The 68,888-nt window shown below is 37.3% G+C and overlaps 6 protein-coding genes across 9 annotated transcripts; 4 read left to right on the top strand and 2 right to left on the bottom strand.

Annotated features, from left to right (window-relative positions):
• Positions 1-10,518: 10,518 nt before the first annotated feature.
• On the bottom strand, positions 10,519-33,503 carry LOC110630504 (ABC transporter B family member 15). Of its 2 annotated transcripts, XM_043949408.1 has the most exons (9): positions 33,383-33,503; positions 31,908-32,387; positions 31,676-31,730; positions 31,295-31,479; positions 30,758-31,215; positions 29,798-30,338; positions 28,819-29,714; positions 11,020-12,084; positions 10,519-10,924 (listed from the first exon to the last, which is right to left on the bottom strand). In XM_043949408.1, the coding sequence occupies exons 2-9, from the start codon at positions 32,100-32,102 to the stop codon at positions 10,537-10,539; spliced, it is 3,783 nt and encodes a 1,260-aa protein (XP_043805343.1). In that variant the 5' UTR covers positions 32,103-32,387; positions 33,383-33,503; the 3' UTR covers positions 10,519-10,536. The 2 variants fall into 2 exon arrangements, with proteins under 2 accessions (XP_043805343.1, XP_021633719.1); XM_021778027.2 differs by lacking the exons at positions 10,519-10,924; positions 11,020-12,084 and adding an exon at positions 27,144-27,659 and having other exon boundaries at positions 27,754-29,714.
• Positions 33,504-35,630: 2,127 nt separating this feature from the next.
• On the top strand, positions 35,631-36,481 carry LOC110629557. Its single transcript, XM_043949402.1, has 2 exons — positions 35,631-35,858; positions 36,164-36,481. Exons 1-2 carry the CDS (start codon positions 35,754-35,756, stop codon positions 36,251-36,253), a joined length of 195 nt encoding a protein of 64 aa, XP_043805337.1. The 5' UTR covers positions 35,631-35,753; the 3' UTR covers positions 36,254-36,481.
• Positions 36,482-39,549: 3,068 nt separating this feature from the next.
• On the top strand, positions 39,550-41,194 carry LOC110630556 (vignain). The gene is made up of 4 exons (XM_021778094.2): positions 39,550-40,153; positions 40,249-40,481; positions 40,677-40,817; positions 40,928-41,194. Exons 1-4 carry the CDS (start codon positions 39,712-39,714, stop codon positions 41,192-41,194), a joined length of 1,083 nt encoding a protein of 360 aa, XP_021633786.1. The 5' UTR covers positions 39,550-39,711.
• Positions 41,195-45,466: 4,272 nt separating this feature from the next.
• Positions 45,467-49,005, bottom strand: LOC110629727 (protein terminal ear1). The gene is made up of 5 exons (XM_021776821.2): positions 47,888-49,005; positions 46,802-47,534; positions 46,583-46,702; positions 46,356-46,497; positions 45,467-46,240 (listed from the first exon to the last, which is right to left on the bottom strand). Exons 1-5 carry the CDS (start codon positions 48,609-48,611, stop codon positions 45,935-45,937), a joined length of 2,025 nt encoding a protein of 674 aa, XP_021632513.1. The 5' UTR covers positions 48,612-49,005; the 3' UTR covers positions 45,467-45,934.
• Positions 49,006-53,656: 4,651 nt separating this feature from the next.
• Positions 53,657-60,484, top strand: LOC110630229 (actin-related protein 3). 2 transcript variants are annotated; one of them, XM_043949823.1, is made up of 9 exons: positions 53,657-54,109; positions 54,253-54,709; positions 56,965-57,111; positions 57,628-57,720; positions 57,877-57,996; positions 58,723-58,833; positions 59,231-59,356; positions 59,450-59,548; positions 59,997-60,484. In XM_043949823.1, the coding sequence occupies exons 1-9, from the start codon at positions 54,063-54,065 to the stop codon at positions 60,075-60,077; spliced, it is 1,281 nt and encodes a 426-aa protein (XP_043805758.1). In that variant the 5' UTR covers positions 53,657-54,062; the 3' UTR covers positions 60,078-60,484. The 2 variants fall into 2 exon arrangements, with proteins under 2 accessions (XP_043805758.1, XP_043805759.1); XM_043949824.1 differs by lacking the exon at positions 58,723-58,833.
• A 1,212-nt stretch (positions 60,485-61,696) lies between these two features.
• Positions 61,697-67,524, top strand: LOC110629596 (cleavage and polyadenylation specificity factor subunit 6). 2 transcript variants are annotated; one of them, XR_002490242.2, is made up of 3 exons: positions 61,697-61,855; positions 62,553-64,672; positions 66,668-67,524. XR_002490242.2 is itself a non-coding variant. In XM_021776630.2 (2 exons), exon 2 carries the CDS (start codon positions 62,567-62,569, stop codon positions 64,517-64,519), a length of 1,953 nt encoding a protein of 650 aa, XP_021632322.1. In that variant the 5' UTR covers positions 61,697-61,855; positions 62,553-62,566; the 3' UTR covers positions 64,520-64,945. The 2 variants fall into 2 exon arrangements, 1 of the variants encoding a protein (XP_021632322.1); XM_021776630.2 differs by lacking the exon at positions 66,668-67,524 and having other exon boundaries at positions 62,553-64,945.
• Positions 67,525-68,888: the final 1,364 nt, after the last annotated feature.

Raw genomic sequence — 68,888 nt, 5'->3', positions numbered from 1 at the left:
GACTTTCGGCCGCCGAACCTGTCGCCGAAAGTGTCCTGTCCAGCTTTCTTTTGCCTGCTTTGCATAGTTAGTTGAGTGAGTTTAAGGGGATGTTTGGGGAGGTTAATAGAGTTATTCAGAAGCTTGTTTGGTCCCTCATTTGAGTCCATCTGTATAGGTACAGATCAGAGGAACCAGAGAGAGCAGCAATGAGTACTGCTCCAGCGTGTTCAGAGCCTGCAGAGTCAGTCCAGTTAGCCAGAGGTGAGTGGAACTAAACTTCATTCTTTTACTTGCACAATGGAATGTTTTAGCATATCTCATGCATCATGATTATGCCATAGGTTGAGTGCATTAGTACCCACGAATATGTTGCATTGCATAGTTATTTGTTGATGTGGGTAAATGCTGAATGATCCCATAGTCACAGACAGGAAGTCCAGGAGCCTTTGACTACGCCCTGGCAGGTATAGCAAAGTCCAGGAGCCTTTGACTACGCCCTGGCAGGTATAGCAAAGACCAGGAGCCTTTGACTACGCCCTGGCAATGGTAAGTACAGAGGTGTTATATACACATATACATATATGACAGGAAGACCAGGTGCTCGATTCTACGCCCTGGCACAGAGCTACTGGGACTATGTGGTGACAGGTTTACTCTTGATGTGGCTTGTCTGTGTTATGACGCATTCCATGAGATCATGTTTTACTGAGATGTTTTACTGTTCTACTCACTGGGCTATAGAGCTCATCCCACTCCCTTAACCCCAGTTTTGCAGGTTCAGTATACACTATACAGGGACAGTCCAGCAGGATACAGAAAGAGTAAAGAGGTGTGTAATAGTGTAGAGTGGACATGTAATGTTAAAGAGAGATGTAATAGTTCTATTTTCAGTTACAGATGTGCTTGACTTAGTAGTTTGTGATGTAAATCTGTTGTTATGTACATGATCTGTATATGTATATGTTTTCCTGTATGTGAAAACCAGGCTTAACAGGTATGAGTTAACCCATCTAGAGCAAGCTCTAGCCAGGGGTACAGAGTACAGAGTACAGAGTACAGAGTACAGAGATAGTGCATGCACAGGTTAAGCCTTGGTACAGAGAAAAGAGTTTTTATTTTGTCTTTTTTCATAGAAAATGTATGATCATGTATTGGATTTACAGGTACACAGAGAGTATAGCAGGCTTGCTACGGGTTCTGGCGGCCTTAAGCCGACCTGAATCCTAGCGCCGGTGACGGTCCATTTTGGGGTCGTTACAGTATTTCTTCCAAGGATAGAACTCCTTGATTTGAGGAGGATATGGTGTCGTACTGAAGGAGGAAAAATCGCGTGGGTCTCGCAGCTTTTAATGAGGAGACTTGATTTTCTTATTTTCAAATCTGGATTTTTCCCGCTCACTATCAGATTTTGTGTAGACTGTTAATTTGCCCAGTGGTTTGGGTAAATCGCTGGTCAAAACTACCATCTAAGAATGATTAACTCAGCTTGCGGGTTTGGGCCATTCATGGCTTCTGTGCAGTATAATCATCCGGTGGGTTTACCCAAATTACTAGTCAAGTCAATTTTAATGCTTTTAAATCAGTTTTTATCAAATTTTATTCTTTTTGTACTTTTCTGCGAAATACAATCAGAAATACAAAATTAGTTAGAAAAATACTCAATTCAATATTAAGAACAATATGAAAAATGTGTTAAAATTACGTTCGATCAATGCCTCTGGTGCTATGTCCCCTTCTGACGGGGCAAAGATACTTTTGTATAGATGTGTTAGGTAGTACATTAATGATGAGTTACATGACAATAAATGCGGGGTTGGTTAGTTCGTACCCTCTACACGCGCATTTATGATCCCTGTGCTGTATGAAGGAGATAACCAACTCGTAGGAGGTCAACATCCTTACCCTGACTTTATCAAGTCGTGTTTGGTTCATTCAACCTACATAGAAGTGAGCTCCTTTCGGTCTCTGAGGTTGGCCACATCAGCATTTAAAGCCTCGTTATAGTATAGGCTTTTGAGGAGGTCTACCCATCCTTTTCAGTCTTTGAAGAGGTCGGTCTGTCCATTCAGGTTTTGGTAAATCTAGGGTATTGCTTGTTTGATTCTTTGTACTCAATAGATCCGGCTTCTTACTGCTTGGTCCAACCAAATAGAAAGACTTTCGATTTACGTGTACATGTGTCACAATCTTAAAAGGTTCTATATTTTATACAATATCAGTTACCCTTTCGCTTCTCCGATGGTTATTTATGACCGTCGGGGAAGGGAATTCGCCCTGCTAATTGGCGCTACCTGTTCATTTGGCTGACGCTTATGAATTATGATCAGTTGAATTGATCAACTTATCATAGGTCGAAATATGGGAGTGAATTTCATCCTTGCTTGGGGAGGTCTTTTTATTCAAAATTTTATGTTGACGATCTTCCCTTTGTGAGATCTGATCTTTGGTGATCTTCTATGGACGATCTGATGTCGATGGTTCTCCTTTTGAAAGGTCTATCTTTGGTGGTCTAGCCTTTCGACTTGACCTTAGTGGTTTGCCTTCTTGGGTTTTTTTTTTGAAGGTCGTATCTTGATTATCTAGTGAATTATTGCTTCATCTGAAAAAATTCAAGAGTAATTTATTTATAAATATGTGGTAGGCCTGTTTTCGCCTTGCTTTTGTTGTAGGAAATTTTAATTTCTTGTGATGCACATATTTTTCGAATGCTTTTTTGCTTGTGGTCTTTTGGGCTCCTTGTGGTCTTCTGGGCTCCTTGTGGCCTTCTGAGCTCTTTAACCCTGATTCTTCTCATGAGTTCTTTGCTCTTTGCATTCTTTTTCTAAGCTCCTTTGCTCTTTCGGGCTCTCAACCCTGACTCCTTTCTCTGAGCATTTTGCTCTTTTGCGTCTTCTAAGTACTTAGCTTTTAAGCACTATTCTTTTATGGAGCATTTTTGCTCTTTGGGCCTCTTTGTCCTTCCAGGCTCTTTACCCCTGGCTCATTATCCGAGTGCTTTTACTTTGTTATCTTCTGGACTCTCTTCCCTTAAGCAATTTCCAGCCTATTTGCCTTCAAGCATTTTTCGAGCATTTTGACTCTTTGCCGGGTTCTTTAATTCTGATTATTTATTTGAGCTCTTTGACTCTTTGTGTCTTTCGGTCTATTTGCCCTTAAACACTTTTAGGCTCGAAGCCCTAATTCTTCATTTCGGGCTATTTACCCTTAAGCGCTTTCATTGCTATTTGCCCTTAAGCACTTTCGAGCACTTTTGCTCTTGAACATTCGAGCTTTTTGTCTCTCTGGTCTGCTTTCAGACTTTTTTTACCTCAACTCAGCTTTTTGATGTTGGGGGTCAATTTCGAGACTAGTAACCTGTCTCATTGGGCTTATTTGTTTACTCAGGTCTTCACTTTCTCAACTTGGCTTTTTAATACCGACGGTCTATTTTCGAGAACGGTTACCCATCTCATTGGGTTTTTACTTTCTCAACTCAACTTTTTGGTGCCGGCGGTCTATTTTCGAGAACGGTCACCTACCTCATTGGGTTCTTCACTTCCTCAACTCGGCTTTTTGGTACCGGTGGTCTATTTCTGAGACCAATCACCCATCTCATTGGAGTTTTCACTTCCTCAACCCGGCTTTTTGGTGTTAGCGGTCTATTTTCGAGACTGGTCATCTACCTCATTGGGGTCTTCACTTTCTCAACTCGATTTTTTGGTGTCGGCGGTCTATTTCCGAGACCGGCCACCTAACTTATTGGGCTTCTTTTTCGTTTTGTAGTCGTGGCTCCTAGACTTATTAGTCTTTCTCTTAGTTTTTAAAATTTATCTGCAAAATAAAAGATTGCACAGAGTATATATAACAAGAATTGTAATACCCGGCTAAACTCCTGTAATACCCGGCTAGACTCCGGTATCGGAATTCCTACCGTCCGGTGGAATCTCGGATGTCGGAGATCTCTAGAAGGGTAGAATCATGTTTTTGTAAAATGTTTTCATGTTTTTAATGGTTTTAAGTATGAAATTAAATGAGTTTTTGCATGAAAAGTCCTTGGAGGAAAACCCAGGTTCGGCCGCCGAAAGCCAAGTTCGGCCGCCGAACATGCATGCGTTTTGGAGGCACGTTAGGCCTCCGAAAGCATGAGTTAGGGAAGTCCAGGTTCGGCCGGCGAAAGTCAAGTTCGGCCGCCGAACATTGCATGGATGCGGAGGCACTTTCGGCCCCCGAACGTGGCCTGGCCAGCCACCTATAAATGGGGCACTTAGCCGAAATGGGCGAGCTTTCTCCCTTTTTCGGCCACAGCAAGCTTCCGACCTTCCCTTTGCAACTCTTGTGTTCTTCTTCCAAATCTCTTCCATTTTTCTTGAGTTTTAAACTCACATTGCAAGTTTTGAGCATTTAAACCAAGTTTTGGAGCTTTGGGAACTCAGGAGCTCATTTTTGTGGATCTCCAAGTTTAGGTCGTCTCCCTCTCGATCTTCAAGAGGTAAGAGCCGATCTTAAGCTCCTTATGTGTTTTAAATAAGTTTTATGCAAGATCTATGGGTAGAAATGCATGTTAGGGTATATGTTGAGTTTATGGGTTAATATTAATGTTTTGAACAATGTGTGTTGATTGGGTGTATTTGAAGTGTTGTAGTTAAGGTATTTGATGTTTTGAGGCCCCTAGGAACTTGTATGCATGTGATGGTTGAGATGTATGCATGATTTGAGGTTTTGGGAGGCAAAGGTTCATGTGAACCAAGTTTCTGCCCTTCTGGCAGAAACCAGGTTCGGCCGCCGAAGGGAGTTTCGGCCGCCGAACCCCCCTTGTGGAGGCAGCATTCGGCTGCCGAAGCTTGCCCCCGAAAGAAGACTTTCGGATCTGTCTGGGAGGTTCGGCCGCCGAAGGTGCCGCCGAACCTGCCTGACTTTCGGCTCTGGAGGGACTTTCGGCCGCCGAACCTGCCGCCGAAAGTGCCCTGTTCAGCCACTTCTTGCATGTTTTTATGTGATGTTTTCAGGATGTTTTAGGGGGTTTTTGGGGAGTATATTAGAGTTGTATTTACGTATGTTTGGTCCCTCATTTGAGTCCACCTGTGTAGGTTCAGACCCGAGGAACCGAGGACCCCAGCAGTGAGTTCAGCTGCTTCGGTGTTGTCAGAGTCAGCCAGAGGTGAGTGGAACTAAAACTTAATCTTTTAAATTAAATGCTTTATCACGTTTCATGCATCATGATTATGCAATAGGATGATTGCATTAGTTTTCACGAATATGCCGCATTGCATAAATTGTTGTTGTTGTGGGTGAATGTCGGATGACCCAGTTAGTCCATGACAGGAAGACCAGGCCCCATGCTACAGGCCTGGCACAGAGTAAGAAAGACCAGGCCCCAGTCTACAGGCCTGGCACAGAGTAAGGAAAGACCAGGATCCCATCCTATGGTCTAGTACGGTTATGGGACTTGAAGACCAGGAGCCAGAGGAGGCCCTGGGAAAATGGTAAGTAATGTATGTTCTGACAGGAAAGACCAGGACCCCATTCTACAGGCTTGGCACAGAGTTAACTTGGACTAATTGGTGACAAGTTCACCCAACCCTTATGTGAATTGTTTGTGTTATGATGCATTTCATAGAGCATAGTGTTAATGTGTTTTTAATAGCTCTACTCACTGGGCTTTTAGCTCACCCCTCTCCCTTTACCCCCAGGCTTGCAGGTACAGTATAGTGCGGGAGTCCGGATAGAGTAAAGAAGTCATGTTTATGTAATAGCTAGCAATGGACATGATCGGATTGTAATGTAAAAGTACAGTATAGTTATGTAATGAGGTTCATGGATGTTAGTGGTGTGCTTGACCATAGACTGTTGTATCCCTTTTTAATACATGATCTTGGATTTTTTTATGATGTATATGTAAACCAACTCAGCATATGTTTTGTCACCCATTGGGGGCATTGATGAGATCCCACTGAGGGATCAATGTTATGTTAATGAATATGCACAGGTTGAGTTTGGTTGATGTTTATGAAAAGAAAAGTTTTAATTTTTATGCATGTTGTTGATCATGTATGGGATTATACAGGTTCACAGGTTTTATGTCAGGCTTGCTACGGGTCCCGGCGGCCTTAAGTCGACCCCGATCCTAGCGCCGATAGCGGTCCGATTTTCGGGTCGTTACAACTCCAGTATCGGGATTCCTACCGTCCGGTGGAATCTCGAGTGTCGGAGACTTCTAGAAGGGTAAAACCATGTTTTTACCAAATGTTTTATTGCATTAAATGTATTTAAGCAAGAAAGAAAATGAGTTTTTGTATGAAAATAACCTTGGAGGAAGACCCAGGTTCGGCCGCCGAACATGCATGCACTTCGAGAGTGCTTTAGGCCCCCGAAGGCATATGTGAGGGGAGTCCAGGTTCGGCCGCCGAACTTGCATGCGTTGAGGAGGCACGTTCAGCCCCTGAATGTGGCCTGGCCAGCCACCTATAAAGGGGTCCCTAGCCGAAAACGGGCGAGCTTTTCTCCCCATTTTCGGCCAAGGTGAGCTCTCCGCCGTCCCTCACCGATCTTGAGTTTCTTCCTTCAAATCTTTCATGATTATCATGACTTTTCACTTTGTTTTGAAGATTTTTGAGCTTAGAGTAAGTTTTGAGGCTTGGAAGACACAGGAGCTCTCTCCCACCGTTCTCCAAGTTTAGGTCGTCTCTCTCTCGATCCTCAAGAGGTAAGAGCCGATCTTAAGCTCGTTTTATGTTTTTAAACAAGTTTAAGTTGATTCATGGGGTAGAAATGCATGTTTAGGTTAGTTGAGCATTGTTAGGTTTTATGTTATGTTTATGGATAATGTGTGTTATATATGAATGTTTGATGAGTTTTAGTTGGGGTTTAGGATAGTTTGAGACCCCAATGTGTTGATGTAAGAGTTTATGCATGTTTTGAGTAAGTTGAATGCATGTTTGGAAGTTTGGGAGGCATGGGAGCATGTTTGAGCCGAGTTTCTGCCCTTTTGGCAGAAACCAGGTTCGGCAACTGAAGGACTTTCGGCCGCCGAACCTGCCTGTGAGGCAAGCCTTTCTACTGCCGAAGCTTGCCCCCGAAAATGGACTTTCATCTTTGGAGGGCACTTTCGGCCGCCGAACCTGCCTGACTTTCGGCTCTGGAGGGACTTTCAGCCGCCGAACCTGCCGCCGAAAGTGCTCTGTTCAGCCTTCCTTTGCATGTTTCCTATGATTGTTTTATGAGGTTTTAGGGGGTTTTTGGGGAGTATTTTAGAGTCATGTTCATGTATGTTTGGTCCCTCATTTGAGTCCACTTGTGTAGGTTCGGACCCGAGGAACCGAGGACCCCAGCAGTGAGTCAGCAGCTTCAGTTCTTTGTCAGAGTTAGCCTGAGGTGAGTAGAATAAACCTTATGTTTTAAATTAATGCAAGTTTTAGCATGAATCATGCATCACGAATGCCATGTGATATAATAGGTTGTTGCATTAGAATCCACGAATATGTTGCATTGCATTCTTTGTTGTGGATGTGGGTGAATGCTGTATGATCCAATTAGTCCCTGAGGAAAGACCAGGACCCTATTCTACGGCCTGGCACGGTATGAAAGACCAGGACCCCATTCTACAGCCTGGCACGGTATGGAACGCGAAGACCAGGTGCCCAGATGAGGCCCTGGGGCAATGGTAAGTAATGTATGATATGACAGGAAGACCAGGACCCCATTCTACGGCCTGGCACGGATATGATGCTGGGACTATTTGGTGACAGGTTCACCCTTGATGTGACTTGTCTGTGATATGATGCATTACATGATGGCATATGTTTTAAATGTTTTAGTATTCTGCTCACTGGGCTCTAGTAGCTCACCCCTTTCCCTATATCCCCCAGGTTTGCAGGTACGGGCTAGATCAGGGAATCAAGAAGAGTAAAGTCATGTGATTGAAATAGTTAGATGTGGACATGATAAATTGTAAAATGATGTATGAATATGAGCAGTCATGTTATGTAATATTGATATTGAGGATTAGAATTGTGCTTGACCATAGTATGTTTGGATAATCCCATGTATATACATTATCTATGTTTTATGATGTTTATGTTCAACCAAGCTTGATGTCTGATGAGATACCCCATTGGAGTATGTGATGAGGCTCCAGTGTGTGGTTTATGTTTATGTTTATGTGCATGCACAGGTTGAGCTTGGTAAAAGAAAAGAAAAGAAAAAGTTCTCATGTTTATGTACGTGTGTGATCATGTATGGGATTTGACAGGTATTCAGGATGTATGTTTGGCTTGCTACGGGTCTCGGTGACCTTATGTCTATCTGGATCTTAGCGCCGGTAGCGGTCCGGTTTCCGGGTCGTTACAAGAATGCTCGCTGTTAATTTGAAAAACAAGATATTTAGTTTCATATCTCAACTGAATATAAAATATTAATTTTGTCCAATTATATTATCTCATATAATTCTAATTAATCTAATAAATAGTATTTCTCATACATAAATTATTCTACAACTTTTAATTCTCATCATAGTATGCTTAAGCAAATAATATCCTTTTTAAGGAATTCATACCAATATTAATTATTGATAAAAGCTTTTTAAGTTGTTTCCAAATTACTATCATGTCCAAGCATATATTCAGAATGACTACTGTTTGAAACTAGTCATGATAATAAAAATACTTTGAACTAAAGAGATAATGGTGTAGTTTGGTTAACTCGCGCATGTCACCTCTCTTTTACACCTAGCGGATTGCTCTTGTGTTGCATTCCCTTCTCACATCGACGTCAACCTTTTTCTGACTTTCACCGTGTGGTTTTTAGATATCGTTTTCTTTTCCTCCTCATATCAGCATCTTTCTCTATCTGATTTTCACTGTATGACTTTTTGATGTAGTTGGTAATTCTTGGGTCTTTCACCATTTCTCTTCCCTTTGGTCCTTTTTTGCCGTTTGGCCATTAACTTTTCTTGATTTGATATGTGGATCTCAAGGGATTTTATTTGGAAACTCCAGCAACAAAATAGTCTCCTTCGTTCTCACAGATGGCGCCACTTGATAATATTGAGATCTGACAAAGCGTTCAAATGAGGATACCTAGGCAGAGGTCTAATTCGTTGGGTTGATCATCAATCTATAATCGGTCTATTGGATCCCTATATGCTTGGTTTTGAGGAATGGGACATGTAAGATAAAGAAGATGGTCAGGGGTCCACCGAGAAAGTTCTCAGTGGAGACCCTCTAAGGCTCAAATCAGATCTGGAAACTTGGTGGAACTAAGGGAAGTAAAACAGAGAAGAGAAGTGAATGGTGGTTTTGGGTTCTCCCTGTGTGATGGACAGAGGGATAGGATTTTTTTCTCAAGAAGCAGATATACTTTTTTAGGATTAGTTTGGTATATAAATACCTCTTAATAAAGTTGATGCCCTTTGTGTTGTGTTCTTTCTGTCGGAGTAGGGATGTTTTTGTGCAGGTGCATCAGGTGGTACATTAACGATGGGTTAAATGACAATAAATACGGGGTTGGCCGGTTCGTACCCTCTGCATGCACACTTATGATCCTTGTGTTGTACCAAGAAGACGACCAGCTCGTAGGAGATCGGCATCTTTGCCTTGACTTCATCAAGTCATGCTGGTTCATCCGACTTACATAGAAGTGAGCTCCTTCCAGTCATTGATGTTGGCCACGTCGGCATTCAAAGTCTCGTTGTAGTATGGGCTTTTGAGGAGGTCTGTCCGTCATTTCCAGTTTTTAAAGAGGTCGGTCTGTTCGTTTCGAATGTTAGTAAATTCAGAAGTGTTGGTTGTTTAATTTTTTGTACTCAATTAGTTGGGTTTCTTACTTTCAATCTGATCAAATGGAAAGACATTATTGGGGGAGATTTTTTTTTAGAGATGTTGGTGGATACGACATTTTTTATACATAATTCAATCAATTATATTGAAACCCGATCGAGTAGTATATGAATATTTTTAATAATTTATTTTATTATAATGTGTTTTACATTTCTAATTAATATAACTTTTACACTTCAAAAACTTTTTTCTTATAATACTTTTGCTTTTCTTTTATTTTTAATTGCTTTATAAAAATAATACATTTCATAATAAAAAAAATTGTGTTTTTAGAGATTTAAAAAAAATGAAATTAAAATAACAAAATAAAAATTAATGAAGGAAAGGAAGACTTTTATATGATAAACAATTATTTTATTTTATACCTTTACAAACTTTTATATGTAAAATTTTCGAAAAACACATTAGGATTAAGATTAGAACTCTATCTCCACCTTGAATTAGAACTTTATCTCCGCCTTACCCATGTACATAGATCTCATAATCCAATTACTCGAGTTATGTTAAATTTTTATATTCATTATCTTTCTCTCTTACATTATAATTGATAAGTGCATATATGCTTAATTTTGTGTATTTATTTTAACAATCCTACTGTGGAAGTTTCACAGATAATAAGAACAATAACAAGAGATATGATCCTGGCAATGCTTATGGTAAGAGTATTGGTCATGTAGAAGATGTAGAGGAAGTAAGAGTTTCAATTCTTGGAAACATCTCAAACTCCTGTGCAATTTATATACTAACACTTACAAAAACTAAAGGGCAGAATGCCACTTTGCAGCTTAATAAGAGAGTAGTAAGATCCATGGCGTCCAATAGCTAGTAATTCAGAATGTGATCCTCTTTCTACAACCTTTCCATTCTTGATCACGGCAATGGAGTCTGCTTTCTGTATAGTAGACAACCGATGTGCGATTACAACACATGTTCTTCCAACCATCATCTTCTCTAAAGCTTCTTGTACTAAATTTTCTGATACACTATCAAGTGCACTTGTTGCCTCATCCAAGAGAAGGATTTCTGGGTTCTTTAGTATTGCTCTAGCCAATGCTATTCTTTGCTTCTGCCCTCCTGATAGCTGCACTCCCCTTTCTCCACAGTATGTCTCATATCCATCTTTCATGGAACTGCAACATGAACAAAAAGAGAAAAAAAAAAAAAAAAAGAATTACGTTTTTTCAGTGATCTTACTGCAATTTCATGAGTGAAATTATAAACATACCTGATAAATTCATGGGCATTGGCTAGCATTGCAGCTTTTCTTATTTCAGCTTCTGTAGCATCTTCTTTACCACAAGCAATGTTTTGGTGGATAGTTCCTGCAAAAAGTGTGGGTTCCTGACTCACTAATGCAATGTGTGATCTCAGTTTTCTCAAGTTGTAGCTCTTGATATCGCGGTTATCTATCAGTACTAATCCACTTTGTGGATCATAAAATCTTTCAATTAGTCCAATAATGGTGGATTTTCCTGAACCACTGTGTCCTACAAGTGCTATTGTTTTGCCTGCTTCAATTGTGAGGCTCAAGTCTTTGAAGATCATTTGATTAGGCCTGGCTGGGTAGGAGAAGAATATGTTCTTTAATTCTATGCAGCCTTTAATACTCCTTTTAATTTCAATCCCATTTGGATCATCTGGATAAATTTCAGTTTTCCTGTCAAGAATTGCGAAAACTGATCTGATTGCATTGTTGCCTTTAGCTAAATCAGAACTCATGCTTCCTGCATCTGCTATGCTTTTGCCTGTGCTCATCAGGAGGAAGAATACTCGAAAAAGGTGTTTCGATTCTATTTTTCCTTGAGCCATTAACCTCCCTCCATACCAAAATGTCAAAGCTACAGAAGCTGTTGTCAGGAACTGAGAACTGAATAGACCAAAACCTGAAATCCATGATTGCTTTGCTGTTTCCTTCTTGGGGCCTTTCATTGATTTTCTGAAGAATCCCATTATCCTCTTCTGCGACGAAAATGCAGTGATAGTCCTGTGGTTAATGATAGCTTCACTAGCTAGTTGGCTTCCCTCATTTTGTGCTTTTTGAGCTCTTTCAGACAAACTTTTCATTAGAATAGTTCTTGAATAGAAGCTCCCTATAAGTAGCGGCTGAATGGCAATCATAACAATGGCTACTCTCCAAGAGACCAGCAGACCTAGCACAAAGGCAATGGAAGAACTAAAGAAAACCTGAACTAGCAATGACATGCGATCTGCTATCAGGGATCTAACCAGATTGGCTTCAGTGGCTAGCCGCGCGCAAATGGCAGCGCTAGTATTTTCGTCGTCATCAAACCATCCAACCTCAAAGCTGAACACTTTATCAAGCATTTTTTCCCCGCGCGCAAATGGCCGCAAAGATCCGCGCTGGAGCTGATGGACCATCCACACGGGAACCTGCTGAAGAAGGGGCTGTCCCCTGTCTCCGCCTCTACCACTGCCCTGAAACATGACTGGAGCTGATGGCTGTGCCATACTGCCTGGAGTTGTCTGATGGGACAGTGTCATAAAAGCTGCCTTAGGGCACTCTCGAGCTATGTGCCCCTCCTGGCCGCATCTATAACATGCTGTAGTCCCAAACCGACAGACTCCCTTGTGCGGCCTACCGCACCTCGTACACTCTGCAACCTCTGTGCCTGAGCTCGAGCCACCTCCTAATCCCATACCAGACTTTATCCGATTCCAGAACTTGTTCTTCTCTGATTTTCTGAGACCTCTGTCTCCCTTCTTACTTTTTGTGACAGCCTCGCTCAGAGGGGAGAGATTAACATCACTTGTCCCCGGGAGTTTGAAACCTGAAGACTGTGCCACGTACTGTTTAACTGTTCCTTGAATGATAGCACTAGCCTCCATTTTCCGTGCCATATCCACTATAGCATGGAAACTCTCCCTTTCTGCTGCTTGAATCAACGAGGAATACCTGGAGTAAAGCTTCATAACATATCTCCTAGACCTCTTCAGGTCTGTGTCAAGACCTTGTCCTGCAAACGGCAACAGCTCCAGGAACCTGTCCGTAAACTCCTCTACGCTCATCTCTTCCGTCTGCCTTAGCTGCTCAAACTCAATCATCTTCAGTTCTCTGGAACTATCTGGAAAAGTCCATCCTGCAAACTCATTGGCAAACTGCTCCCAGGATAAGCTCTCCAACCTTGGGTCCACATAGTTTTTGAACCACTCCCTTGCCTTCTTGCATTTCAATGTGAACCCTGCCATCTGAATGGCTCTACTGTCACTTGCTCCTAACTCATCTGTTATCATCTTTACCGTTCTAAGGTACTCAAAAGGGTCATCGCCTGCTTCAAACTTGGGGGCATCCAACTTGAGGTAATCTGTCATCTTTACTTTACCCCCAACTGATGAACCAGGTTTGGGTATCCGGACATCAGGGACTATTGGTTCTGCTGGTGGAGGAGGAGGTGCAGCATCCCCTGGGTTAGGGTTTGCTGGACCTGGAAAAAAGGGTGAGGATGGAAACATGGGGTACTGTGGGTAAAAGGGAGGATAGGGCATAAAGGTGGGATATGGGTTATGGCTAAAGAAATCCGATGTACCTCCCATCGGATACCCTGGCCCTTGCGGGTAGGGTGGATACTGTGGTGGAACAAAGTCCGAGGCCTGAGTGCCTCCTAGGGACTCTCCCATATCCTCTACTGACATACTCATGCCCAAACTACTATCTCTTCTCTGGTTATCCTCCTCTGTTTCCATCACATCCGCTAACATACCACCATGAACTGATCTCCTCCGACTTGCATCAAAAGACCTTCTAGGGTCCCTTGATGTACTTTCCCTGATCGTCCTACAAGATCTTGCCCTCTGCAGAGCAGGGGAATGGGCATCCATGCCCTCATTCTCTGGCGGAGCTCCAGTCAATCTCGCAGATCGACGAGTTCCTCTCATCTTGACTTCTGAAAGCATAACATAGCACATAAACATAAGCATCATACGGTTCATGTGGAAACACATGAACCTGCATCACATACATAACATACATATCATAGCATTAATGCACATGCTCATCATCATTGTAACGACCCGGAAACCGGTACCCTCTTTGTAACGGTCCGAACCGCTCGGCACTAGGATCCAGATCGGCTTAAGGCCGCCTAGACCCGTAGTAAGCCTCTCCTGAACTCTGTGTACCTGTTAAAATCCCATACATGATCCGACTGGACTATTAACTGATAAAACTTTACTGTAAAACTACCAGACTTAACCTTTAAAACACTCTCTGTAGGTCCAATCATATGAACCAAAATGCTCAGATATACAAATCTGAACTAGCCTTCAGGCTATCTATAATACACCAGTGACACGCTACCAAGTAACCTCCATGCCCTATGCGCTGTGTCATAGAACCCACTCTGTAAGGGTCAGCATATCATAAGTTAACTTGGCTACCATAGAGTCACAGGAATCAAACCTGGTCTTCTCTATTGGCCTCTCTATGGATCACAGGAATCAAACCTGGTCTTTCCTATGCACTGGTCTTGGGTCAAAGGAATTAATCCCTGTCTTCCCTCACAGTTATCCTTCACTGGGTTTTCGAAACACAACATATATTAAGTCTGGTCTGACTCATTTCTCATCAAGAAACATAAAACAGGATACATGCATACACTAGGGATTCACATACACTAGACAATAGGCAAAAGCACATTCTAACTCATGTATACATTAACTGACTAACTACTACATCACTTTTACATATATCTCGTTAGATACATCATGTCCACACTATACTATTACACATGCAATCCTTTAGCATAACTCTGTTGCTTCTGCCCTTCCCAGCTACTCTGAACCTGCAAAACTGGGATTAAGGGAAAGGGATGAGCTTCTAAAGCCCAGTGAGTAGAAACACTGAAAACAGTTCATTCATACGCACTATATATGAAAATGCATCACCAAACAAACATCTCAATATATCTTGGATTAGACATGACCCCAAAACTCCCTCGACGGGCTATTGAAGTCGCCTTGGTCCAATCTCCACTAAGGTAGACATGACCCCAAAAATACCCTCTGTCAATACTGGCCCCCCAAAGGAGCTACACAGGGCATACCAACATGTACTTGCCCAACTGACCTGACACAATGACAGGAGCCGAAGCTTAGGCTATTGGAGTCGCCTGGGTCCACCTAACCTCTGATCACATAATCAACAACAATATGCAATGCTTCATATTCGTGATTCTAATGCAATCACCCTAATACATATCATAGCATTCATGATGCATGAACTATGCTAAAGCACTATGTTTCTTTAATAAAAGATTAAGTTTAGTTCTACTCACCTCTGCTCCTCAAGCAGAACACTGAACTGACGCTGTAACCACGCCTACTGGTGACCTCCTTGATCTCTCGGGTCCAATCCTACACAAATGGACTCGAATGAGGCGTCAAACATACTCTTATTCACTCTTAAACATCTTCCCAAAACCCCTCTAAAAGCTCATAGAACAATCACGTAAACCATGCAAAGGAAAAGCTAGGCAGGACACCTTCGGCGGCACCTTCGGCGGCACCTTCGGCGGCCGAATGTGCAGGACAGATCCGAAAGTCCATTCTTTCGGAGGCAACCTTAGGCAGCCGAAACTACCTTCACAAGGGGTTCGGCGGCCGAATCCTCCCTTCGGCGGCCGAACCTGAGTTCATCCAAAACTCAGCTTCGTGCACAACCATCTCCTGCCAAGCACCAACACCACTCCAACATGCATAACTCCTTTTGTAACTTGCATATACTCTGGTATATGCTCCAAGGGGTCCAAAACTACCTATCAACCCCAACAAAACAACAAACATAACATATAGACAAGCTTGCATGCATAACTCCTCAATAACTAAACTTGAACCCGATACATGCCACTCTACCCTTAACCTCGTTCAAAGCTGGTAGAAATCATTAAAACAAGTTTAAAGACTTCCCTTACCTTTTGAAAACAGAAGAGGAACAGCCAACTCAGCAACTCCTCTTCACCTATTACCAAAACCTCACTTTTCTCTCTTTTGTCTCCAAAACGTTCAACCCCTTTGCAAAAGACCAAACCCTCTGCATGAGCTGATTAAAGCTTGCAGATGAGTCAAAGGAGACGTGGCCTAACCCTCTGTGGTGATTTGGAGGCGAACATCTGGCCAAACCACGGACTGAGGAGTGTCCACAACTAACCGACCTCCTCAGCTTCGGCTGCCGAAACTGCATGCAAAACCATGCAACGTTCGGGGGTCGAACATAACCTTCGGGGGCCGAACATTGGGCACTTTCGGCGGTCGAACTTACATTCGGGGGCCGAACCTGGCCTTTGTCTCCAAAGCCTTTTCTCTTCAAAACTTAAATACTTAAACGCAGTTTTAGAAAACCTTCACTCTTACCCTTCTAAAACCTCTGACATCCCTGAATTCCACCAGACGGTAGGAATTCCGATGTCGGATTTAGCCGGGTATTACAGGCATTTCACATCATCATACAAGACAGGACTCCATATCCTATCCTAGTGGACATGATCTTTCTATTGTGCTTGCCCTACTATAACCTCTATGAGCCCGACACACTATAGGTCCGACCATGTGAACCTAGGGCTCTGATACCATTCTGTAACGACCCGAAAATTCGGACCGCTACCGGCGCTAGGATCCAGATTGGCATAAGGCCGCCAGGACCCGTAGCAAGCCTACTCTGCATCCTGTACAGCTGGTATAATCCCAAACATGATCCAACATTTTGATAAAACATTTAAAACTTTACCTTTTACCAGTTTGACCTGTGTATGCACTATGACTGAGCTCATAGAACCCCTAGGGTCAGCATACCCTACGTCAAACTCGGTCCAACACATGTAACAACATAAAATAAAACTCATGTACAAAGGGATTATCCAACTCGGGCCAAGCACAATACTATAACTCTGAACATATAACATAATGTCATATTACAACATAACTCTTTTACATCCTTACATAACTTTACATTACATCATGTCCACTACTATTCTATTACATATCATGACCCTAACCATATCTTGCCGTCTTCCTGAACTACCTCTGACCCTGCAAACATGGGGTTAGGGGAGAGGGGTGAGCTAAAAAGCCCAGTGAGCAGAAACCATAAAAGAAAACAGTTCATTTTAACGTATGCTATCATGGAATGTGTCACATCACAAATATATCACCTCAAGGATGAATCTGTCACCAATAGCCCTCTACATATCAATCTCGTACCATAACAAGTCAACAATACTCTATGCCAGGGGCGATACGGCCACGCCTGGACTTCATATGCTCTATGCCAGGGGCGATACAGCCACACCTGGACTTCTCATGCTCTATGCCAGGGGCGATACGGCCACACCTGGACTTCTCATCTCATATCATATCGTACATGCCATATCATATCATTTCATATCATGTCATAACATACTGAGGGCTAGAGGATCATCCAGTATCCATCCACATCATTATCATCGTATTATGCAATGCATCATATTCGTGAATTCTAATGCAAACAACCTATTGCATAACATGGTATTCATGATGCATGAACATGCTTGAACATGCTGAAAACATTTGATTTAAAACATAAGGGTTAGTTCCACTCACCTCTGGCTAGCTCTGGACTAACTCTGAAGCAGCTAACACTGCTAAACACCTCGGTTCCTCGGGTCCGATCCTACACAGGTGGACTCCAGTGAGGTGCCAAACATACTCTAAACAACTCATAAACAACTACCCAAAAACCCCCTAAAGCATCACTTAAACATGCATAGAAAACACTCATGAAAAGGCTGGACAGGGCACTTTCGGCGGCACCTTCGGCGGCCGAAAGTCCTAGACAGAGACGAAAGTCAGGCAGGTTCGGCGGCACCTTCGGCGGCCGAACCCTCTCTCCAGAAACGAAAGTCAGACACTTTCGGCGGCCGAACATTACCTTCGGCGGCCGAAAGTCTGCTTTCAAGCCAAAACTCAACTTTCGGGGGCAAGGTTAGGCGGCCAATCCCTGCATCCTCAGGCAGGTTCGGCGGCCGAAACCACCTTCGGCGGCCGAACCTGAGTTCATCCAGAATTCAGCCTTTGTGCATTTCAAGCCTCCCAAACCTTCCATACACCCCAAAACAAGCACCCAACTTCTCAAACACATGCATACTTCCTAAACCATGCACAAAGGAGCTCAAACAAGCTTAAACTCCCAAAACAACATCTAAAGCATACATAGATAGCTTATGACCCACATAGGCCAAAACCATCAAAACAAACCAAACCTCACATACTCTCTCCCAATCATGCATACTCTCTCCCATATGCTCAAGGGGCTTGAAAACTAACTTAAACCCCAACACAAACATCACATGAACATACATTATCACACATTGGGCATAAAACCCACATAAACCCTAACAGGCATATCTACCCATACTCAACCATCAAAACCTCTTAAAACTCACTTAAAACTTCATGAAACGTAAAAGAAAGCATAGATCCACACTTACCTCTTGAAGATCGAGGGTTTGTGCGAGCTCTAACTTGGAGATGGGAGGAAACTACTCCTTGGGTCTCCAAGCTCCCAAAACTTTGATCTAAGCTTGAAAACTCTTCAGAACAACCATGGAACTCATACAAATATGAAGGAGATGAAGAGAAAACATGAAAATGACCAAAGGAGGACATGAACACACCTGAGCTCGAGAATGGGGAGAAATCTCGCCCATTTTCGGTCTGAGGGGCTTTTATAGGTGGCCAGCCAAACCTCCTTCGGCGGCCTAACGTGCATGCAAAACACCCCCATGTTCGGCGGCCGAACTTGAGGTTCGGCGGCCGAACTTGAGGTTCGGCGGCCGAACCTGGTTTGTTCAAACATAGCTTTCGGAGGCCAAAAGCACTCCCGAAACCAACTCATGTTCGGCGGCCGAACTTCACTTTCGGCGGCCGAACCTGGCAAAAACCTCCTTGGTCTTTTCTTTTCAAAACTCAATTCTTTTTCATTTAAAACCATGAAATCACTAAAAATCATTTTAGAAATTACATTTTACCCCCTCTAGAAGACTCTGGCATCATCAAAATTCCATATTCCAACGGAGATTCCGCCGGAAGGTAGGGATTCCGATGCCGGAATCTAGCCGGGTATTACACTCAACCTGTGCATGCACTGAACATAAACATAACTATAAACATTGACCCCTCTTTGGGATCTCATCAAAGCCCCAATGGGTGATATAACATGCGTTGAGTTGATTTACATATACATCATAAAACATCTGAGATCATGTATTAAAAGGGATAACAATACTCTATGGTCAAGCACACCTCTAACATCCATGAACATTTTTACATTACATTACATTTCTATACAGTACTTATACATAACATCTCAACATTTTTCATGTCCACACTATCTATTACATAACCAAGACTTCACTACCCTTGCTGACCTCCTGGTCTACCCTATACCTGCAAACCTGGGGGTTAAGGGAGAGGGGTGAGCTATAAAGCCCAGTGAGCAGAATAATCAAACATTTAAAACATATGGTAACATGGAATGCATCACAGCACAATCATATCACATCAAGGATGAAGTTGTCACCAATAGTCCTCTACATGGTCCAACTGTGCCAGGGGCATAGAATGGGCCTCACTGGTCTTTCTCTTACATAACATAGCATAACATAACATTCCAACTGTGCCAGGGGCGTAGAATGGGCCTCACTGGTCTTTCTCTTACATGGTGCCAGAGGCGTAGAATGGGCCTCACTGGTCTTCCATACCGTATCATCATCATATCGTGACATATGAGGACTAAAGGATCATTCAACACTCATCCGCATCATCAACATATTATGCAATGCAACATATTCGTGAGTTCTAATGCAAGCACCCTATTATATCTCATGGCATTCATGATGCGTGAATCATGCTAAAACTGGTTTATTTATTTTAAAGCATAAGAGTTATTCCACTCACCTCTGGATAGCTCTGACCAAACACTGGAGCAGCTGACTCACTGCTGGGGTCCTCGGTTCCTCGGGTCTGAACCTACACAGGTGGACTCAAATGAGGGACCAAACATACATGAACATAACTCTAAACTACTCCCCAAAAACCCCCTAAAACATCATGAAACAATCATAGAAAAACATGCAAAGGAAGGTTGGACAGGGCACTTTCGGCGGCAGGTTCGGCGGCCGAAAGTCCCTCCAGAGCCGAAAGTCAGGCAGGTTCGGCGGCACCTTCGGCGGCCGAAACTCCCGGACAGAGATGAAACTCATGCATGTTCGGCGGCACTTTCGGCGGCCGAAACTGCCCTCCAGAGACGAAAGTCCTCTTTCGGGGGCAGGCTTCGGCAGCCGAAGGCTGCCTCCACAAGCGGGTTCGGCGGCCAAAAGTTCCTTCGGCGGCCGAACCTGAGTTTCCCCAAAGTGACAGAAACTCAGCTCCAACATGCACAAATGCCTCCCAAACCTTTCAAGCATGCATAAACTTATTCTACAACACTCTCAATCATACACAATCAAGCATACAAGTTCATAGGGGTCTCAAACTAGATTAAACCCCACTACAACACATCAAACATACCCACATTGCTCATGAACACACATTAAACCCATAAACTCAAAATAACCTAAACATGCATTTCTACTTCATAAACTTGTATAAAACTTGTTTAAAACACAACATAAGCTAGAGATCGACTCTTACCTCTTGAAGATCGAGAGTAGAGGCGATCTAACTTGGAGTTGGGAGAGATTTTAGCTCCTTGGGTCTCCAAGCTCAAAACTTATCCTTTTGCTCAAAAATCTTCAAAACAAGGTGAAAACTAATGAAAATCATGAAAGATTTGAAGAAAGAAACTCAAGATCGGTGAGGGGCGGCGGAGAGCTCACCTTGGCCGAAAATGGGGAAAAAGCTCGCCCGTTTTCGGCTAAGGGACCCCTTTATAGGTGGCTGGCCATGCCACATTCGGGAGCCGAACGTGCCTCCGCATGCATGCCATGTTCGGCGGCCGAACATGAGGTTCGGCGGCCGAACCTGGACTTCCCTCACTTATGCTTTCGGGGGCCTAAAGCACTCCCGAAGTGCATGCATGTTCGGCGGCCGAACCTGAGTTTTCCTCCAAGGCTATTTTCATGCAAAAACTCATTTCTTTCTTGATTAAAAACATAAAACACATTAAAACTTTTTATGAAAACATGCTTTTACCCTTCTAGAGGTCTTTGACACCCGAGATTCCACCGGACGGTAGGAATTCCGATACCGGAGTCTAGCCGGGTATTACACCTTTGGTCCTTTTTTGTTGTTTGGCCATTAACTTTTCTTGATTTGATATGTGGATCTCAATGGGTTTTATTTGGAAACTCCAGCAACAAAATAGTCTCCTTCGTTCTCACAGATGGCGCCACTTGATAATATTGAGATCTGACAAAGCGTTCAAATGAGGACACCTAGGCAGAGGTCTAATTCGCTGGGTTGATCATCAATCTATAATCGGTCTATTGGATCCCTATATGCTTGGGTTTGAGGAATGGGACATGTAAGATAAAGAAGATGGTCAAGGGTCCACCGAGAAAGTTCTCAGTGGAGACCCTCTAAGGCTCAAATCAGATCTGGAAACTTCGTGGAACTAAGGGAAGTAAAACAGAGAAGAGAAGTGAATGGTGGTTTTGGGTTCTCCCTGTGTGATGGACAGAGGGATAGGATTTTTTTCTCAAGAAGCAGATATACTTTTTTAGGATTAGTTTGGTATATAAATACCTCTTAATAAAGTTGATGCCCTTGGTGTTGTGTTCCTTCTGTCGGAGTAGGGATGTTTTTGTGCAGGTGCATCAGGTGGTACATTAATGATGGGTTAAATGACAATAAATACGGGGTTGGCCGGTTCGTACCCTCTGCATGCACACTTATGATCCATGTGTTGTACCAAGAAGACGACCAACTCGTAGGAGATCGGCATCTTTGCCTTGATTTCATCAGGTCATGCCTGGTTCATCCGACTTACATAAAAGTGAGCTCTTTCCAGTCATTGATGTTGGCCACATCGGCATTCAAAGTCTCGTTGTAGTATGGGCTTTTGAGGAGGTCTGTCTGTCCTTTCCAGTTTTTAAAGAGATCGGTCTGTTCGTTTCGAATGTTAGTAAATTCAGGAGTGTTGGTTGCTTAATTTTTTGTACTCAATTAGTTGGGTTTCTTACTTTCAATCCGATCAGATGGAAAGACAATATTAGGGGAGATTTCTTTTTAGAGATGTTGGTGGATACAACATTTTTGATACATAATTCAATCAACTCTATTGAAACCAGATCGAGTAGTATATGAATATTTTTAATAATCTATTTTATTATAATGTGTTTTACATTTCTAATTAATATAACTTTTACACTTCAAAAACTTTTTTCTTATAGTACTTTTGCTTTTCTTTTATTTTTAATTGCTTTATAAAAATAATACATTTCATAATAAAAAAATTGTGTTTTTAGAGATTTAAAAAAAATGAAATTAAAATAACAAAATAAAAATTAATGAAGGAAAGGAAGACTTTTATATGATAAACAATTATTTTATTTTATACGATTACAAACTTTTATATGTAAAATTTTCGAAAAACACATTAGGATTAAGATTAGAACTCTATCTCCACCTTGAATTAGAACTTTATCTCCGCCTTACCCATGTACATAGATCTCATAATCCAATTACTCAAGTTATGTTAAATTTTTATATTCATTATCTTTCTCTCTTATATTATAATTGATAAGTGCATATATGCTTAATTTTGTGTATCTATTTTAACAATCCTACTGTGGAAGTTTCACAGATAATAAGTAAGAATGCAGAAGAAGATATATTCTATTGATGTATATCTGTGGTTAAATACACAAATGCAAAGTCATCTAATCCTAAGAAAAAGGAATTTGAAATACAGATGGTTACAACAGTTTACTATTTAAACTATGTTGTTATCTCCACATCTTTATCTAATACGCCCCCGCAAGATGGTGAACGATTAGTTACACCAATCTTGGACCTTAACTTACAGAAAGCGGAGACAGATAATGGCTTTGTTAACAAGTCTGCAAGCTGTTCTTGGGTAGAGACATGACGTACTCTTAAGCTTCCATTTTGTACTTGCTCCCTTACAAAATGATAGTCAATTTCTACATGCTTCATTCTGGAGTGAAATACGGGGTTTGCTGCAACATAAGTTGCCCCCAGATTATCACAATATATAACTGGTGGTTTTTGACATGGAACTTGTAACTCGTCTAACAAATTTCGCACCCAAACAAGATCTGCTGCTGTCGAAGCAACTGATTTATATTCAGCTTCTGTGGAACTCCGAGCTACAGTTTTTTGTTTCTTAGAGGACCAGGCTATTGGGTTTTTGCCAAGAAAAATTACATAAGCACCAGTAGACTTTCTATCATCTTGATTCCCTGCCCAATCCGCATCGGAAAAGGCATGCAAGTCTACAGACGTCTCTTTATGAAGAGATAGACCAAAATCAAAAGTACCCACCAAATACCGAAGAAGCCGTTTAAGAGAAGACCAATGATTTTCAGTCGGCTTTGAAGTGTATTGAGAGAGTTTGTTGACAACATAAGCCACATCTGGTCTTGTAAGCAATAAATATTGTAGACTTCCTATCAGTGCTCTGTATTCTTGCACATCAGAGAGACAACGAGAGTCATTAAGACTAAGTACAGTTTTCTGGGTCATCGGCGTGGGAGCTGACTTAGCTTCATGCATATGAACCTTCTCCAAAAGCTCCCGAATATAATTCTGTTGCGAGAGAAATAATCCCGTAGGTGTTCGAGTGACCTCAACCCCCAAGAAGAAATGAAGAGCACCTAAATCCTTGATAGAAAACCTCCTGCTAAGAGTATGTATAAATTCCTCTACAGATGATGAATCAGCTCCAGTAATTATTATATCATCAACGTAGACAAGCAAATAAATAAGCTTGCCCATGTGATGATAAATAAATAGACAGGAATCAGATTTAGACTGATGAAAGCCAACAGATAATAGAAAAGACTTCAATTCTGAATACCATACCCGCGGAGCCTGTTTCAATCCATAGAGCGATTTCTCAAGCTTGCACACCAAATTGGAATTATTTTCATGAACAAAACCGGGTGGTTGTTCCATAAACACAACCTCACTTAACTTTCCATGGAGGAAGGCATTATTAACATCCACCTGCCGAAGAGACCAGTTGTTAATAACAGCTAGAGAGAGAACTAAGCGAACTGTCGGATGCTTTGCGACGGGGGAAAATGTCTGATCAAAATCCAGACCCGGTCGTTGAGTGAATCCCCGTGCGACCAATCGTGCTTTATAACGCACTGGATTTCCTTTCGAATCATGTTTAATGCGAAAGAGCCACTTACAACTGACAATATTTTCTGCTTGAGCTGAGGGAACCAAACTCCATGTTTTTTGTTTCATAAGAGCATTGTACTCTTCCTCCATGGCGAAACGCCATTTTGGATCCTTCAAAGCTTGAGCTACTGTCTTGGGAACCTGCGGTTGGCTGTTCGAAACTTCAGTCAAGAGACACAGTCTATTCACTGGCTTTCGAATATTATTTTTGCCTCTAGTCACCATCGAATGGGTATTTGGATTTGAACGTAACTGTAAGTTGTCCACATTATCAATTGGATGAGACATAGCGGTTGAAGTTACAGAATCAGTATTACCTCTGATTGTAGTAGCCGAAAGACCACTGTGAACAGGTGACTGCTGAACTAGCAAGGGAGAAGCCGATTGAGGAGGCTCCAAATTTGGTTGCCCAATTCGGTCAAGACCTGTAGTGACAGGTAAAATAAAATGCACAGGGGACCAAGTATCCATAGTTGTGGTAGTGGGTCGATCCAAGGAGGAAGCAAGAGTAGTAAAGGGAAATTCAGTCTCAACAAAATCGACATGTCTGGATAAAAACATTTTTGATGTTGTAGGATCATAGCATTTATATGCACTTTGTGTGGCAGAATATCCTAAGAAGACACAAGGTATAGAACGTCGTTCTAATTTATGTTTAGTAAACGGACGAACCCAAGGGTAGCACAAACAACCGAAAACCTTTAATTTGGTATAATTTGGTTCTTTCCCATGTAGACATCGAAAAGGTGACTGATTTTTTAAAATAGGAGTAGGCATCCGGTTAATTAAATATACTGCAGTGTGAAACGCATATGTCCAAAATGAGAGTGGTAATTTGGCTTGGTGAAGCAAAGTAAGACCCGTTTCAACAATGTGTCTATGACGACGCTCAGCAATAGCGTTATGTTCTGGTGTATATGGTGGAGTAAGAAAATGTGAAATTCCCTTTTCCTGAAGATGCTTTTTTAAATGTAGAAATTCCCCCCCATTGTCTGAGTAAATGGATTTGATCTTGCAACGAAAAAAGTTCTCAACAAGATTTTGAAACACAGGAAATATGGAAGACACATCTGATTTTTGTTTCAAAGGAAATAACCACACAAACTTTGTAAAATGATCCACAAATATGAGATAATATCGAAACTCATCAATGGACGTAACTGGAGAGGGTCCCCAAACATCACTATAAATTAACTCCAATGGAGCAGAGCTAGACATAGAGGATTCATAAAATGGACTCTTGTGCATTTTATTGCACTTACAGGAATCACAAAAGAAATTATTGTTAAGGACTGGTAATTGAAAATTCTGCAAAATAATACGCAAAATAGAGGTGGACGGATGTCCAAGTCTCTGATGCCAGAGTGGCTGAGAAGTAGAAACAATATGGGCAATACTCTTCGGATGACCTCTTGACAGATTGGGCGGCCATTCATAAATACCGTTAACAGGCTTCCCTTTTGCTAGCAGCGCCCCCGTGTTCAAATCCTTCACAGCAAAAAGAAATGGGTTAAATGTCACCTCCACATTATTATCAACACATAACTTATACACAGAGATGAGATTCTTGTCAAGAGTAGGTACACATAAGACATCATTTAAACACAAAGGCTTAGATTGTGAAGCCAAATGAGCTGTCCCAACATGAGAAATTAAACAAGATGTACCATCCCCAAGAAGAACTGTATCATCCCCTTCATAAGTCGAATGGATAGCCAGATTGTTCAAGTCATCCACAACATGCTGATTGGCTCCTGAATCCATAACCCATCGTGGATCAGTATGTTGCCTATTATTGGTAACACAATTGACTAGTGGTTTCGAACCAACAGATGCAGAGTTCCTAGTATTGGAGGCATTATTGGATAGCCACGGCAACAACTTTTGGAGCTTGAAACATTGTTTTGTGACATGACCCGGTTTATCACAAAATTGGCATTTAATTCTACTCTTTGAGGTAGAAGAGTTGGTAGAGTTACCGGACCATGAGTTCGAAGAATTTCCAGAAGTTGGAGATCGATTACCAGTTGGCGATCCAACTCTGTTCTTTGCAGTATAGTTAACTGTTGTGGGAGCAGCAGGGAAGCCAACGTCACGATTCAACTGACTTTCAAAATCAGTAAGTTTATCATGGAGATCATCAAAGGATATTGCTGAATCACGAGCGCGAATTGCTGCCGAAACTTCTTTATATTCGGCAGGTAACCCGTGAAGAACATGAAGAACTGTCTCATTCATGGTGACAGTAACACCAGCGGCAGCAAGAGTCGTAGTAATAGACTTAATTTTCTGAAGGAACTCAGTAATGGACATCGTCCCTTTCTTAGTTAGAAATAGAGACTCTCGAAGACTCATTATTCGAGCCTGAGATGGTTTTGCATAAGTTTTCTGGAGAGTATTCCAAACATCATAGGAGGTTTTCTCGCCAACCACATACGGAACAATATCCGGGGAGAGAGAGGCAATGATAGCACTGCGAAGGAGCTGATCTTGCCGAAATTGATAAGAACTTTTGTCTAGATCGATAGGAAGAGGAACTTCAACAAGCTTGAGAAAATCATATCCGATCAAAAGAGAATACCATTGAGTATGCCACGATTGGTAATTCGTGACAGTTAATTTGAGAGGAGCTTGAGCGGTGGCATTAATGGAAACAAGGTGAGTTTCAGTAGGATTGGTGAGTATAGTAGGAACGACAGACGGGGTAACCGAACTGTCTGCAGAGATGTCAGTCGGATTCGTCATAAAGACAAAACAGAAAGGAAACAGAAAATATAGGATCGGCAAAAAAAAAAAACTTGCTGTTGAGCAGAAGGCTCTGATACCATAAGAATGCAGAAGAAGATATATTCTATTGATGTATATCTGTGGTTAAATACACAAATGCAAAGTCATCTAATCCTAAGAAAAAGGAATTTGAAATACAGATGGTTACAACAGTTTACTATTTAAACTATGTTGTTATCTCCACATCTTTATCTAATAATAAGAACAATAACAAGAGATATGATCCTGGCAATGCTTATGGTAAGAGTATTGGTCATGTAGTAGAAGATGTAGAGGAAGTAAGAGTTTCAATTCTTGGAAACATCTCAAACTCCTGTGCAATTTATATACTAACACTTACGAAAACTAAAGGGCAGAATGCCACTTTGCAGCTTAATAAGAGAGTAGTAAGATCCATGGCGTCCAATAGCTAGTAATTCAGAATGTGATCCTCTTTCTACAACCTTTCCATTCTTGATCACGGCAATGGAGTCTGCTTTCTGTATAGTAGACAACCGATGTGCGATTACAACACATGTTCTTCCAACCATCATCTTCTCTAAAGCTTCTTGTACTAAATTTTCTGATACACTATCAAGTGCACTTGTTGCCTCATCCAAGAGAAGGATTTCTGGGTTCTTTAGTATTGCTCTAGCCAATGCTATTCTTTGCTTCTGCCCTCCTGATAGCTGCACTCCCCTTTCTCCACAGTATGTCTCATATCCATCTTTCATGGAACTGCAACATGAACAAAAAGAGAAAAAAAAAAAAAAAAGAATTACGTTTTTTCAGTGATCTTACTGCAATTTCATGAGTGAAATTATAAACATACCTGATAAATTCATGGGCATTGGCTAGCATTGCAGCTTTTCTTATTTCAGCTTCTGTAGCATCTTCTTTACCACAAGCAATGTTTTGGTGGATAGTTCCTGCAAAAAGTGTGGGTTCCTGACTCACTAATGCAATGTGTGATCTCAGTTTTCTCAAGTTGTAGCTCTTGATATCGCGGTTATCTATCAGTACTAATCCACTTTGTGGATCATAAAATCTTTCAATTAGTCCAATAATGGTGGATTTTCCTGAACCACTGTGTCCTACAAGTGCTATTGTTTTGCCTGCTTCAATTGTGAGGCTCAAGTCTTTGAAGATCATTTGATTAGGCCTGGCTGGGTAGGAGAAGAATATGTTCTTTAATTCTATGCAGCCTTTAATACTCCTTTTAATTTCAATCCCATTTGGATCATCTGGATAAATTTCAGTTTTCCTGTCAAGAATTGCGAAAACTGATCTGATTGCATTGTTGCCTTTAGCTAAATCAGAACTCATGCTTCCTGCATCTGCTATGCTTTTGCCTGTGCTCATCAGGAGGAAGAATACTCGAAAAAGGTGTTTCGATTCTATTTTTCCTTGAGCCATTAACCTCCCTCCATACCAAAATGTCAAAGCTACAGAAGCTGTTGTCAGGAACTGAGAACTGAATAGACCAAAACCTGAAATCCATGATTGCTTTGCTGTTTCCTTCTTGGGGCCTTTCATTGATTTTCTGAAGAATCCCATTATCCTCTTCTGCGACGAAAATGCAGTGATAGTCCTGTGGTTAATGATAGCTTCACTAGCTAGTTGGCTTCCCTCATTTTGTGCTTTTTGAGCTCTTTCAGACAAACTTTTCATTAGAATAGTTCTTGAATAGAAGCTCCCTATAAGTAGCGGCTGAATGGCAATCATAACAATGGCTACTCTCCAAGAGACCAGCAGACCTAGCACAAAGGCAATGGAAGCACTAAAGAAAACCTGAACTAGCAATGACATGCGATCTGCTATCAGGGATCTAACCAGATTGGCTTCAGTGGCTAGCCGCGCGCAAATGGCAGCGCTAGTATTTTCGTCGTCATCAAACCATCCAACCTCAAAGCTGAACACTTTATCAAGCATTTTTTCTCTCACCCTTTTAGTTAAGCATTCTCCCATGATAGCAAAATTGTAATGCTGAAGGAGATTAGTAATGAAACTGAGAATTGCTAGTCCTAAAAAAATGAAGCAATAGGTTCTGGATTCTGATTTTATTTTAGAGTTGTCAGGAAGGAAGTACACTGAGACGATTGATCCTAGACAATAGGCATGGCCAGGCTGAACTGCTCCGAAACCAGCAGCACCAAGGCAGCCAAGGAATGCTCTCTTCCACTCAGGTGCATTCATTCTTAGCAAGCGCCATTGCGAAGGGGGAGGACGGAGAGATTTCTTTAAGCTCTCATCATTTTGGTCATCATATGAATGGATTTGGACCATGGATGTCACACTGATGGAAAACACAGGGCTGAAGGCATAGGCTGGACTGCTTTGATAACTTGATCTCACACTAGTGTGCAGTGGAGTTTTCGGGCTCTGCATTCTTCGGTTGCTTGTATGTTCTGTTGAGTGATAGGGAGAGTATGAGGCTTCTTCTTGTGCTGCTGCTTGCTGCAATTGAACCATTTTATAGTAAGCCCCAGCACTACCTTCTCCATTGTTCATTTGCATCAGCTCATGATGAGAACCTGATTCAATCACTCTCCCTGATTGGAGGACAACTATCAAATCAGCCTCACGAATCGTCGACAGGCGATGCGCAACAATAATAGTTGTTCTTCCTACAGAAGCCTTATCCAGGGCTTCTTGTCCTATTCTTTCAGACTCTGCATCTAAAGCACTTGTAGCTTCATCAAGCAAAAGGATCTTCGGATCTCGGATTAAAGCCCTTGCAATGGCAATCCTTTGCTTCTGGCCTCCAGACAACTGAACTCCAAATTGCCCTACCTGGGGCATTTATTAAACTCTGCCAAGTTAAAATCCTGTGATGATGAAACTTTCTAATTAAGTAAAGAAAGGACATTGCTTACTTGTGTTTCATATCCGTCAGGCAACTTCAGGATGAAGTCATGTGCATTTGCAGCTTTAGCTGCTCTCTCAACAAGTTCCATGGAAGCTTCTTCCTTGCCAAATAGAATGTTCTCCTTTATGGATGTTGCAAAGAGAACTGGTTCCTGATTAACCAATCCCATCTGGGATCTCAACCATCTAAGCTGAAGTCTCTTTATTTTGCAGCCATCAAGGAGAATATTTCCTCGAATAGGATCATAGAATCTTTCAAGCAAAGAAATGATAGTAGACTTTCCAGAACCACTGCCTCCAACAAGACCTACTGTCTTACCAGCTTTCACTTTAAGATTGAATCCTTGCAGAATTGGATTATTTGGTCTTGATGGGTAGCTGAAGTCTACCTCCTTAAATTCAATTTCTCCTCTCAAATGTGAGAGGGCTTTCCCCTTCTTATCTTCAGAATCTATAACTGGAATCTTGTCAACCATCTCTTGAATTTTTGTGGCAGCAATTGTTGCTTCTGAGAGAAAAGAAAGATTTGGAAGTGCACTCATGATGGACCTGATAATACAAGATTCAGCAGTGGGTTATCCATATTCTCAAGATCCTTTCAATTAGAAAACATTCTTGTTCTGCAAGCAAAATAATGAATCTTAGAATTTTTTTAATGGTTTATTGAAGTCATTACACCTTTTTTTGGGTTAGTGTTTTCTTTCTCAAAGTTAAACAGACGCACAAAGTCCTTGGTCCTATATAAATGCTACACACGCACACTACACAACTAATGTGTGGGATCCTGAAGGAGTAACCCATCAGACACGCCCCAAAAAGAGCTCAACCCAAGATCCAAGTCATATTATGCACGCACATCGGCTCATAGATTATCAATGATTAACTTATAAATGAATCCAAATGAAGAATTTGTTATGATCTAAATGAGAGAAGAATGAGAAGAAAGCAAAGCAGAATGAAGTACTCACACTCCTCCCAAGATGACACAGGTCCCAGACACAAAAACAGCACCACCTTTTTCTCCTCTTTCAGTAACAAGGACACTGCCAACCCAAGTTAGAAAACCCCAAGCTGCAAAAATCATCCCCATGCTCCCAATCAACAATCCCTTTGCAAACCCTTGCTTTATGCCAAGCTCCATGCTCTTTTGGAGTGCACTTGCAAATCTATCCATTGTTTGATGCTCCCCTACATAAGAGTAAACAGTTCGAATTGATGAGATTGCCTGTTCTGCAATTCCTCCTGCAACTGCATAGGCTTCTTTCCCCTTTGTCCCTATGTGCATTAGTAGCTTCCCAAATGCAACTCCTGGAATGATGAACATAATTGTGAATGGCAAGGTTGCCAATGCCAATCTCCAAGAAAGTGTAAAGGCTACTACAAAGGTAAAGATGAATGATGACAGATGAGCCAGGCAATTGGGTATCTGCATCGAGAACCGAATAGCTTCATTAGATGAAACCAACTAGAGGATTGAACTCATGGTATTAATAAAGATTCAAGACCTTCTCAGCTATGGTGTCTTGAATTGAATGAGCATCAGTAGAGATGGCAGAGATGACTTGGAAAGTGCCGTTGGAAGTAGCTTGCTTATCAAAGAAACCAACTTCTTGCCTCAGGACTGATTTCAGGTACTCCATTCTAATTCTAGATGCTTGTCTCTCTGCTGTTCGCGTCCAACAAATTCCTTCTGCATAATAATGGATAGAGAGTTAAACCTTAAAAGTACTTATATAGTATGCAGATTCTTATCATCACCTAAAGACAATCCAATCTAGCAGAGGAAATAATGAATATTCATGGTAACTGGGATTTACTTGTGTGCAAGAAACTTGGGCCTTCTGAATTTACTTATTACAGATCATACCTAACAAAACTGTGCATACCTAGGAAAGCAGAAGTTCCAACAAAAATAGCAACATAGAGAAGCCTCAGAGAATACTGTAACAGGAAATGCAGGATAGCTTGTTAGCCATTTAAGGTGAGAATCAAGATGTTATGGTCCCGGATCACAGATCACGTCACGGGAAGATCGATAGAAATATCCATTATCCATAACATGGGTTACAAGAGAATAGAGTCACTATAAAAATAAAAGAGAAAAAAGGCCATGCATACCTTATCTACTACTTCCATAGATAGAGATATACCAGTACCAGATTCAGAAGTTGCATATTCATTTATTACACCACTAAGAGTGTACATGGTAAGTGGTGTCAATAACCCATCTCCTATGCTGCCCAAAATTCCAATGAACATTAGAAATTTGTCTATCCGATCCGCATAATGGAAGAGGCTGCCTTTAGTCCCCATATCAGTAGCTTCATGCAATGCAGACTCTGCTTCAGATCTTGTCCAACTTCAAATTCTTCATGCAATGCAGACTCTTCTTGTTTTATTGTCTTTACTAGTCACAGATGCCAAAAGAATAAGGCCAGATTTCAGATTAAGCCGGCATTTGGTGGGATACTGAGTTCCTGTGTGAATGTTTTTTTTCCACAATTCCAAATTGTCTTTGGACTTTCTGTTGACTGTTTAATCTCAAGATTGGATGATACTAAATATTCTCCTAGTAATGAGGCATATAGGGACTATGTCCTGAGATAAAATCAAAGTGACTCATTCAAAGATCATGAATAATTAGTTCAGCAGAACAATCTTGAATTTGAATAGTTATTCAAAAATAGATAAAGAAAAAATTTGGAAAAGAGAACTAATCAATAAAGTTAAAGTTGTTCCAAGATTGAGCTTCAACACAATATATCACTTTGCAATTCAGACAAGCTATTTTTTTAGACATCATTGTTGAGGTCTCCTCCTTCAGAAGGTTTCAGGAGCCTGCTACCCTTCATTGTCTTTCCTGATACATATTATCTACAAGAACCAGAATTAAACTAACCAATCCTTACATGTCTTATATGCTTTATACTCCGGCCATTTCCAGGTTCTGCTGTTGTCCTAATCTTGCCAGAAAAAACAAAAACATAATGAACATTACACCCTTGATCCGGCAGCGTTTAGAGAATCCAAGGTTTATACTTCATTTCAGAATCTTTTCTTCCATTGAAGCTGTCTTATTTCCAGATTCCAAAATTTGTTTCTTGGAATTTTTTTCTTTTGTATGTAAGTTGGGTTGAGTTTGACTGTGTGTATGTTAAAAACTTTTCTCTCGTTCCTATGGTTGGATCCAAAAAGATAATGAAAATCATATCAGATGAACAAAACGATAATGACATTGACAAATACTACTGCTTTTGTCAACATGCAGTTGGCTTTAGGCCAAGTAATGTATTAGAATCGTTTAAAATGCTTATCTTATACACATAAATTTTTTAAAAGCAAAGAGTTCTGTAAGATTTAAATTTGTGATCTCTTACATTATAAAATATACAACTAATCTATTTATACCCTAAATTCTTACAATGTTCCAGGAAGTGTTGATGCCCAAATTACACCTTGAGCACACAGTTGACGAAGAAAAGATCAAGGACCAAAAATACAATACAACTCCATACAAAGAGGCCTAAGCCCCAAGGACAATCTAAACCCTAAGTTATGAACAAAACCACCAATTGAAACTAAACCTTACTCACCCTGCAGGAACGAGGAAATGCAGCTTCTACATAATCAGACATAAGGCACTAATAATAGACTTAAACTCATTCAATAAATAACTTCAAAAATTTTTAATTTCAACTCTCTAAATTAGTGGGTTGAGAAAATTTTCTTCTAAAAACTTTCAAATACTTAAAAAAAACTTTGTCTTCTTTTCAAATAATAAAAAGTTTACTCTACCCCTCATAAACAGAATGTTAAAATCTCACAAGACCGTGACATATTTGCTGCATGAGTAAATAGTAATTTTCCTCTAAAATAATAACTGTTTCAAGTCAAATTATCTGGTAAAAACAAAAAAGAAGATGCTTCTTTTGAAGGCAATTTGAACATGTACGTCTTATGCACAACTCTTTCTTTTCTGATTTGCTGATGTGCAGCAAAAATAAGATAAAATCCATATGGAAGCCGGCAAGGATTACCTGCACTCCAATAACTTTTTTTTTTCTTAAGATAGAATTGCAATAATAAGGAGAAAGGTAACGCCTTGATACAAGTGAAGGCCTGTCTGAAAATCAAAGTCGAGTAAAAACAGAATTTATAATTTAATTTTTAAATATTACTATTATTAATAAATTATATTTTATATTTTTAAAAATATATTAAAATATTATTTTTTCAATAAAATAATATTTTCTTCTATTTTTATAATTAAAAATATAACAAAAAAACTAAATTATTTCATTTTCTCTCTTCCTTCTCCTTATTCTTCTTTTCCTTCTATTTCTACTTCTACTTCTCCTTCTCCCTCTCCTTCTTTTTCTTTTATTTTTATTTTTTTTTCTTCAAAGAGGACTTCTTTTTCTTTTTCTTCATCATTATCATCATCTTCTTCTTCTCTTTATTTTTCTTTTCCTCCTTCTTTTTCTTTTTCTTCTTATTTTTTTTTTCTTTTTCTTCTCCTTTATCATCATATTTTTTTTATTTAAAAAAAACTATTTCATTAAAAGAAAAATAAATATGAGATATAAATATGTCTTAATATATTTATAAAAATATAAAAACGGACTTATTAATAATAGTAATATTTAAATACTAAATAAAAAAATTTATTTGAGAGCAATATTAAATTTTAAAATTTTTTTATCTCATTATTTATTTATTTTTAATAAAAAAATAGAAAAATTATTTCGTTCATAAAGAGAAAATATAAAAATATTTTAATAAATTTAAAAAATTATAAAAACTGACTTATTAATAATGATAATATACAGAAACTAAATGAAAAAATATAAAAATATTTTAATAATTTTTTAAAAATATAAAAAATAACTCATTAATAATAATAATATATAAAAACTAAATGAGAATATATAAAAATAATTTAATAAATTTTTAGAAATATAAAAATTGATAAAAATTAAATTATAAATCTCCAAAAAAATATAACAACAAAAACTCATCAGAAATCTAGACTCGATGATAACCGACAAAACTCCCAGACCCGATATCACCAAAATGCCTTCTGCAGAGGAAAGACCAAAATGCCTTCTGTAGAGGAAAGGGTCTCCAAACAGTAGCCAAAAGGTCATAACAACACATTGAAGAGTAGGAGAGAAAAAGCACAAACAATTTATAAAACTCCATGAACAGAAGCCAATAGACCTCCATAGTTACATGCAACTAAAGATCTACAAAGCCGTCGCCTTTTTGGAATTTAAAAGATATACAATACAAGACGTCCACCAATCTACGATCACCAATCGTAACATGCAAAAGAAGATTCGAGGACTATTGAAGAGAAGATGGCGCTTTCGGCAAAACCTTGAGGTCAATGGCCAGTTGAGACTGTATCCTACAAGTGGGAGCAGCAACATGAGCGAAAAGGCATAACCAGTGGCAATGATGGATGGTAAACGATGAAGAGATGAATCAAATTAAATGGATGAACAACATTTAAAGGAATATTATCTAGCAAATATTTTCTAGCAATAATGGCGTGAGAGATGAGAAAGGAATTTTTGAATTTAATGTAATTAAATTTCAGAGAGATTAAAGCATTGGGTTCTGAAATGGATATTTTAATTATTTTTTTTGTTATTAACATTATTTTTTATAAAAAAATTTTAATTTTAACATAATTAAATTTTAGATACTGAGATAATTGAGTGTTATAAATTGGTATATCTCAAGATAAAAAAAATATTTTTTTTAATATATAAACATCTTAATTCCATTTAAAAAAAATAAAAATTAAATAATTAATTTTGACTAAATATATTGCCCTTCTGCCGATCGCCATTTTGCTTGTACTATCCGTTCTCCATATCCGAGCGATCCTCCCTGTAATTGACGAAGTCCAAAATTTTCAGCCTCTGAATTCAGGAAGAAGAAAAAGAAGAGACGAAAATGGTAAAAGTGGCAACTTACTTTGCGATGACTTTAGGAGCCTTCGTATTCTGGCAATCTATGGAGAAAATTCATGTCTGGATCGCCCTCCATCAAGATGAAAAGGTTATTGCTTTATTCCCCATTAATTTTCCTTTTTTTTTTTCCCTCATTAATATGTTTTGATTTGCTTCAATTTCAACCCTTTTCAGAGAGAAACCCTAATATGTGAAAATTTTTTATTTTACCTGCCTATTTGGATCTATGGGGTAACTTTAGATGTTAGGTTGTGTGGCTATGGAAATTCAACTTCCAAACGTTGGCATATGGCTTTGGCATTTTAGATTGATATATGTGATTTGTGGTTATTGGGGTTATACCAATGTTAGAAATTTCTCTCGTCATAGGCGTTTGTGTTGTTATTATTACAGAAGGAGAGACTGGAGAAGGAAGCAGAGATCAGGAGAGTTAGAGAAGAGCTGCTTCGACAAGCCAAAGAGAGGGAAGATGCCCTTGCTTAAATTTCAGTTTTCTATGGCCAGTGCCCTGTGGCCTTTTCTCCCCTTGTATTGGTACTTACTTTCATTGAAGATTTTGTTCTAGTCTCTATGAAGTTCTCATATGCATTAAATCTCTCATAAGCTGATGACTCTGATTGTCAATGGCCCTTTATTGTTCTGTTTTATTCAATCCTAGCTTGTTTGTATCATCAGAAGTTAATGGAATCTGTGATTTTCACCTGTTTTTTACTTCTTGATTTGTGTACATAGGTGCAACTTTTATTTGCTAAGGCTTTCAGTTTTAGATGAAACAAGACATTAGAAATTTGCTTTGCACAAGTTTCTTTTACTGTGTTCCAATTGGTTATCATGAACTATCTTCTGTTATATACACTCTGGAACCTGTGGTTTGGTTTAGTTTATGTTAGTCCCTTGTCTTGCAGCAGTAGGTTAAATAACAAGTCCTTGACTAGTAAAACCAATTTTTTGCATTTAGCTTAAGATAGATAAATTTCCAGGGAGCGGATAGCCTCCACTTCATTCTCTAGGATCTACCTTTCAGAGTTGTAAAAGAGAAAAGTTATCGCGTAATGCTTTGATGTCTTGTCATGTTGCTACTTCATATCCAAAAATAGAAATGTATCCCAAAAGAGGAGCACGGGAGCTCACTCACAAGGAAACTACCCTCGGGATGCTTCCTGAGGAAGTCAACAGCAGTCCACAACAGATTGAAGGCGCTTGCTCATGCTAATCATCTGGCCTGCCCTTTGCTCACTTCTCAGGCATTGGTCCTAGGGAGCATTCGGGGGTCAGTCAACTCATACTTAGGAGAAGAAAACACTAAACTACTACTTAACCGGTTGGAACACAGGAATGAACCATAAAGGACGGCTAGGAAGATGAGCAGCGCGATAAGGAAGAGAGAGTGGCGTTAGAGAGGCACAGCTTGATCACGAGGTAAGTAGGCTCCGTTAGCTCTTTATCCGTGAGCTTTAATCCAATCCATCCTGTCATTTTCAACTTGATTCTGCCTACCGTGCTCTTAAGAGAAAGATGGGGAGAGAAATGGAGAACTGGTGTTAGTATCATTGTTATCTGTTTGACTGAGCATTAAAAGCTCTCTTGATGTGATTTTCATTGGTTTACATTTCCTTAGATGCTAAAAAGAACAGAACATACAACCAGAACTAGTGGTGCAATATCATTTGAATTTCTATGTGGCCACTAGCAATCAGGCTGTTCCCCTTGATTTATGTGAACTAGACTTGTGGAATGAAGTAGTTTTCTTGGCACCTGAACTTACCCTGTTAAAAATCACCACTTCTCTGAAGATGACTATTTCTTTTTCTTTTTGGTACTATGATGTGTGAGGTGATGGTCAAATGTTGTTCATGTGAAGTCCTTGGTCAATTGATGAAAGAGGGAGTAGTGAAATCATGATAAAACATGCGAAATCTGCTTTCTTGTTCTTTGTTTAGTTAAGATGCCCTTTAATCCCATTATTTTGAAGTGAATCAAGATCATCTACTCCACAAGGGGTTGGGTTCATATTGTGATGCTTGATAACGTGATGCACCCCAATATAAATAATAGTTTCTCCATTTTTTTTTTTGGGTTAGATGTATGAAGTAATTTATATACTTTGCCTAACTGAGAACTTTCCCATTGTCACTGTCACCTAATCGCACCCTTTGTTTTTCCCTTTTTTCTTTCAGCAACCTAATGAGCTAATACCACTGTGGTTGGGAGAAGAAAGAAGAATCTTAATAGAATTAATGTGGTCAAATTTCAAAATTAAACCACTAATTAATGGGTTTTTCTAATCATAGGAATCAAATAGTAATTTCTCTAATTTAAAAACTCAAAGGAAAATTGACCCGAAAAAAGACAGAAAATCACATGTATAAACGCATTATTGCAAGAACAAATTACAAGTATTGTGAACTTGTTTTGAGACAATGTTATCTATTGGGACTCGAATGTGGAAGTATTTATTAATGAGAAATATCCCCATTTTAAAAGATATTATTACCACTAATTTGTTTATTATTTTGGAAGTTTATGTATAAAATTTAGTAAATAAATTTTTATATTTTTTCAACAGCAAAAAGAGAGTTTCCTAAAATTTTCAAGTAAAATAAAATTATTTTATAAAAAATTATGGTAAAAAATATATTGAAGAATTAATATATTCAAGAAATTTTTAAAAGGGAGAGAAAAAAAAAAGCATTTAGAATTTCATCATTGAGTTCTAAAAAGGGTTTAAATTCATCTGGAACAAATTCTTTCTTCGAAATCTTGAATGGAATCTTTTCTTGAAATTTTTTTTTTCCTGAAAATAAGAAAAATATTAAACTGTTCAAAAATAGTAGTAATTTTTTCTGAAGATATTATTATCAATGTTGGTTTATTTACATACAAGCAAAGAATTTTTTTTAAAATAGACTGGCATTTATTTTAGCATAACAATGAGTGAAAAAAAATTGTGTTCTATTAAAAATATGAAAATTCATTTTAATAAATAATTTATTTTATTTTTTGTAAGATTATAAGCAAATGAAGATATTATATATGTCCTTTTGAGGGAAAAAAATTAAAATATTAAATATGAATGACATATTTTTAATTATTAGATTAAGACAAATTAAACTTATTAATTATATTTTTAGAACTTATATTGTTATAATTTCATATTAGCACAACTATTTTATTATTATATTCTTTATACGTGTCTTTTATTTATCAATGTTTTTATGTAAAGTAGTTATAAATGTCCTTTAAAATATAATAATTAATTTTATAATTGAATTATTAATTTATATCTTATTTATTTTTTAGTTATCATGTTAATTTTTACATCATAGTTTTTCCTTTAAAATATAATAATTAATTTTATAATTGAATTATTATATTTATATAATTTTATTTATATAGTTGATGAATCGAATCGTTATAAGCAGTTAATCAGTTCGCCTTTCAAACTAAACTTTCTCATGCCCATACCTATAAATCACACATTACACAATCCTCAAACTCCAAATTACAACATTTACGACATAATCAATTCTCGTCTTCTTCAAAAACAAACTGCCAATTCGTCACCTTTACAGACAACTTCAAGCAAAAACAACGTGGGTTGCCATGTCGATTTCTTAATGGACCCAATATTAGCAACCCTCATCTATAAAAACAAACAAGTAACCATCAAAAAGTCTACCACCTTTTCTCTTCTTTTCTCCATGCTGTAAATCCCTTACTACTTCACCACTTCATCATCATGATTATGTCTACACACGTTTTCTTTCCCTTGATGCCTGCAAAGATGATTCTCATGGCGGCTCTTATCTTCTTTATTCTGTGAGCCCACCACTCAACATTACCATATAAATAGGATGAAGCAGCTTCGCCAATAGCGCACCCACAAGATAATCTGATAGCCCTTTTCTTTTCTTGATTTATATTATCTGGGTTTTGTATTTATGGATTCAAGAAAGTTTATCCTGGTTGCACTTTCACTTGTGCTGGTGTTGAAGGTGTCTGAGAGTTTTGATTACCGGGACGAGGATCTCACTTCAGAGGAAAATCTCTGGAAATTATACGAGCGATGGAGAAGCCACTACACAGTTTCTCGCAGTCTGGCTGATAAAAGGCAGCGTTTCAATGTGTTCAAAGAAAACTTGAAGCATGTTCATATGGTGAACCAGGAGGATAGGCCTTATAAACTGAGATTGAATAAGTTTGCTGATATGACTAACCATGAGTTCATGCGACACTATGGAAGCGCTAAGGTTAGCCATTACAGGTCACTCCATGGATCTCAGCAGCAAACTGGTTTCAGCCATGAGAACAGTGAACTCCCACCATCAGTTGATTGGAGGAAGAAAGGAGCCGTCGCTGAAGTCAAGGACCAGGGCCATTGTGGTAAGTTATGGGTTAAATATCATGCCTGTCTCATTTGATATTGCTGAATAGCACTCAAAACAGTTTTTTTTTTTTTTTTATTGATGTTGCTGCAGGTAGCTGTTGGGCATTTTCAAGTGTAGCTGCAGTGGAGGGTATTAACAAAATAAGAACAGGAGAACTATTATCTCTATCTGAGCAGGAGCTAGTTGATTGCAACACTGTTAACAATGGCTGTGACGGAGGATATATGGAAGAGGCATTCAAGTTTATCAAGAAAAATGGTGGCTTAACAACAGAGGAGAACTATCCTTACACTGGTAGAGATGGATCCTGTGACTCATACAAGGTTAATTATATTTTACTAAAACCTCAAAATGCATAGCAAATTAGTAGGTGCACTCGGTACGTGCAACTTCATTCATAATGGATGGATTCATTGAATTTTTGTGAGTGAAGATGAACGGACACTTGTACACTGTTTGCAATTAAACCTAAGAATTAATCTAAATGGGTTTATTATATAACTTTCCAAACGCTGCAGATGAATGCTCCGATGATAACCATTGATGGGTATGAAACAGTACCTCCAAATGATGAACATGCATTGACAAAAGCTGTTGCTAATCAACCTGTAGCAATTGCAATGGATGCTGGTGGCAGGGATCTTCAGTTCTATGCCGAGGCAAGTTTCTCATTAACTATGAACGATATTAGATTTGTCTCCAGAACTGTGAAGTCCCAAGTTTTAAACCCTAATTGAATTCAAACAAACTATGCTCTTGTTGATTGCAGGGAGTATTCAGTGGACGCTGTGGAACAGAGCTAAACCATGGAGTGGCACTTGTGGGATATGGAGCAACACATGATGGGACAAAATACTGGATAGTGAAGAATTCATGGGGAACTGAATGGGGAGAAAATGGATACATCAGAATGGAACGAGGAATCGGAGCAAAAGAGGGAATGTGTGGTATAACTTTGGAGGCCTCATACCCTGTGAAGAATGGTTCAGACAACAATCAGAATGCAGCAGCCTCTTGTCGTAGGGATGAACTCTAGTTCATCTGCAGAGATTTATACGTTCAAATTAATAATGGATTTTACGAAAAAAAACAGAAAATTTCTTAAACTATGTTATGTTTGGTTTTTAGTTGTTAGATGAAGTTGGATTTCTTTGCAAGCTTAGATCAAAATGCTTAAGGGTCACAGATATTATAAGACCTTATTATTATGATTGAATCACAATAAAGAATTCTTCCTTTTATTTTTAAAATAATATTTTTTATACAAATTGAGTCTTTATCATCTATTTAATAAAATTAATTATTTAGTTATTTATATTAAAAAATATTAATTAATGTTTAGATTTTTATTTCGTCTACTCATTAATCCTTATAATTGGTTTAAAAAAATTTAACTAAATAGTTAATAATTTAAAAAATAAATACACTATAATTATATATTTAAAATTATAAAAGTAAAAAGAAATTAAATAAATATAAATTTAGGGAAAAAAAGAGGAAGAAACGGAGCCCAAAAGGAGAAAAGCAGCCGGACGAGCAAGAGCAGGTTTTCCAAAGAGAATAAAATAAAAGAGAGACTTATATGATGGGGTCCGACCAACTGGCCAATCGTGTGGCCTTGATTACACGTTGACAATATTACTTTCACTTCTCCCCACACCAAAAATTGTTGGTTAACGGCTTATCCCTCTTTCCCGTTCCCGATTATAATTTTTTTTTATCTGAAATTTATTAAATATTTATATTAAATATAATTATTTAAAGATAAAATATTTTTTAAAAATTTTAAATTTATTTTATATTTAAAAAATAACTAAAAATCCATCTAAGAGACGCATAAATAATCACGTTAAAGCAGATTTGTCTTTTGCATGGGAGTTGGATTTGGTCTCACCACAACCCCCTATTGACAGCAACTATACGAGGTTCTTACAGATTTCTTTGGTCACCACATTTCATGCCTCGAGTTTTTCCTTCCACGTGTCAATACCCCATCTATACGCCATATAAATTTTCAATTTTTGTACCATAAATTAAAGTTTTTTTTAAAAAAAAGTTATTAATAATCGTTTAATATAATATATAAAAGAAGGAAATATATAAAAGAGGTGGATGACAGAGAAAAGGACAAGAGCAGCTAATGATGTGGAAGAGAAAAAAAGGGGCAAAAGGAAAACGGCTTTTATAGAAGCAAAGCTGCGTATGTCAGCACCTGGGCCTACCTGGCTAGGCCTATATATACATAGTACGGTCCAAAGTCAAACAACTCTTTGGACACCAATAATGCCACGTCATCTATTTGTCATACGTGGCATTGGATTTTCAATCTTACCTGCCTCTTTCCCTTCCCCTCTCTTTGGAGTACTTGCAAACCACCTCTTCGCTGGGCTTAGATGCCCGAGCCTAAAATTTCACCATTGCACTCCAAATTAAAATTAAAGGTGTACCTTTGTTTTTTTGTCTTTTTGTCGAGATTAATAATCTCTTCACTATTTTTTAATTACTCAATTAATATATTTATATATTTTATAAAATTAAATTATTTAATTTTCTTATTAAATAAAATCTTAGCTAATTTATTTTAATTTTAAATATTTATATTATTTACATTCTAATAATTTTAATTACGTATTATTCAATCTCCATAATTTAACTATACTATAACCAAATTTAGCTAATATTTATCCAATAAAAAGATAAACAAATTGATTTTATAAATGAAAAACGTGTTAATTAAATGATTAACAAATAAAAAATAAATAAATAGTTATTTTGATTTATTTTTTTTTTTTGGGTTGGTGCTCAACCTTCGTTCCAACAGCGACATGGACGATGAGGATTTTTTGAATTATGAACCATCTGTCGTGTGATCTAATTAATCAATTTTTTGAAATTAGTTATTTTGTAATTCATGAGAAGGATCGATAATTATTATTCAGATTTAACTATATTGCTAATTATTGTTTTTAAAAATTTTAAAATAAGAACATAAGAGAAATAGATAATGAGTAAATAAAAGATTCTTTTAATTAATATATATATATTTATATATTTAAAAAAGAAAAAGAAAAAGAAAAAAGAAAAATAGAGTAGTGTACTATAATAACAAAATGCGTACAAGATTAGAGACAAGAGGCATAAAATCGGTGAAAAGGAAATTTCATGTCCCACAACGGAGTACTGACCGACCTGATACTAATAGCTGAGAACAAATTAAACCCAACCCTATTTCTGTGCCCTAAACAGACTATTCTCATTTTATGTTTCTGCCCACAATTAAACATGCAAATTGCAAATCCATCCTCAAAATTCAATCATACCAACTATATTTAAATTATAAATATTTTTAATTTTCGTTATTTAATATATAAGGCTTAGCCCAAAACTTAACTAATTTAAAAATGTTATTGCCATTAAATATTTTGAGGGGTTTGTATAATTTTAAATTTCTTGTTTTAATTCTACTTTTCTGAACATTTAAAAACTGAATCAGAATGCTAAAATATTGAAGATTAAATTATTAGAAATCAAAGGGATGTATTTCAATCCTCCATGTTATTACCCACAATATCAATTCTTTTGCTTTTGTCATCGAGGAGAAGAGTTGATAAAAATAAAAAGAAAAAAATAAAGAAAAATCCATTTCCATTTCCACTACAGGTGCAAGGTTTAGATATTGCTTTTGGCTTGATTTTCTTTTGGTTTTTAAGGATTGGTAATTAGAGATAGAGGTTTTCAGTTTGGGATATGCCAAATCAATATATACCAAGGGAGTATCATATCGCTTTTTTGCATGCTATAAAAATCATAATACCTATTTCTTTTTCTTTTTTTTTATCATATTAAGATTTATGATTTTAGTATTAAAGAGAAGTATAATATCACATAGATTTTATTTTATATCTTCTCCTCAGGATCGTGAAGGTGATCTTGGTTGTAGTGGTGTACTCTTAATTACTAGAATTTCCTTTTGGTTTGAACTACAATCTACATTATGTCTTATATTTCTAGCCCGGATTTCAACTCTCCTCTTAATAAGGGTTTTTTTTTTTATTTATTTCTTATTTGGTTTGGGGTTAAAAAGTGTGAAAATTATATATGTTCAATCGATTTTTTTTTTTTTTTTTACTTTTTTAAAAAGTTAAAAGGTTATTCTTGGCTTGGTGAAGGGAAAGTCACTTATTTTTCTAATTTAATTAGAGTCTTGTTTAATTGGGGATAACTCAGTTAGAAAGTTAGAAAATTTAAAATTTAGTTTCTTAGGAAGTAAACCAATTTGGACTTCAGTAGTTTTTGTGTTTGGCATTTTAAGTTGTAATGGCCTAAACCCTTGCTACTTTTAATAATGAAATTAACCATTTTCAAAAAAATTAAAATCAAATTCTTCTTTAATTTAAAACGATCGAAATAATTAAATTAATTAAACGGAATTGATTTGTTTCATTTTTTTTTTAAAATGAAAATGCTTAGCCGTGTTCATCTGTTTATATATTTTTACTAATAGTAAAAAAAAATAATTAGTAAAATTTGAGGAACTACTCCACAAGAAGAACAGTTGGCTTTACCCTGTGGAAAGGCGAAGAATCTGAAAGTACATGCACCAAGCCCCATCTCCAAAATGAGAATAATAAATGTATGGACAATAATCCAACTTCAAATGACTCTCTAATCAAACTGCACCCAAGCTAAATGTCATTCAAAAAGGTATCAATACATAAAAAGCTTGTGCTCACCAAATAATCAAGCCTTTCACCCTAACCCACATATAATAAAATTCCTAATCCAAACATCGACCCAAATTCAAAAGTGGGACAAAAAAACAACTCTAGATAATTGGGATACCACCCCAAAAGAAAAAAACAAATCTGCATCACCTGATTTTCATCTATTTGAGATGATTATGTGTGAATAACCAGAAAAGGAACGATAATGATGTTTTCAAGATAGCGTTGTGAATTTCCTCAGAACATAGATCCCCCTAGAGCAATTGTCTATTAATTGGAAATAATAACCATCTTTATACAAATGCCTAGACATTTTTCTATCCTTCAATTATTTCCATTACATTCACGGACTTAACCAGCAAGGCAGCAACAACAAAATTTTATTAACTCTCATCTCCATCCATTTACCTTTAAAAAAAAAAAAATTCAGTTGATTTGACATAACATGTAGGACCATGGTGCCACCTAGTAACTGGTTTCCCTGGTTTCTTCCCTTCCCCCTCTCTCTTTCTCTCCTTTCGATGTTCAAATTAGCTCCTCATTCCAGTTAGTAGTCATGTTTTTCCTTTCTGATCATTGAATTCAGAGAAAAAAAAAAATTCAGAAATGAAATTTCCTGTTACAACACCGCTAAAAAGGGTCTACAAATTTTCATATCCAGCCAAAAAAAGAAAATTTTCTTTGCTAATACTAAAATACAAAAGATACAGAGAGAGTTAATGGAGTAGGCAATGGTGTTCAGGCTAGGTCAGGTAACTGGAAGAGCCTTAGGAAGATATCAGAATATGACAGGAAGTCCCAGTAGGCTTGTGATGAAAGACGAGGTGAGTTATGGAGGTGGAGGCTCGGAGCTCAACAACAACCTCATTCAGCGGCTGCAATTCTTCATATAGCAATAGCAGGCAGTGATGGACACAAGGATTTGGCTGCACTAACTATATATATGGTTTTATATTCATATCTTCCCAGTTCCAAAGAGAATCAGAAGACAATTCCACAAAACCCTCTTTAGCTCTCTATTTCTTCTTGTTATAATTTTATAGGCCCATCCATTACTCAGCTGCCATGGCTGCAGTTTCCGTCATCATTACCCATGTCGCCGCCGTTTCGGCTGCGAAAGCTGTTGTATCTCCTTCTTCTTCTTGGTCAGCGTCTCCTTTGTTGTTCTTGCTCTCAAGATCGGTGGATTTCATGGGAAGACCAAGAATCATGGGGAGCTGCTGCTTCTGGCCAACAATGGGTTGAGGCTCCGTCAGTTGCCTACCGTCTCGAGCAGGTGAAAAAACCACTGGCAAGTAGTGGTCCATCTCACATGGGAACTTGGAGTTCTTGAAGTGCTCCTTTAAAGCTTCCAATCCCTTCAATTTAAAATTATTATTTTCCCACAAATACCATCATATCAATCGATCAGAAGCAGACATTTTTAGGCCACTATTCACTAATCTGAGTACAAGAACTGAAGTAAAAAAATACCTGGACCCTGGCGTAAGTGACTTCACAAATTTTCCTCGAGTTAAAAACTTCCCAAGGTTGATGGTGAAAAGCCTTGTAGAGCCTCCATGTTGCCTGCGGAGACGTCATGTTCACGAACCCATAACCCACATTGCACTTGTTACTGTTTTCGATCACAAATTTGAAACCATCACGGATAAGAAAAATATATAAATGAAAATGAAGAAAAGAAAAGGAGAGAAGATCACTTGAAATCAATAGGGAGGTAGACAAAATCGTAGGCGGACAAAGGCTGGTCTTCGCCGTTGGCAATCTGCTCGTTGCAGTAGAGACAGTGGCTGTCTAGCATGGTTAAGAGCAGCTTCTGACTGCAATGATTCAAATATGAAAACCAAAAAATAGTCCCAAATAGTAAGGAATTTTGTAAAGAAGTTACCCATGAGTGAAAAAGGGGCGGAGCGAGAGACCTGTACTTGTTGGGTATGTTCTTGATCATGACAGTGGTCCTAGAATCACTGGAATTTGATTCCACCATGGCATCTTCATTTATGAGAAAACGGGTATCAAACTTCTTCGCTTGCCTGCTCTTCCATGGCCTACTTCTATGTTGCTGCTTTGTAGATGGGGCACAAGACTCGCTGTTTTGGCTTTTCTTTGCATTTCTCTTCACAGGCCCATCACCAACCTTTACTGCAACTCCATCTTCGTCTCCACCATGTATTGACAAACCACCCATGGACGCTTCCAACGAATCTTTGTCGTTTACAATCTCATTATTTGTGTTTCCCTTGCTAAAATTCGAGGCTTTCTTCGTGGAAGAAGATTGAGTTTGAGCCAAAAAAACACGCGGAGGAATATTAGGAGCAGAACGACTGGAGAAGTTACGAGGCAATTGTGGTGCAGGCAGTGGGGAAGGTGGAGGAGGAGGTTGTGGTGGTGCATAACTTGAAATTTTCGCATTAACGAATGCATTGCTAATAGAAGTAGCTTTAGGAGAGGCGGTGGTGGTGGTGGTGGCGGCGGCATTGAAAAACTTTCTGCCATAGCCACCAGGTCTACTAAACTCAATAACAACCTGCTTTCCATGAATTTCTTTTCCATTCATCTCCCTGAGAGCTTTGGCTGCATCTCTTATGTCATAAAACTCCACAAACCTTTGTTGCTTCTTCAATGGAGTCTCCCTTAATTCCTTGACAGAACCTGCAACTCCCAAGGGAAGCAAAATAAATAAATAAATAAAAATGGAGAAAACCCAGAATAATAATAATTGAACTCGCAAAGTAAATAACAAAATTAAACTATGAAGAAGTTGTTCTTTGTTGGTTTCTCGTGGAAAGATGTCAATTATGGAGACAGATAAAAGAGGAAGAAAGAGACCCATCGCATTGAACAAACTGACAAATCCATCCAAAAGTAATAATCAAACACTCGCAGATCTTATAAGCCTATGGCCAAACAAAAACAAACTACAACGTATCAAAAATCAGAGACACTAAAACCTCAATAAAACCCACAGAAGAAGAAACTAGAAAAGAAACCCATGTGATTTTTACCAAAAGCTTGGAAAATTTCCTTCAAGGACGAGGTAGAAACATTCGGGTCTAAATTGAAAACTACTACGGTCCCTTGGTTATGCCCTTCTGGGACAGCGTTACACGAAGGAATGATGAACTGGGCCCACACGGCACAACCGGCAATGAGTCCACGCGCCGCTGGAGGCGGTGGTGCAACCAAGTTCTCTCCCATTCCCAGAAACCCAGAACTTCGCTCTAAGGCAGCGAAGAGGCTTCTTAACCTGCTTTGCTGCTGCATGTGCTGTTCTCGTATCTCCTTCAAAGCTTTCTCTGCATGTCTCAGATCATAGAAATGGACGGTCACGATCCCATCACAAATTCTGTCCATCTGAATCCCTCTAACTTCTCCAAACACCTCCAATTCTCTTCTAATCATCCACTCGCTGACATCGCTCTGCACCGAACTCAACACCAGCGTCCGCGTTGGTGCAGCAGACTGTGGCGGGAGAGGCATAACGGTGCTAACGTACGCTACTGGTGGTGGTGCAGAAGCGTACTGCGAGTACCCTACAACTCCTCCGCCATCGCTAAAAGGCGCAGCTGGAGAAGAATATGCATAGTAGACTTGGTGCGGTGGAGGCGTTGGTCCAAAGAGGGGCATTTGTTGGATGAAGTTGACGTTGTTAGGGTTATTTCTTGGCCTGAACTCTTGGGCTCTAGGGTCTAGGCTCCCCGGAAACCGGACAATATCGGTTTCTCCCATGGTGGTGGGTTTCCCGAGTTCCTAGAACTGCTCGCGAAACCGCTTAAATCAACGGGGAAAAACACGGTTTTCTGGCGAACTTCAGTGTAACAAGTAACAGTCTAATTGGCAAATTTGCTTCTGCGTCTCTCTGTGTTTCCCTGAAGAGAGTGTTTGAGTGGGAAAAAGCAGAAATAAAGAGATTTCCTTTTTTTTTCTCTGTTTTCTTATCAAAGCCAACGTTGCCAAAAATGTCCTTTACCATAGCTTTTGTGCTTCAAAAGGTGAAAGACGAAAATACCCTTGGATGGTGTTCTTGAAAAGTGCAACCATTGTTTTGGTGGTGGTGGGTGGTGGTGATGTGGCGGTGATGGGCTGAGAAGAGAGGTGTAGCGTACATGTGGCGGTGAAGAGTAGTTGGGGGGGGACAGTGAAGGTACACAAAAATTGGAAAGCTAAAAAGCCAAAAGGTTGGCCAAAAACTGAAGGGTAATAATGGGGCTGCTGCATTTTAGTACTTTTCATGTGGGTATTTTGACTACCACTACTAATAGCTTTATTTTTGCATTAATTCTTCGAATTTTTATGTGAATTTTTTATAAAAATTGTATCAATTATAATTTAGTATATTTTAGTTCAAAAATCAAATCTGATTTTCGTAGATTAAGAAATAATAGGATTTGTGTGTGGTAAAAATTTAGTTTGGGGAATTATATTTCATTTTTTTTATTTTAAAAATTATTATTTTTCACATAAAAATAAAACTGTACGTATAGATATATTTATATATTTATTTTTATTAAACGACTATTTAATTTTTTTTTCTGATGTATGTAATTATAAAATTTCGGTATAAGTTATACTCTCTTCTGATAGATTTAGACCATCAGTCAATTTGATTTGCTTTAATCATGAATTGAATGATACATTGATAAATCGATCTCAACTCTAATTATCTTTTTTATTTACGCTCGAACAGAGAAATCCTGAAATTAAAAATGGGCAATCCTGAGCTAAATCCTGTTTTCCGAAAACAAACAAAGTAAAGACAGAATGACTCAATTCAGATAAAGATCAGTGTCATTAAAATCTAATTTAAAATTCTTATAAATAGGTGTTTCTCTCTTTTCAAGCGTCTCGCTTCTATTTAAGTTCCGGTAATACTAATTTATTTGTTGAGTTTATTTTTTAAATAAAATTACCTTTTTCAATAATTTTGAAATGTTTCATATTTAATTAACTAAAAATAAATTTTAAAATTCTAATTTATATCTCAATTTCATATAAAATATTTTTATTTTTTAAGTTGAATTTATTTAATGTGTATACAAAAATTTAAAAATAAAGAGATAAATGGTTAATATACCGAATAAAAGTGGACTTGCTTAATTTGGAATAAACTTGAAATGGTAATTTGAAGTTGGCTATTATACATAATATTACTAAATTTGTGGATTCAATGTCCTAATTAGGAATATCTATCTAATTTTTACCAATTTCTTATTTTTTTTTATTATTTTTTCATATGCCAAATTGCCAAATTATTCTTTCATCTACTGATATATTTTCTTCTTTTGACAGATGCAAAATTCAAATTTTAATAAATTCTTATTACTATAATGTGAAAGTTACTAGCATGAAATTAAGTGTCAATTTCAGTTTACAAACAATTTGTTGTATTATTTAGGTAATATTTACAATTATTTCTTTTTAATATTTTCACTAACTATCTTTATTTATTATGATTTACTTCTAAAGAAAATATTTAAATAAATTCTTATAAAAATAATTATTAAAATAAATTATCAATAATTTAAAATATAAACGATGAAATTATTAATTATTTATATAAAAAATTCTAATTGTACTTTTGTTTTCTTTTAACTTATTATTAATTTGAGCTTTCACAAGCTCTACATTTAAAAATAACTCTTCTACATTAATGTGTATATATCAAACTGAGAATTAAGAATTTTACAATAATATTTAGTTAAATTAGTTTTTTTTTATATTTCTTTTAGTGGTGTTAATTGATAAATTCAATCAGTCCAACTCAATTCAAATTAATAAATTTAATTAAATAATTAACAAATTAAATTAGTCATAATTTTTAAAATAATATGTAAAAATTATTTTAATTTTTTTAATTTCTAAAAAATTGAAATTAAAATTTTTATATAATTTACAAGTTTTAAAATGTATGATTTATAAAATTAATTAAATATTTTTTATTTCATCATTATTTGAAATTTAATATTTAAATTTAATTTTTTATAATATTTTACAATTTATATTTTTCGGCTATATTTTTATTATATTAACAAATTTACAATTAAGACCTTAATAATTTTTTATTGTATTTTATTATTAGTATATCATTAATTAATAAATTAACTTTAATAATTGAAGTATGGAGCTATTAAATGATTTAAATGGTTAACCAATAAAAAAATATATAATTAAAATTTAAATTAATTAATTATGTATTATGATAGACATAAATGATTTGGACCTAAATTTAATTCAAATCAATTATTAAACACCTTTACCTAATATAATAAATTGGATATTTGATTTAGGGCCACATCAATAATTAAATACGTAATTTAGGTTAAATTCTTTCACACCCAATTCTGTAAAAAGGATAAAAAAAAAAACTAAAAGAAAAGAAAGTGAAACGCAGAATAATGGATCAAAGTGAGGATGAAGAAATATTGAAAAGTGTGAGATAATCCGCATGCGTGTTTGGGAGAATCAGGAGCCGTTATGCATGAAACAAAGATTTGATTCCCTTGTACGTTCATATCATTATAGCAGAATAGGTGGACCAATGATACATGTTCTGTTAATACGTCACTAACAAACAAAAAAAAACCATATAAAAAGAGAAATACTCTCTTTTAGGTTTAAATTTTTTTCAGTTTTACAGAACTCATTGTAAAATTCTATTTTCTGAATCTCATATCACCACACTCAATTTTGTAAAAAGAAAAAAAAAAAATATGAAACGCAGAATAATGGATGAAATATTGAAAATTCTGCAGACAAATAGACTTGAAACTCCTAACATGAGATTTCCAATGCCTCAGTCCTCTATTGCCCACACTTTTTGTTCCCCACTTATTTCTTCTGTTTAATAGATTTTTATTAATTTAGGTTTTAAATTTGCATGATTTTTTTTACATATATGAATTGAAGTTGAGAGTGAAAATTAAAACAAGAAAATATAAATAAATCTGAATAATAAAGAAGAACTCCTTTTGAGGGAAGTGATTATTGAGTGTAAGTTCAATCAAATCAGTAGCATTAATTAAGGGATTTTTAATTAACCTATAATAATAATAATTAATTAATAATTAAATTAAAATTAATAGGGTCATAGACAGTGTTGGTGTGCTCCCCATTTGCTTCACATGAATTAATGGGCCACTGCTATAGTATACACTAAAGTGAAGTATCTTTTCAAGTGTATATAAATGAAAAAGCAACTGAAAGGGATGTTTTCTTTTCCTCTTCTTTAATAATTATTTCTCCATAAGACATTCCTCATTTTTGGTCCACATCCGCTGCATCATCTCAGAAATTTCTAATAATACTATTAATTCACAGAATTACATTTTTTATTCTAATGAAATTTTATTATAAATAGCAGTAAAATTTTATATATTTAAAATAAGATAAATTAATTATTTTTAATAGAATATATTTATAATAGAAAAGAAGAAGAAGAAGAAGGAAGCATAATAGTAGAATGATTAGGCACGCATGCATGAATATGTAATTGCAATTTGCAAAGGCAGAAGAAAGAAAAGAAAAGAAAGAAACCTAGGCAGAGACAAAAGTGTCATGGGACCATACTCATTTGCTTGTTTCAAGGACCCATGTCTATGCTTCCTCACCATCCTGTACGCTCTTTCTTTTTTCCCATGTTTAATTGAAGAAATTAATTCACATCCATATTTTTTTATAATAATTATTATTATTATTATTATTATTTATTAAAGATATAATAGAAATTATTTTTTATAAAATTTTCTACCTTATCATATTTTATAATTTATAAATAAACTTAGACCATATCTTATTACAAAAATAATTTCCCAAGAATAGTCCAAGTCTTTGGATTTGGATCTTAAATAGTGGAAAACATAAGGGGGGGGACACGACACGAGTGCGTAATGCGGAGTGATGTCGTGTACTGGGAATGCGGTGGCCAATCCAATCGTTGATGGTGTTGGGTTGGTGTGGTGGAGAATCAAGAATCGGTTTCTAGGCATTATGATTTTGGTTTTGTTTATTAGGGTTTTAGATTTATTTTAATTTGACCTTAACACTGTCACCAAGAATGTTCAAACATAAAAATATTTAGTGAAGCTGCCAATGTACAAATCACAATTGCTTCCCTGCTTCATAGGTTTTATGCTATCTCACCGGAGAGAAAATTACTATTTTGTTCATATATTATAAAAAAATTTATTAAATGTTTTATAGGAATAGTTTTAAAATATATATTAAAATATTTATAAAACTTTAAAAAATTTATTAATTAATTATTTTAGATAAATCAATCAATCGATGATTAATGGCATAGATCAGTAGGCTTCCAAGGCCTTAGAACCCAACAAAGGGGAGGAAGGGAAGCAACAAATCCACTAAACTGAACAAGAAGGAGGGTGGAGGCAATGTGGTCTCTGATGGTCCACTTGTATCTTTCTAGATTTTCTAAACTCAATAAGCGAGCCAACTTCACTCCAGTCCTTTGCCAAAGCTTGCTAAAGAATGAATATTTGAGCTTCCCATAAGAAATCCTTGCAACAAAAAACCAAGAAAACGGGAGAATGAATCTTTTGGTAATACAAGATTAAATAATAAAATTCAAGAAATCCTTTCTCTCTCTCTCTCTCTCTCTGTTGAAGTAGAGAGAAATTTCTGTGTTTCTACTTAATTCTCTCAGACCATATGATGAAATGGGCCGAGCCCACTTTCTTCATGAAATGAAATTTATTTTAGATAAAAAAATAATATAAGAGCAAATAATGTTTTTTTCTTTAAAGTTGAGCCGGGTGCTGTTGAGTTGAGCCGGGTGCTGTTGTGTTTCGCTTGAATAGGCAAGAAAAGAATACAAGCCAAAGAGATTCACAGACACAGATTAGATTAGAAAACGGGAGAGAGTGGTAATGATGATGCTCAAGTTGATGAAAGGAACAAAATTTATATGGTCTTTTTGAGATGGGTAAATTATTATTGTTATTATTCTTCACCAACTCCAAGCTACCATTGTCGTTGAGTCGCTGCTTTCACTTGGGATCCAAGTCTCCTTTCATCGCCATCACCAATTCGCCTTCCTTTTTGCGCTTCTCGAAGCGCACTTCCCGACCATGAACCTCTCCCTTAAACCCTTTATTGGATCTCCCTCGCAGATCCTTCTTCATTTTTTCCACCTGCGTTTCATCTCCCTCATCCCTCTTTCTCATGGACCCGACCACTCGCCCTGCTGTTGTCATGGACAATGGCACCGGGTATTTTTTCTATTTATCTTTCTCTTTTATTTTTAAACGTAGATGAGCACGGAAGGTGTTTGATGAAATTTCCCAATTGGGGCTTTTGCTGAATTGTGATTTTTTTTTTTTTTTTTTGGTTTGGTTCTGTGGTTGTTTTGCAGGTATACTAAAATGGGTTTTGCTGGAAATGTAGAGCCTTGTTTTATTTTACCTACTGTAGTAGCTCTAAACGATTCGTTTCTTAATCAATCCAGAACTTCAAAAGCGAATTGGCTTGCGCAGCACAGCGCGGGTGTTATGGCCGATCTAGATTTTTTCATTGGAGAAGAGGCGTTTGCCAAGTACAGATCGAGTAGTATTTATAATCTTCGCTATCCTATTGAACATGGCCAAGTTGACAATTGGGACGCTATGGAAAGGTACTGGCAGCAATGCATATTCAATTATTTACGATGCGATCCAGAGGATCATTACTTTCTTTTGACCGAGAGCCCGCTTACTGCACCGGAGAGTCGCGAATACACCGGTGAGATTATGTTCGAGACATTTAACGTCCCTGGGCTTTATATTGCGGTTAATTCGGTGCTGGCTCTAGCGGCTGGGTACACAACATCTAAGGTGTGTTGGTTTTGAGGGCTTTTTCCCCCCAATTTCAATTATCTAAATTCCATTAGACGATTGAATTAAAAAAAAAAAAGAAAGACAGCGGTGAATTAAGCATGTGTTATTGTATGTCAATGACTGGTTTAAATTTTCAGAGTTATGTTGTTTGTCGAATTTAGAGCTTTGCAATTGGTTTTGGGACTTGAAATTGGAGATGAAAATGGCTATTACATTACTACTTATATGCAAGCTAATTGCATGTAAATGGCGTTTTCTGAAGCTGAAGGAGAATATTGATGAAAATGAATGTGAAATAGTTAACCGTGATTGAGGATCCTATCTAGTATATGACTCACATCCTCTTGCCGAACACTTTCTGGACAATTGTGTTTCTTCTGTATGAAAATGCTCGAGGTTATCTGCTGCATTAAGCTCAACTTCGTTCTTTAATTCTTGTAATTTAGCATCAGATATCATAAGTAATGCATAGCTGCATTAATGTAACTGAATTTATTTTTCCTTCATATTTATCTTTTGGTTGGAAGGGTCAATCTCAGAATGAATTATTTAATCCATTGAACACTACGTTCTGGACACTACAGGTAGGCTTTGGACATGTCTCAAATGTAGAAGGTAGTGATACATCATATCTGTTGATCCTTGGTGGTGCCTGAGGCTAGAATTATTCATGTCTTGTTCACTCACGCACATAAAGTAAAATAATAATAATAATAATAATCCTTGATTAGTTCAGGACTAAACTATTCTGGAACTAAAGATTATTGTGCTAGTTTGAACACTTGGAGATCAGCTTTAAATATGATCCAATGTGATGAATTATTATCCTTGGCATTTCTAGTTTGAACTCAAGCATACGAGAGCTTTGAATTTGTATTATTTGCAACACTGCACAAAATATTATTGCATGCCAATTGCTTTTTTTGTACGTAATGCTTATATAGATCAGTATCAGGAGTGGTAGCTTGGTTCAGGACACTACAGGTAGGCTTTGGATGCATGTTTTTGAGAGAGGGTCTGTAAGCTATGCCATTAGAGCATCTACAATGTGGAAGGACAAGGACGCCACCTAGGCAAGGTTGGAGGACACCTTGTCCTTCACTCCTTCACACATTATATGGTCCATGGACAAGGACATTTGGTAGATATTTTGACTTTTGATGGACACCGAAGTGCCCTTGAGGACACAATTAAAAGACAAATAAAATTGTTACATGTGGTTTTCTCAAAATAATTATTTTTTTTTAGTATTTTAATATTATTATTGTTAAATTATATGTTGTTTTTTTATTGTTAAATTATTTGTTACTTTTTACCAAAATGTTCAGTGATCCTTGGTGGTGCCTGAGGCTAGAATTGTTCATGGCATGTACACTCACACCCATAAAGTAAAACAATAAGAATAATAATAGTAAACAAAACTCCTCGACTTGTTTGGGATTAAAACTATTGGTGGAACTAAACTTTTATTATTTTAATTTGAATACTTGGAAATCAGCTTTAAACAATGTGATGGATTGATTATCCTTGGCCTTTAAACTCCTGAGTGTGTGAGGGCATTTAATTTGATATTATTTGCACCATTGCAAAATATTATTGCAGGGCCAATTGCTTTTTCTGCATAATGCTTATAGATTGGTATTATGAGTAGTAGCTTGGTTACAATACCTTATTGAATGTTAACTGATAAAAATTTATCCTGAAATCACAACATTAAGTACATGAAAAGAGGCCTCAAGGTATAGGCTTTGAAAGTTTTGCTAGCATTCTCTATGAACAGAGGGATTTTGAAGTAACTACGCTTTCATGGAGCTAGATAACGAATATATTGAGATCATTGAATGTAGCCATTTGCTATTTTTCTATCCAGTTACCCTGTCCACTGCTTTTTGGTTTTCTTGTTGTATGTTTGCATCTGAAATAAACTGTTGATGCATTTAGCCTAATGGACTGTAATTCAATTTTAATTGATGATTCTGGTTGTTCACTATTTGATTTTGTGTTTTCATATGGATTACTAGCACTCTGTGAATGTGCCTACATTATTTTTTCCTTTTTCTTTATATTTTTCATGATTAGATAGTTAAAAATTGTGTTTAGTTTGGTCATATATTTTGCTATCTCAGTCTCCTAACAAAAATACCTCTAATTTTTAGCTGAAATCTAACTACATTTTTGAGCCTGTTCTCAATGTGTTTTAATGTCCAAGGTAGTGATATTTTTCCTTTGTGATTGACTTCCATTCTCTTCAGTGTGAGATGACAGGGGTTGTGGTGGATGTTGGAGATGGGGCTAGTCACGTTGTACCTGTTGCTGATGGTTATGTTATTGGGAGCAGCATTAAGTCCATTCCTATTGCTGGAAAAGACGTCACACTCTTTATCCAACAGCTGATGCGGGTATGCCTTTGATGTCTAATGGATAAATAGTGTCCTGACACTTTGTTATTTTTCTTTTATCAAGTATTGATTGATTTTTTTTTTAATTATAATGCAAACCATCGATCACACAGTACTAAAAAATTGGGCTGGTTAGCTGATTGATTCATTTTGTTTGACCATTAAAAACCAAACAAAGAATTCAAAAAAATTCAGAAAAAGAATTATTTAAACTTAGTTGGAAAGGTACAAAGTGGTGCTCTGATCTTATCATTTTACTGTAATCACATTCCTGGGAGCTGCTTGTCTTTTTACTGAATAAAAAACCGATGAGTCAATGGGTTCAATCCTGGCCGGAAGATAGATAAGTTTACTGACCTTGTTTAGCTTTTAAATGCTTTAAACACCGCACCTCACTTATGGAAGTCATTAAATGGCTTCAGAGTGATAATTTGAAATGTGTTGATTTGTCGTACAGAATTGTGGATTGTATGGTAATAATTTTAGTCTGTTGCTTTTTAAAATTGTTTGTTGCAGGAAAGAGGAGAGAATGTACCACCAGAAGATTCATTTGATGTAGCTCGACGGGTGAAGGAAATGCATTGCTACACATGTTCAGACATTGTGAAGGTAATTTTTATCCTCTTAAATTTTGAGTTTAATTGATTTGTGAAACATATGGGCGAGGTTTCATAGTTTCATCAAAAGTTTCACAATTTCAATAAGTACAGTTTTCCTGCTAGTTATTACATATGCATGACTTATGTGACAAGATAACTCTTTCAGGAGTACAACAAGCATGACAAAGAACCAGCCAAGTATATTAAGCAATGGAGAGGTATTAAACCCAAAACAGGGGCACCATACTCCTGTGACATTGGCTATGAACGATTTCTTGGCCCTGAGGTTTGTTCTACCTTTTCTTTTTGCCATATTGAATGACTACCCAGATTCTCCAAATTTAATCAAGGTCTTGATTATTACTAAACTTGATGCTAATACCACGTTGCCGTCCTGAGTAATTTCAGTTGGAGTTGCTTGTGGAGCCTCTATTACCATGGGAGCTAAACAACTCGTAAAATTTACTAAATGTTAATATGAATCTGTTTATTATATAGCACCCTAGAAGCAGCATTGTTCTGCATTCATCCCATTTAAGTGATTACTGAGATTTCCTATTATTCAAATGCATGCCTGGAACATTTGGCTTTTGGAGAGAGTGCTGGGAATACCACAGACTAGTTCATTTTAGTACAAGCTTACATAAGAGACTGAGCTGTGTACGTCAAAATAACTAGCCAATTCAATGTTACAAATCAACCATTTATGTTATGCCCTTTCACTAGGTGTATTTTCAATGTGGGATTTCCATAATTCCTTTTGGCTTATTCTAATTCCATATGAATCTGAAGATCTTTGTTTGGTTAGTAGTCAGGACTAAATTTGCTTTTTTAGCCAGTCTTCTGGAATAACTTGGTTTATTTGAAAAATTATTTTACTACTTACTAGATTCATGCATTTATTTTGAGGAGACAAAAAAGTATATTTGACAATTTTTTTAGTATGTGAGGACAACACTAGAGCACATATTGCACATATTGAACATTGAGGATTTGCTAACTTGCTCTCCAGGTATTCTTTAATCCAGAGATTTATAGCAGTGACTTCACCACTCCTTTATCAGCTGTAATAGACAAGTGCATTCAGTCTGCACCAATTGATACAAGGAGGGCTTTGTACAAGGTGAACTATACCTACACCAAAAAAAAATGATGCCAACTTTGGCCCATAGATGAAATATATTGCAATTTGTGGTAAGAGAATTACAATCAAGTGTTGGAAATAATGTGAAAATTTTAGCGGGACAAACCTTTTTTTTTTTTTGTATTTTTGGTCTTGGACGTTATGAATGGGACTGCTTTCCTGAATGCCTAATAGATATGTACTGTTGTCTTATTTTTCTTCACTCCTTGGTCATTTTTTTTAATAATTTTAAAAGTCAAACTTTGGCATGAGTTACACCTTCTCACAGATTTGTTAATTGGTAATTTGATTGGTTATCCACACAAGCAGTCATGATGTATCTTCTTATTTCATTCATAGAATATTTCTTTGACTTGCTGCAACACTTTCATCTCAGAATATAGTGTTATCTGGGGGATCAACCATGTTCAAGGACTTTGGTAAAAGGTTGCAAAGGGATCTGAAGAAGATTGTGGATGCAAGGGCTCTTGCTTTTGAAGCTAAACTGGATGCTGGAGTAAAAGTAAGCATTTTGAACTGCATATTATTTCTTCTATTTTACAGCGCAGCTATTATTAAATACTAAGACTGAGCACCTCTGTTTCTGGTTTTCTAGTCACAACCAGTGGAAGTTAATGTAGTCAGTCATCCCATCCAGAGATTTGCTGTTTGGTTTGGAGGTTCAGTTCTCGCATCAACACCTGAATTTTTTTCTGTAAGAACTACTGATTATGACTTTTCCATTTGTTTCTGGGAATCCTTGAGGTTCTTCTTTTTTTTTTTTTTTATAATCAAAATTAAGATCCAGAAGAATGAAAACATGCCCCTGTCTATACATGCTCAAATCTATGGTTAAGTTGAGATCAAAAAAGGAAACATCAACAGCTGTGTGCGCTTTAGATGGCTTTGTAGGTCTTGTTATTGCTGTATTAATTTAGTTGTTTTGGTCATGACTTCCGTTAATATGATTGCTGATAGAAAATGAGCATGTAATTTTGCATGAGCTTTGATTTAAGGGTCTTCTCTGGATTATGAGGTGATACTAGTTTTTTGGGGTTGATTTCACCATGTCTCATGCTTATTATTACCCTCACCAGGCTTTGTTATGTATTTCTGATTCAGATTACGACTTCAAATTTAAAGAATGCTCTACTCCTGTGCAGGCTTGCCACACAAAAGCAGAATACGAGGAATATGGAGCAAGCATATGCCGCAGCAATCCTGTTTTCAAGGGAATGTATTAATGCAAAGTTCTGATTTGCCAGATGATTCGATGGGCATTCAGATGCCAATGTTCCTTGCAAAGACATTATTTTGCACTCCCATAAATAGCCTCAGTTCGCTTCCCTGTTACATCTCTGTATGGTGTTCATCCATATTAATGGGTAGTAAGAGGCAGTGTAAAGTATTGATTCTCAATCTACAAGCTAACAGAGAAGATGGGTTTCTTGTACTGATTCTTTCATTGGTTCTCCCTCAAAGTCTATAGGGTGGAGGTCAATTATGTTGCTAGAAACTGTCATTTAGTACACACAGTTGAGCTGAAATTTTAGTCTTCAGTTCAGTTAGATTATGATAATCTCCATTTTTCCTTTTCCTTATTGTTTTGTGAATGATTATAACACCATAATATAAATTTCATTCGTTTGTATGAATTGGCCACTAGTTGGAATTAGAGACTTATCTTAATTTAACCTTTTTGGATGAAGGATTGTACGTTTGTTCAATTCCTTGTGTAACTATGGTCATCCAAGTGGTAGGTTCTATAAATCTACCACTTCTTGGTGACACATGGGTAGTTGGGTATGAATTGACTTGTCTGCATTTCTTATGAATTTGGGTTGGGGAAGAGTTCAGCAAGATTTGGCATTGGATTTTTTTTATTTCACAGTTACCTGTTTAGTGAGATGCTTTTCACTTGCCCATGGCCATGGATGTATCCTTGAATTAAAAGGGCAAGGAAGGCAATCTGAGCTCTTGTTTGGAGGGTAGATAATCTTTGAAGACAATGTCAAGTGTGACAGTGTATCCATTCTTTTCTTTTTTAAAAAGTTTGATTGTGACTAAGCATAAGGATGTTTTAAGTTATTAGTCTTACTCAAAATTAAATCAAATAAGAAAAATTCAACTGATCTATCTATCTATCTATCTATATATATATTAAGCCAGTGAATTTTAGTACAATTTTCATTTTTTATGATCTTAAATTTTGAATGATCAATTTGAAACCCCCCCCAAAAAAAAAAAAAAAAAAACTCATTTTTTTTTCTAATTCCTTAGTCGGTATAATTTATTTTGAAAAATAAATTTAAATAAATTCTTGTAAAATTAATAAAATTTTATTTTTTTTAAAATAAAAATTTTAAATTAAAAAATGAAAAATTTTCATTTTAAATATAAAATTATTAAAAAATAAGTAAATAAAATTATTTTTTTCAGATTTCAAACTACATGTTAATTATGATTTCATCGTTGAAAGTAAACATAGAAAACTGAGAAAGTAGCAAAAATCATGCAAAAAGGGAAAATTGATATGGTAAATATAAGCCTATTAAAAGAAAGGGAAAATAACTCTTTAGTTTCTTAAATTTAATAAAACTCACTAGTTAATTTATTATTTTAAATATTTTATTAAAATATTTCTGAGATATTATAAAAATTTTAAATGTGTTTTTTAAAATTAAAAAATTAAATAGTTAATTTTATTAAATTTGAGGACTATATAATAATTCTCCATATTAGGAACAAGAGATGTAAGTTTGATCCACAAGGCCTGGGCTGGGCCAGGCCTAGCCGAGGGAGGGAGAGGGGGGCAATGCATGGGGAATGTGTCACTGCTGAGCCTGAGGGAGCTTTATATGATAAAATTGAGAAAATGCAGACAAAACAGTAAAAGGAGATCATAAAGACAGAGTTGAAGGGGGAGAGAAACCAAAGGAAAAGGAAACCCTCCTTGGTGGCTGAGACGGAGAGGAATTAACAGAGTCGCGGACTTTTTTTGTTTGAATCTGTATTTATTTCGGTATATTTTGATTCCTGAAGCTGAGGGATCTGTTATTTATCCGCAATGTTATTATTACTGGTTCTCTGAAGTTTTATCTTTTTGTTTTTGGTAATTAGATTTCCACAGTGGGTTCACGATTTTATGATATCTATATACGATTTTTCTAGTTTTTCATCGCATTTAGGCAGTGGCTGTTCTAATTTTTTTCTGGGTAATTTTGTATTATTGTATACGTTTTTCTCTTTCGTTTTCATTGTTTTTATGGAGCAAATGCTCGAATTTACGTGTTCTTAGCTTTTCAACGACATGGGTAAGTGAAATTTGCCGTGATTTATGAGTTTTTGCGAGGTTGGCTGCCGTATTAAGGTTAGGTAATTGGTTATCTTCTTGATTCTAGAGTCTGTAGTAGCTGGTAGCTAATGTTTCATAATTAGTTATTTTTCATCTTTGCTTTGACGTTGATCTCCGTTATTGTCTTTTGGTTGCTTAAAATTTCAATTCTCTTATTCTCAAGATGCTTTCTGAATTTACTTTTTCATGAACATATTATGTTTTCTAAATATTGGTGTTGTTTCTGTGGTTATATTTGACTTTCACCAGTTGTTTGTCTTGTTTATGTGCGGTATTGAGATTGATTTGTTGTTGCTCTTTTTTATGAACTTTGTTTTCAAATAGGTTGACCTAGAGAGAATTTATTTTGATATGTCTTTGCCAGTTTGAACAGATCCAATGGCTGATGAACAAATAGATTATGAGGATGAGGAATATGGTGGAGCTCCGAAGACGCAATATCAGGGAAGTGGTGCCATACCTGCACTTGCAGAGGAAGAGATGGGGGAAGATGACGAGTACGATGATCTCTACAATGATGTGAATATTGGAGAGAACTTCCTACAGATGCACCGATCTGAGGTTCCACCACCACCTGCTAGTGTGGGTAAGGGAGGGTTCCAAGCTCAGAATGTTAATGGTTCAAGAGTTGAAACTAGTGGTTCACAAGGACTAAATGATCCCGGGGTTGCCATTGAAGGGAAATATTCTAATGCTGGGACACATTTTGATGAGCAGAAAGAATCTTCCATGGGTGTTAAGGGGCCAGAAACGCGACCTGTTGGTTACCCAGATGGTTCTTCTGTTGCGCAAAAAGGAAGGGTTATGGAGATGACCCGTGATTCTGAAGGCCAAAATATGGGGTTCCAAGGATTGACATCAGTGCCCTCCAATATTGGGACTGATCCTTCTGATATGAGTAGAAAAATTGCCAGTGAGCCTGCAACTTTGCCAAACTCTAGCGCCAGTGGTCCTCGAGTCATTCAGCAGTTGCCAGCTAATCAAATGAGTATGAATATGGACGTCAATCATCCTGTGATGAATGAAAATCAAATCCATCCACCAATAGATAATGGTCCAACCATGCTGTTTGTGGGAGAATTACATTGGTGGACAACTGATGCAGAGCTTGAGAGCGTTTTATCTCAGTATGGAAGGGTCAAGGAGATAAAGTTTTTTGATGAAAGAGCTAGTGGAAAATCTAAGGGGTACTGTCAAGTTGAATTTTATGATGCAGCAGCTGCGGCTGCATGCAAAGAGGGAATGAATGGGCATGTTTTAAATGGTCGTGCTTGTGTTGTGGCCTTTGCTTCTCCACAAACATTAAAGCAGATGGGGGCTTCTTACATGAACAAAAACCAGAATCAACCTCAGTCACAAAATCAGGGAAGAAGGCCTATGAATGATGGTGCGGGCAGAGGTGGTAATATGAATTATCAAGGGGGAGATGCGGGGAGGAATTATGGAAGAGGTGGGTGGGGACGAGGTGGGCAAGGAGTTCTCAATAGAGGGCCTGGGGGTGGAGGACCAATGAGGGGCAGAGGAACCATGGGTGCCAAGAACATGGTTGGAGGTACTGGCGGATTAGGAAGCGGTGCCAATGGAGGAGGCTATGGACAAGGCATAGCAGGTCCTGCTTTTGGTGGACCTGCTGGTGGTATGATGCCTCCACAGGGTATGATGGGAGCTGGATTTGATCCAACATATATGGCTCGTGGGGCTGGTTACGGAGGATTTGCAGGTCCCGGTTTTCCTGGCATGCTTCCTTCATTTCCAGCTGTTAATACAATGGGATTTGCTGGGGTGGCTCCTCATGTCAACCCAGCATTCTTTGGTCGGGGAATGGCACCTAATGGTATGGGAATGATGGGCCCAGGAATGGATGGGCCTAATGCTGGAATGTGGTCTGACACTAGCATGGGTGGATGGGGAGAAGAGCCTGGCCGAAGAACAAGGGAGTCAAGTTATGGTGGTGAAGATGGGGCTTCTGAATATGGCTATGGAGAGGTCAATCATGAAAAAGGAGCACGGTCAAGTGCTGTTTCTAGGGAAAAGGAACGGGTTTCTGAGCGTGATTGGTCGGGGAATTCTGATAGGAGGCATCGTGACGAGAGGGAGCATGACTGGGACAAATCTGAAAGAGAGCACAGGGAACATAGGTACCGGGACGAAAAAGATAGTTACCGAGATCATCGACAAAGAGGGCGTGACGCTGGTTATGAGGATGACTGGGATAGAGGGCAATCCTCTTCAAGATCTCAAAGCAGGTCCCGAGCAGTGCCTGAAGAAGATTACAGGTCTCGATCAAGGGATGCAGATTATGGCAAGAGGAGGCGCCTACCATCAGAATGACATAACCATTCTGTTCATCTTTCTTGGACAGGTTTACAAGGCCTCATCATTTATATGTGCACTCTTGGTTCCATTGGCCTTATATGCTGCATACCATTGTTTGCACTGGCTGCTTTGACCCGAAATGCAGGGGGTGACTTCTTGAGGGAAGAAGTAAGTTCTACTCATATGGATAAAAGAGAAGAATAGATACTGTGTTGCTTTCCTATTGCATTCTAAAGAACATCATTAGATGAAACTTAATATTTGTGAAACTCAATATTTGTGTGCTTGAAAACATCGACAACTGTTAATCGCATGCCAATGTGGATAATCTTTGCGGGTAACGTCCATATCCTGCATTGGAGCCTCCCATTGGATATATAACTACCTTGGATGCTCTTTTAGGTGCTTGTGCCCTTGAATGGCCAAAACCTTCTTGTGTTATATGATTGTCCTAGATGATGCTTAGTGTACTATCTATTTTGTATCTTTTATTTTTTCCATTGCATAGGTGAAAGCTTCAACCATTGCTAGATGCCATAGTGCCAAAGTGTAGAGATAGTTTATGTTCTGTATTTGACTTCAAAGAGTTTAACTGTATATGGTAGAATATTATAGTTCAATGTTCACCTTTGTCTTTTTTTTTTACAGTGGTTTTATGAACTTGGGGGTCATCTTTTGTTTTCTCCTATTGTTGCTTGTGTGAATTGAATATGTCATGCATCATTAATATTAAGCTAAGCCAGTTGGCTTTGTTTCCATGAAACTCAATTCTTTTAATTCTTTTCCCCCCTTAATTTGTTTCTATAATTGTTCTTGGAAAATTTAGAAGATCGTCTTTTGGAACGTTTGTAATGAGATTTTTTTTGGCATGTTTAGTGGTTATGTGTAGCTGATAGTTTGTGATGACTGGTTTATTTTCTTCCCATTTTTATAGGAATTACAAATTAGAAGTGTTGGTGGTTCTAACTTTTTTTATATCAGGGATTTCTTGGGTACCATTTTGTTGTCTAGTCACGCGTAATGTAGAATGAAAGGCTCTGGTGGCGTTTGGGTGGTGTAATCATAATCATTTTTGGTAGTTATGACGTTGGTCTTTGGAATATTGAAAATGCAAGATATTGGAGACTCATTGGCATTTCTGTCTCCTTAGGTTATGCTTCAAGTGGCATTTTTTGTCTGGTTATGCTGAAGGAAAATATGAAAGTCTCTAATTCTGTTTGGGGTGATGGAATAATCATGGTGGTTATGACTTTGATCATTGGAATAGTTGAAGTGGTCATTGTCTTCTTCGGTCTGGTTATGCTAATATTTGTATTTTCCTATTAGATTCAAGTTAGTGGTGGTCGTATTTGTGCTGTAGGGAACTCTCTGTAACAATATTTTGGGGTATTGCTCTTGTCAGTCTCTGCATGTAATCATGTTTCTATGGAAGTAAAATTATCTAGTTATTTAAATTTTTAGAGCAACTGGTTTGGTTTTTCTTTTAGAACTTTTCTCTTAGGATGGGATGGACAAATAGTTTTATTCAAAGGTGAGAGTGTCTTTTTTCCATTTTTTGGTTGATGGTATTTTCTGTTACATACTCTCACTTGGTTTGTAGGCTCTCAATTGAAGTTTTATGTTTGAAATCCTTTTTTGGATGGGACAGTTGCAGAAATTATTTTCTGGCTTGTGTTCCTTTTTCTCCTCCGTTTTCTATTCCGTGTCCTACTTTTCTAAATGGTTGTTCCAGTTTCTTTGTGCTTGGCATTGCTTGCATTTAGAAGTCACACTGGTTGAGTCATAGAAAGGTTCCTTATACGGAACTCTGAACTGAATCTCCAAGTGTAGTAGGTACTTATCATTTATCTAATGTTTTTACTGCACATCTTTGATCTACTTAAAGATTTTAGAAAATATTGCAATTTTGATTTACTTAATCTAAAACTATGAGAATTATGTAGGTCTGAATGAATTGTTTTGTATGAGTCCTTTAAAAGTCTAATGCCAATGGATAGTGTGATTAAAAATAATGAACTAGGGAGTTTGATTTTCGTTCAGATTATCTTTTGATGCTCTTTCTAACATGTTGAGTGATTGTGATAGATTTGGGGATGCGTCTTTGGCAAAGTTATTTTTTGAATGTCTATTGACATGGGAGTTTTCTTTTTATCACCAATCCAGGGAGTGGAGTGGGCAACTCTATGTTTTCATGATTGAATCTATCTGTATTAGTTGCCTGGAGGAAGAAGTGTTAGATGAGCTGCCTCCACTGGATCTCTTCCTTAATGGTTTAGATCTGCCAAGTTTGCAAAAGAAGCCTTGACCATTGTGGCTTTCACCTTTTTCCCACAAGCTCCAATTAAGAATCTGTAAATAATGGTCTTGTTAGAATATGTCTAGAAAGATTTGTATTCGTGGAGCTGTAAAATAAGGAAGAGATGTCAGTGTTAAGTTTTGGCATATAAACATGATTATTTCATGTAAACGAATAGGTTTATTAGGTCCAAATCATGTAATGGCCTGCTCCATTGTTTCTTTGATCATTTTCTGGTTAAAAAGCTTTGTATCAATTGTGAGGCCTATATTTGTGGTTTTGTACATATTCAATGTCTTGTAATTCATCTTGCTGTATCTCTGTATAAGTTAGATGTGACAGAGATGAGTGAATAATACTTTGTAATGATGGGTAGATGTCCCCACTGTATTTTGGTCACTGTAATGCTTATAAAACCCAATTTCTAAGGTCGTACTCCCTGAAAAGCTGAAGTGATTTCATAAGTTTCATCCTCATGATGTTTGAGGTGGTGTGCCTCAGCCCTCAGGTTTAGGAGCTATAAGCATGCTGCAATATTGTGGATGTGGAGGGACCCAACAAAATGCTTTTTGTGTATTCTCTCTTCCTCTTTTTTGAGGATCAAGTATAGGTTCCTCATGTATTGTTGTTCTTGATGAGATTTTGTTGTTCAAGTCAGTTTTTCTTGTTTGTACATTGGGATGTAGCTTTTCTTATGCAATGTACCATTTTAGTCTTCAGTATTCTTGTATTATCTATGAACGGCCACCGGCGACCTTCTTCTTGAAGCTGCACTCCAGTGTTTTTGATGGTTACTACTTGATGACAAACGACTACAGTTGTATGTACTCTGTTAGTAGATTCAACGTCTGCTCATGCTATCTTTTTATTGATTTTCTTGAGTAGCTCTTAATTTTGTCTTTTTAGTTTTACATGTTTTTGGTATTGAAATCTCTAAGTGAAATCATTTGGTTTCAATCCCTTGGAACTTTTTTGTTTGGTGCTATGGACTTAAATTTTGCCGGACTTGGAAAATTCACAAGCTGATATCCAAATCAGGAATGACATCATTGACCACATTATAGATGTTTTTTTTTTTTAAAATCTATTTTTCTCCTTTTTTTTTTGAAAAAATTGATAAAATATCAAAATTTTCACGATAACCCAATTTCTTTGAAGAGAATTTTTTTCCTGAGAAAATTTGTTATCTATTTGATGTTTAAATCAACATGTTTATGTATAAAATATTTTAATTTTTTTTATTGAAAACGAGAATGAAAGATTTAAAAAAGAAAATGTCTTCTGCGATGTTCATTCTTGGATGTGATTGATGATGTCATGACCATTTTCCATGTATCACAAAGTTAAGAAATTTAATTGCAAAAGATTTCACTTGGAGGGTCCAAAAACATAAATGAAGTTGAGGTTTGAAATTATGGGCTATTCCTTTTTTTTTTTTCCTAGTCTTATATAAACTAGTTCACTTAATTGCATACTGTTTTTGTCTGTCATTTTTTGTTCTGTAAGCCTGATAATGGGGTGTCTGATGTAATGAATTGTTGGTTACCTGTGTTAATTTTGGATCCAATGAAATCAGATATTGTTGAGGGAAAGAAATAAAAGAAAACCAGAAAGCACGTTCAATTAAATTTGCTTCCTTTGTGTTATTATTCAACAACATTGAGCTATTCACGGAAGATCAACAGCTGGTTGACCAATTGGAATTAAGTTGATATTATGCTGAACTTGTTCTCAGGTGTTGCAATCTATAAGGTTATGTTTTGTTATGCTTTTGATAAAGTTCATCATTAGTGAATTGGCTTTTCTTGCATTTCCAGAAAGTAATCTTTTGGATACTGTCGTTGGATGAACAGGAAGCTAGAATGTCTGGAAAATATTTAACTGTATTCATCACTTTGTTCATCCCTTTTCTGGGCGCAGACAAGGAAATTTGAACTTGAAAGGTTGTTTTTTTTGTGTGGTACCATTGTGTGTTTGGAGTTCTGATGATATATTACTAAAGAATAATTGATGGTTGTCTCTGAAGAAAGAAGAAGAAAACCTGCAGAAATTGTCATTTTATGCCTTGACAATTTCTTGCTTGGTATC

This window comes from Manihot esculenta, chromosome 13 (genome assembly GCF_001659605.2).
Source record: "Manihot esculenta cultivar AM560-2 chromosome 13, M.esculenta_v8, whole genome shotgun sequence".
Lineage (NCBI taxonomy): Eukaryota > Viridiplantae > Streptophyta > Magnoliopsida > Malpighiales > Euphorbiaceae > Manihot > Manihot esculenta.
This window is presented reverse-complemented; position numbering and strand designations above follow the sequence as displayed.

What these genes read in the sequence shown, in the direction of transcription:
- LOC110630504 (XM_043949408.1), bottom strand. Translation starts at nt 32,102, where the DNA reads ATGGGGACTAAAGGCAGCCTCTTCCATTATGCGGATCGGATAGACAAA. An exon ending in AAGACACCATAGCTGAGAAG is followed by an intron (nt 31,216 to 31,294) that starts GTCTTGAATCTT and finishes TTCTCGATGCAG; the next exon opens with ATACCCAATTGCCTGGCTCA. An exon ending in TGTGTCATCTTGGGAGGAGT is followed by an intron (nt 30,339 to 30,757) that starts GTGAGTACTTCA and finishes TTGTATTATCAG; the next exon opens with GTCCATCATGAGTGCACTTC.
- LOC110629557 (XM_043949402.1), top strand. Translation starts at nt 35,754, where the DNA reads ATGGTAAAAGTGGCAACTTACTTTGCGATGACTTTAGGAGCCTTCGTA. An exon ending in CCCTCCATCAAGATGAAAAG is followed by an intron (nt 35,859 to 36,163) that starts GTTATTGCTTTA and finishes TTATTATTACAG; the next exon opens with AAGGAGAGACTGGAGAAGGA.
- LOC110630556 (XM_021778094.2), top strand. Translation starts at nt 39,712, where the DNA reads ATGGATTCAAGAAAGTTTATCCTGGTTGCACTTTCACTTGTGCTGGTG. An exon ending in CAAGGACCAGGGCCATTGTG is followed by an intron (nt 40,154 to 40,248) that starts GTAAGTTATGGG and finishes ATGTTGCTGCAG; the next exon opens with GTAGCTGTTGGGCATTTTCA. An exon ending in GATCCTGTGACTCATACAAG is followed by an intron (nt 40,482 to 40,676) that starts GTTAATTATATT and finishes CAAACGCTGCAG; the next exon opens with ATGAATGCTCCGATGATAAC.
- LOC110629727 (XM_021776821.2), bottom strand. Translation starts at nt 48,611, where the DNA reads ATGGGAGAAACCGATATTGTCCGGTTTCCGGGGAGCCTAGACCCTAGA. An exon ending in GGAAATTTTCCAAGCTTTTG is followed by an intron (nt 47,535 to 47,887) that starts GTAAAAATCACA and finishes TGGGAGTTGCAG; the next exon opens with GTTCTGTCAAGGAATTAAGG. An exon ending in TACCTCCCTATTGATTTCAA is followed by an intron (nt 46,498 to 46,582) that starts GTGATCTTCTCT and finishes GATCGAAAACAG; the next exon opens with TAACAAGTGCAATGTGGGTT.
- LOC110630229 (XM_043949823.1), top strand. Translation starts at nt 54,063, where the DNA reads ATGGACCCGACCACTCGCCCTGCTGTTGTCATGGACAATGGCACCGG. An exon ending in CTGGGTACACAACATCTAAG is followed by an intron (nt 54,710 to 56,964) that starts GTGTGTTGGTTT and finishes CATTCTCTTCAG; the next exon opens with TGTGAGATGACAGGGGTTGT. An exon ending in CATGTTCAGACATTGTGAAG is followed by an intron (nt 57,721 to 57,876) that starts GTAATTTTTATC and finishes TAACTCTTTCAG; the next exon opens with GAGTACAACAAGCATGACAA.
- LOC110629596 (XM_021776630.2), top strand. Translation starts at nt 62,567, where the DNA reads ATGGCTGATGAACAAATAGATTATGAGGATGAGGAATATGGTGGAGCT.